Source organism: Vitis riparia, chromosome 19 (genome assembly GCF_004353265.1).
Source record: "Vitis riparia cultivar Riparia Gloire de Montpellier isolate 1030 chromosome 19, EGFV_Vit.rip_1.0, whole genome shotgun sequence".
In the NCBI taxonomy this organism is placed as follows: Eukaryota; Viridiplantae; Streptophyta; class Magnoliopsida; order Vitales; family Vitaceae; genus Vitis; species Vitis riparia.
The window spans coordinates 11,608,385-11,680,473 of NC_048449.1; the positions used below are offsets into that span (position 1 = coordinate 11,608,385).

Here is a 72,089-nt window from a genome sequence, read left to right on the forward strand (position 1 = left end):
TTGGTTTTTTTTTTATCTCCACGACTAATCTGGGGGTTTTCCATGTAAAAAATTTCTTATATCCCTTGCTTGATTATTCTTATTACTTTGATCATTGATTACTTTAAGTATCCTTATTATCTCACAAGTTTATTTGGGTATAAGTTTTTTAATCCTTAAATTGTGATTTTTTAAGAAACACTTATTCACCCCCTCGGGTGTTCCCCTATTGAGCTAACAATTTTTCAATTGGTATTAGAGCAAGGTATTATGAGTATCCATTGTGATAACTCTAGTGCCATTAGCATTTTCAAAAATCATATTCTTCATGCCCGTACTAAACAATAGACATCTCTCATCATTTTATTATGGATTTAGTTGAAGATAAGGTCATTTCTCTAGAGTTTGTTTCAATAGAGCATCAATTGCTAGATATTTTCACAAAACCCTTGGATTCTCTTAGGTTTGAATTCCTTAGGAAGTCCTTAGGTATATGCACGTACTAAACAATAGACATATGTTATCATTTTATTAGGGATTTAATTTAAGATAAGGTCATTTCTCTAGAGTTTGTTTCAAAAAAACATCAATTGGCAAATATTTTCACCAAACCCCTGGATTCTCTTAGGTTTGAATTCCTTAGGAAGTCCTTAGGTATATGCTTAATTGAATAAAAGTTAAAAGAGTATAGACCTAAGGATTTTTGTGTTTTGTCTATCTTCTTTCTTTGGTCTATCCAATTTTTCTTCTTAGGGTATTGTTTTGATATCCTTTTTACTTCCCTTATTAATATGAATTTCAATTTCTCCAGTGTTAGGCATGAGAGAATTGTACAAAATCTACAAGAGTTGATGTTATTCTTCCCTAGGATTTTGTTAATCGCTTTTGAGGTAAAGAATCAAGATATATAAAAATCTTTGTATAATGGGTTTTCTAAAATGAAATATATAGTTGGTAAGTGATCCATAGAGAATCTTCTTAAGTTTAAATAATAAAGTAGAGTTTGTTTTTCTTTTGAAAAAACTAAAGTCATGCCTAATTCTTTTTCATTCACTTGTCTTGTTTGTCTAAGTTTAATATTCATGTTTTCCAAAGTGCTAAAGCTTTCTTGGGTTCTGGGCTAAATTAAACTCTTATATTATTTCCAAGATTAATCTTCCCAAGTTAATATGCCTTGACCGGTTGCAAAATTTTGAGACATCCCCTAAGTGGAATAAGGTAACCATTCTAAAAATAAAAAATAAAAAAAGGAAAGGAAAAGTTATGTTGTATGTAGATCAATGAAAATAGAAATCCGAAGAACTTGGTACAAATTGATTGGATGCAAATTCATTAGATTAAGGCATGACTTAGTGACTTCTAGAAATTAAAATTCAAAATATGAAATTAGATAGTAAGATGTTTTCCCTTGAAAATCAATGCCATTGAATTCTTGTAGATCTTTATACTCTGCTTGCTACTAATCTAATTTCCAAACTAAGATCACAATTAACCTTGTTCTTTGGATTTGAAATATTGATTTTGTATTGGTTGAACTATATTCTTTGTGCATATTACTTGTTTTATTGCTATTCTCTCTAATTTGACAAGTTCTTTTAATTAAATCTTGCCATTAGATGATTTTCATAATTGTTCCTTACCTATTTTCAAGGTCTTCTCAATTTTTTTAGACTACCAATTGTATGTTTCTTCGTCATTTTGGACCATTTTTAATGTTAATCAACTTCTTTGATAGTTTTTCCCAGCCTCGAGCGTTCAAGCACTTATCCCAAGGCTCAAGCACTCACAGTCCTTAAGCGATCTTTTGTCATTTCCAACATTGCTTCATGTGGTAGGAGCATTCAAGCGCTTCTTAAGTTATATCCAATGCTACTATCAACACTCGCATCGCTCCAACGCTAATTCTACATCCAACAGCCCAAGTGTCTATAAAGCTTTCCAGAGGGCCATTTCCCCATTTCTCTCCATTTAAGTTACTTCTCGTATTCTAAGTTGTTACTTTTTGTCTTCCAATGGTTTGCTCATGTCCTATTTGTATTTTTTGACTTCATAGCATTGTCTAAACTATCATCCGAGTCTTTATAATGGTTTAGTTTCCTTAAGTATTTTTCTCGATTTTCATGCTTTGGTTTTTTCCTTTCCTACTCGTTTTCCTATGGCAGCACATTTGATGGGAAAAACCCGGATCTCTCCATTTCTCAAGCTCGGATCAAGTTAGGAACATATATAACTATCCTAGGTATTTTCTAAACCTACAGGCTTGGGAAACAGAGAAATCTAGGTTTTTCCCATCAACTAGTACAGAGCCATAGGTTAGTAATCATGCTAGAACCATTCTAAGGTGTGCTAACTTGGTTTTGTAGAGTTTTTGTTTATCCCATGGCCTCAGGGATAATCAATGTGCGTTCTTTATTATGATTTTGTTATAATACGATGGTTATTATTGTGAAATCTTTTTATTGGGGATGTAATAATTACTTGGATTGTTGTTTACTTTTCTTAGATGGGTTGTAAGCCTCATAAGAGGCATAAGATTTTTATTATTTTGTAAAAATCCTGTTTTTATCTTAGAATGATAGTAAACCCCAAATCTCTGGAGTATAGGATTTTGTTGTAAAAATCCTTTTTTTTTTTTTATCATTCTTTGTAAACCATGGAGAGTATGGAAGCAATTTGAAGCATCACAAAGTGTTCATGCACATTCCCTTGTTGGAAAAGGGAAAAAAAAAGGGGCTTCTTGAAGCTTCTTTCATGAGTTCCTATGGTGATTTAAGCGAAAAGATATATTCCTGAAAAATCTTGATTTGAGATCCAAGGCTTCAAACAAATTACAATTTGAAGTTGAAACAAGGGAGTTATAGTTGATTGAAGCAAAGCTGCACAAAGAGCATGGCAATACAATGATGTTGAATTCAACTCAAAATCGGGCCTATTTTCCATGAGATTTTCAGGGCAAACATATGGTTTTGAAGCTTAGGAAGTCAAGAACCCAATGCTTCAAACATATTGCAATTCAGATTTGAAATGAGAGAGATATGACTAATTGAAGCAAGACTAGACAAAGGGTATGCAATTACGGGATTGAGTTCCGGCCAAATTGTTTTTTGTTGTTTGGGCTCAATTTTAGGCCTCTTTTTGGGCTCTTTTTATGGCATTTGGGCTTGTTGGGGTTTTCTTTTTTCACTAACCCAGGGCTATTTTGGTAATTTGATTTTTATTAAAGTTTTAGTTACCAAATTTGCAACAGGATCCCAAAGGCTATGGGAATTATTTATTTAATTTCCTTTTATATCTTTTATGCTTTTTTTTTTTGGCATAGAATATATTTCGGTATTTGTGGCCCCCCATTTGACTATCAGCTTCTTTCACGCCACCTTCGGGGAGTACCCCATGGAGGACCCAGCTTCAAGGAAATTTCCTACTGGAGACACCTGGCTTTAGAGGACCATAGCCATGGTGGTGGGTGAAGCTCCTAGGGATGCTGAGGTGGGGAACAGCGGAACGGGTGCTGATTTTCCGGGGAACAGACTGAAACAAGAGGGGGTGGAGTAAAAGGAGAGGTAGGAGGGTTTTCCAAGGAGAGAGAGGGGGAGAGAAAGCTCAGCTGGTGAGGAATTCTTTAGGAGTTTTCAGGTAAGCCTAACTTGGGTTTAATGCATTTCCTTCCATTTGATGTCTTACATTAACCCATGATATAGTTTTTGGTGATTTTCTGTGGACGTCTCGGGTCATCTGATTGTTTGGGTTTGAATGCGTTTGCTTGCACGCGCTTGCCCTGTTCTTTGTTTTCTCTAACATCTATGATCTATTTCTCCTGTTGACGGTTAGATCTTGGTTCGTTTGATATTTAAGGATTATACTGGGTTCGCTTAACCCATCCGTTTGAGCCTATGATGAGCTTTGTGAAGCCCCATGAGGGTGGAAGAGAGTGTCATGCCCACGAACATGCTCAACACCCTCCATGCCCATTGCAAGTCATTACCTCCATCTCCAAGCCTTCGTTTTTAGTTTTCGGAATATCCATCATGCTTGTCTCCATACTTTTCATGCTCATTCTTTCCTCACCATCCCCTCTCCCCCTCTTGACGCCCATTCCCGTCCACGCATGGCTGCTCAAAACTCTCTTGCACCTTTCCGCAATCCCGACGTCTCCCGTTCCATCGACCAGTGCACCGAAGGTCGCCTCCGGCACGCCTAGGAGGCCGTGGCTGCTGCTGCTGCCAACACCCTCCAATCTGCTGTCATATTCTAGTATCATTCAAATGGCGATGACTGCGGTGCCCAAATCCCCGTTGGCGACGTCGACGATGGGGTAGCAGAGGTGATGAAAGGAAAGCTTGAAATTTCTCTTGGTGATCCTCGAGTGGAAAAGCTATGGCTGGCAGTAATGTTCAGAAAGCGTTTATGGTTGCTACTGGGCTTGAGGGTGATGATTTTCACTAAGTGGGCTTGGGCTTAATGAAGATGAAGCCCAAGGCCCATTTCCAACCCTTAATCCCTTTTCAAAGCCCAAGGTCCATCCCTAAAGGCTCGGATCCTAAACCCCTTTTAACCCATTTTCAAAGCCCATTGGTTCCTTTTGTTTGTTCTTTTCCAGGCCCATTTTCTAAGTCCCTATTATTATTGCATGGGTATCACTTCCAGGCCCATTTTTGAAATCCATATTATTATTATCACAAGGCCCATTTTCGAAGTCCAAGGCCTATTATTATTATTATTATTAATTCAACTTTTAAAACATTATTATTATCATTATTATTAATTCAACTTTTAAAATCTTATTATTATTATTATTATTATGATGATGATTATTATTATTATTATTATTATCATTATTATTATCATCCTAGGCCCTTCTAATTCCAAAGCCTTTTACTCCCTTTTGTTTATCCATATTATTATTATCATTTATTGTTATTATTATTATTATTGTTATTATTATTATCATTATAATTAGTATTATTATTAAAAATCTATACTCTCTCTCAGTTCAATTTCCTAATATTATTATTATCATTATTATTGTTGTTATTATTAAAAATCTATATCCTCGCAATTTAATTTCCTAAAGTTCATTTCTTATTATTATTAAAAATCTATATTCTAGCAGTTCAATTTCCTGAAGTTCATTTATTATTATTATTATTACTATTAATATTATTGTTATTATTATTATTATTAAAAATCTATATTCTTGCAGTTCAATTTCCCAAAGTTCATTCCTTGTTATTATTATTATTACAAATTCAACTTTCAAAATCTATATCCTTGTAGTTTAATTCCCTAAAGTTCATTTCTTATTTTCTCTGGCAAATTTCATTTTAATTATCGAAGCTTTAATCTTTTAAATTTAATTCCCAAGACTCCAATTTTCCAATAAGCTCCAAGAATCCAATTTTCACTCGAATAGTTTTAATTCCATTTCGGTTCCTAAATAATCCCCTGTTCTTCTTGATTTTACATAAGCAATAGTGAATTCTTCATAATTCTAAAACACGGAATTTGTGAGACTAGTTCATGAGTAATAAATTGGGCTTTGGTGGGGGCCTTATGTTTGATCTCTTTCGATTGTCAACTGTTGTGCTTAATGTATTTTGCTTGATCTTCGTTTTGCACTCCGATATGCATGAACTTTATTTTGTATTCATTAATCGTGTATTAATCTCGTTTCTTGATAGCGCATTCTGGCTCATGGCCTAGGTACGCATGCATTTTCATCCTGATCATTCTCTACGCATGTTCCGATTCTCATATGCATGATTTGACTTAGGTATCCATTGACTTTCTCATTAATTGCCATGTCGGCTTCGTTCTATTAGTAGAGACCCAACTTTAGGGACTTAGAGGGGTGCTATGATCCATACTGTACCTTCCCGATAAGTAACATGACCTCCGAGCCTGATCCGGTTTTTCGTAGACCACCTTTTCCAAAAATAAGGAGTCATACTTAGGGTTTTCTTTCTTATTTTGTTTACCCTTTTAAAAATAATACAAAAATAAGTGGTGACTCCAAGTCATTTTTAATCAACAAATCAATTTTTCAAATAAAAATCGAGTCGGCCATCGAGTGGGAAGCGCATGAGCCGAAATGCGGGGTCCACAAAATGGCGACTCCACTGGGGAAGACAAAGGGTCAAACTTGAACTTAAGATGAAGCAAACATGGCATTTGACGAGTCGATCAGTGAGTACCTATCCCTTGATTGCACATTGGGAGTTTCGATGCATGCTTGGATATTGTGCTGAGACATTGATATGTTTGAATATCTTGATTGAGACTTAGGATGTCGCTTCTTTTGTGCTTCATTGTTATATAGGTTTAGTACATTGACATGTCGATTATCATAGATTGTTCATCTTGTTTTGCTTGGTATAGTGATTCTGTTTCTTCCTGATTATTCTGCTCACTTCATATGCATAGACTCACTATTGTATATCGTTTGACTTGCTGTGTTGTTTTCTCTAGATTGCATACTATCTTGATTGTCTTTTGAGCATGATGTTTGTATGGTTATTCATCCTGATAGTCATAGCTTTTTGTGTGGACATGATTGATATATCTTGTACTCTGCTTGATTACATGTTGCATGACTGCCCTCCTTCTACATGATTGCATGTCGCCTGTCTCTATAGGCCGCATATATATCCCCTTACCTCCAACTCTCTTGGTTTCAGTCATTCCTTTCATCCCGGTTCTCACTATTGCAAGTGTGAGACCTTCTATGTGATTGCTCTTTGACCGAGATAGAGATTAGGAGTAAGGTTTAGTGACGGGCTATATCGATGCACGGGAGCATTTTGGAGGAGAGCGGCACTTCGATGTCGATTGGAGTCCGATTATTGAAGACCTGTATAGCCTGGAGCTAGGTTTCATGGATATTTGTGTGACCAGTATGTTTCCTTTCCCATTTTAGCTTCTTAGGGTTATCGGATGCACCCACACAGTTCACTGTGCACTCTAGTTGACCATTAAGCGTTGAGAGTCTGAGAGGTTTCACTATAGGAAACCCCCTAGGATGTGGAGGTAGTGCATGTGTGGAGGTGATGACCACCTTGCATGGAAGCGCCCCGCCTCTTCGGAGGCGTGTAGAGGGTTGCGTACCATCGGAGGGTACGATCGCTTCTGCTAGGGATCTTTTAAAGTCCACCTATCTCCTTTTAGAGCCACCTTGACCACGTAGTTTGAGCCTTAGACATTTCAATTAGAATTTTCCTTCCCGAACACGTGGGTGCATCTATGGGCCTTCAGAGCCGGTTCAGTAGTGACAAGTTTAGTTACCTTCGCAGTAGTCTCTTATATGTCTGCTCAGGATTGGATATCAGTTTGATTGCCTCCAGGTTACCTTTCGACACATTGGATAGACATTCTTTATGAAGTTTCCCTTACCCCGTATCTTATCTAGTATTTCCACTTTTGTAGGAGTATTGATACGTTCAGTCTGGGTTCGACTTCTTGGATCAGAGTTGAGGGTAGATTGATCAGGGTATCGGACCAGTCAGACCAGAGGTCAGATCAGAGAGATATGGATTCACAGATAGTCACCGTCAATCAGTTTGTTGAGGCCATGGCTTCGATTCAAGAGGCTATAGCTAGCCTCGGCCAGAGGATAGATGGGCAGCAGGCCCAATAGGTCCCATCCCAGGATGGTACCCAGTATGATCATACAGTGCCACCACCCCCTCCACCCAGTCAGTCAGCACCACAGGTCATGCCGTTCACCCTACATAGTCAGACCGAGGTTGCTCCGCCTCCCGTCACCGTGCCTACCCTGACCTCAGAGGACCCACATGCTTGCATGGATAGGTTTGAGCAGGGGTTGAGGCAGTTAAGGACTTCTGACAGAGCCATTACTTGGGAGGATTTTGATGGAGTGCCAGTGGCCAGTTTACCGGCCAAGTTCAGGATGCCAGAGATCGAGCGATACACGGGATTGGGTGCCCCCGCATCCATTTGAGGCTTTACAGTACGATCATTAGAGCTCATGGATTGGACGAGGCTCAGATGATCATGCTTTTCCCCATGCCTTTGGGTGGCGCTGCACGGCGTTGGTTTGCTTCTTTGGATGTATCACGTCGTCGAACTTGGGATGATATGGCCCAAGAGTTCTTGAGACAGTATGCATTTAATACTGTCGTTGACGTATCGAGGAGGGAGCTCGAGGCTCTTAGGCAGAGATCAGACGAGTCAGTTTCTTCGTTCATCTCTCGCTGGCAAGGGAAGATTATCGAGATCATTGATAGGCCATCAGAGAGAGATCAGATTTAGATGGTTTTGAGGAGTCTACAGTCGAGGATTGCTAGGCATGTGGTCAGGGTACCTTTTACAGATTTTGGATCTCTGGTTTTGGCTTTGTATGATGTCGAGGACGGCATTTCGAGAGGTTTGTGGGCAGATTCTTTCCCTAGTGATGTTAAGGGGAAGAAACCCTTCGGAGGACAGAGATCGACAGATGTGAGTGCCATCAGTTCCTCTAGTCAAAGGCCTCTCAGGCGTCATCAGCCTATCCCACAGCTTCTCGAGGCTCGTCCATCTTACACGCCTCAGCAGTACAGGCCACGGGCACCTCACCCGACTTATGAGACATATCAGCCTCAGCCATTGGCTTTGCCCTATTATGCTACTCAAAGCATTGAGAGGCCTCCTATTTCTTATACAGCCACTGGACAGCCATGCTACGCTGCACAGTTCACTGCGAGACCCGCTACTTCTTACCCCAGGCCTAGAGCTCAGCAGACCTCTGCTCCATTTGCTTTGAGGACGCAGAGACCGTTCTCCCAGATAGGCATGTCGTTGAGCCAGGCTCTTTGGAAGCTCACAGAGGCCGGATTATTGGCCGCTCTCACTCCGAGACCACCACCTCAGCCTCTTCCCCCTCAGTTCAGGATGGACTTACATTGCGCCTACCATCAGGGGCCTAGGCATGAGACTGATAGGTGTACCGTATGGAGGCACGCCATCCAGGATTTGATCGATCAGGGTTTGGTTCACTTGGGTCAGCCGAGTGTAACCCAAAACCCATTACCTGCCTACACCACGCATGCAATTCCTCCACCGATCGATGGTATTCATTTCCTGGATTTTGCTGATTTAAACGACCACATCTGCATGTTGAGATGGGATGACACAAAGCCGGAGCCCATAGAGTTGGGAGATATTTATGAGATGAGCAGCATGACCTTGAGGCCTCAGATGCCCACTTCATTTAGGCTGGTTCCTGAGGAGGCATCATTACAGACGACCATTGTTGATCCTCCGAATTTTACTCGCTACAGTGTTTGGACACCGTTCGTCTTGGTCCTAGATGTTGAGGAGGTTCATGCTCCACACATTGATGATTCTGAGACTCTAGACATTCAGTATATTCTCCGAGGAGGTAGAGTGATGCGACAGCCACCCCCCACAGCAGCTAGGCCATTTGAGGGTACATCTGCTCCCGAGGAGGTCAGAGCAGAGGACGATGAGATCTTGAGACAGCTACAGAGCACTCAGGCTCATATTTCTATCTGGAGCCTATTGGCATCCTCAAGCACTCACCATGATGCACTGACTCGAGCTTTGAGCCAGATCAGGGTCAGCACTACGACCACTCCCGAGGGACTTATTCACATGATGACGGTTGGCAGAGCCTCTTGTATCGTGTTTTTCGATGACGATTTGCCACCGAAGGGCTCGGACCACACATGCCCTCTATACATATCTATTGGCTGTTCAGGCCGTCGAGTCCCATCTGTCCTTCTAGACAATGGCTCGGCCCTGAGCGTATGTCCTCTTGCCACTGCCATTGCCCTCGGATACACTTCTTCTGACTTTGGTCCCTCCACTCAGACCGTTCGCGCGTATGATAACACTCGGAGGGAGGTCATGGGTACACTAGAGATTAAGCTACTGATTGGTCTGGCCACTTTTGTCGTCGTGTTTTAGGTTTTGAGGATTCCTACGTCCTTTAACCTGCTTCTGGGCCGACCATGGATCCATAGAGCTGGGGCCATTCCTTCTTCCCTTCATCAGAAGGTGAAGTTTATTCATGATGGCCGGGTCGTCGTCGTGCAGTCTGTAGGGGATATGATCATTTCGACAGAGCCTGTACTCGAGATTAGTCACGCTGATGATGATTTTTTTCTGACCAGATTCACCTTTGACGAGATGCAGACTCTAGAGATGGAGGATTTCTGCCGAGACTTTGTAGCCATGTCCTTCGACCAGCACAACAGCACGGTGGTGCTCGATGTTATACGGAGCATGTCTTATCTTCCCGGTATGGGTCTGGGGCGGCGTCAGCACGGGCCTAGTGAGTTCATGACCTTTCCGGACCGCGACGTACCATTCGGGCTTGGATTCGTTCCCACTGAGGCCGACTATCGTTATATGGCGCGACTGCGTAGGGAGAGGGTGAGGGCCCGCTTGACTCGTACGCCATTTTATTATCCTGTTCGCCCATACACCATGAGCCTAACCGATTACTTTATGAGGGCATCAGAGCCACATGCACCATCTAATGGGATAATCGGAGGACTCAGCACCACCCAGGAGGCCGAGCTTCAGCGCCTCGTCTAGCAGTTACAGTTGAGTGACGGAGCCCCTAGCCCTTCGACTTTTGCGTTGATCGCTCCTCCCTCCCCAGATCGCACGAGCCTTATGACGCTTTGCTTCCCAGATGAGATTGATGAGCACGGGACTTTTGTCGAGATCCGAGACATAGTGGACGGAGCCGTGCCACGTGATAAGTACGTTGATGAGATGCTTGCGATGAGCTTGAGCCAGATCGAGGAGATAGCCTTGCCTGAGCTCGCTTCACCATTTGATCTCTTTGAGGTGTCCGTCCTCGAGATCGTCAAGGAGATTCAGTTCGCTCCTGCTCCGAAGATCATCGAGGATGTTATGGTTGCTGATGGTTTGTTTGATGACCTTGTTGGCCTAGTTGAGGGAGCGCCCGACCTTGTGGACCCACCTCTTTCCTTTGATCTTTTATCGGGATTTGTCTCCCGTCATGACTATGCATCTGACTTTTCATCTATGGATTTAAGCATCTTGAGTATTTGCCTGTCTTTCATGTTATTGATTTATCTGCACCATCTTCACCCACATCACAGATTTTTGACATTGATGATGAGATTGCACAACACGATTCGGATGATGACTCGTCTTCTGCTTCCGATTCGGGTCTCGTTGATGAGAGAGTTTCACCTGCTGTAGGGGACACAGAGATTGTTATTTTCGGCACAGCAGATCAACCTAAGGAGTTGAGGATCGGGTCAGATTTATCCATTGATGAGAGAGATAGCCTCATCCAGTTGCTCGGTGCGTACTTGGACGTTTTCGCATGGTCCTATGAGGACATGCCAAGCCTTGATCCATCTATCGTCCAGCATCGTTTGCCACTTCTGCCTCATGCCAGACCGGTTAAGCAGAAGTTGAGACGATTGCATCCTCGTTGGAGCTTGCAGGTCAAAGAGGAGATTCAGAAGCAGCTCAGTGTAAGATTCTTATCAGTGGTCGAGTACCCGGAGTGGCTGGCCAATGTTGTCCCTGTTCCCAAAAAGGAGGCATGGTGAGAGTCTGCGTTGATTTTCGAGATCTCAACAAGGCCAGTTCTAAGGATGATTTTCCTCTTCCACACATCGACATGCTAGTTGACAGTACGACAGGTCATTCGATGTTGTCCTTTATGGATGGATTTTCCGTGTACAGTCAAGTCTTGATGGCTCCAGAGGACATGGAGAAGACGTCCTTCATTACCGAGTAGGGTACTTATTGTTACAGAGTCATGCCATTCGGATTGAAGAACGCAGGAGCCACCTATCAGAGAGCGGCGACCACCCTTTTCCATGATATGATGCATCGGGATGTCGAGGTTTATGTAGACGACATGATTGTGAAATCCAGAGACAGATCAGATCACCTATCAGCTTTGAAGAGGTTCTTTGAAAGGATCCGATAGTTCAGATTGAGATTGAATCCCAAGAAATGCACTTTCAGAGTGACTTCTAGGAAACTCTTGGGGTATATGGTCAGTGATAGAGGCATAGAGATAGATCTGGATAAGATCAGAGCTATCCTGGACATGCTTGCATCGAGGACAGAGAGAGAGGTCAAAGGCTTCTTGGGTAGACTTCAGTACATCAACAGATTCATCGCCAGATTGACAGACATCTGTGAGCCCATTTTCCGACTCTTGAGGAAGAGTCAACCCACTGTTTGGGATGATTAGTGTCAGCGCGCATTCGAGAGTACTTGTTGTCACCCCTAGTCTTGGCGCCTCCTACACCAGGCCGTCCTTTACTCCTATATCTATCAGTTTTCGATGTGGCGTTGGGGTGCATGTTGGCTCAGCTTGATGATTCGGGCAGGATCGGGCCATTTATTATCTGAGTAAGAGGATGCTAGACTACTAGAATGAGATATGTTATGATTGAGCGCTATTGCTTGGCTTTGGTTTGGGCCACTCGCCGACTGAGACATTACATGACTGAGTATACAGTGCACTTGATATCCCGTCTAGATCATCTGAGATATTTGTTTGATAGGCCCGCCCTGGTCGGTCTCCTCATGAGATGGTTGGTACTTTTGACTGAGTTTGACATTCATTATGTCACTCACAAGTCCATCAGAGGGAGCATTGTCGCGGATCATCTAGCTTCTTTACCGGTTTCCGACGGTAGCGCCATTGATGATGACTTCCCGGACGAGGATGTTGCTACTGTGACTAGTCTGTCAGGTTGGCGCATGTACTTTGATGGTGCAGCCAACCATTCTGGATACAGGATAGGTGTCCTGTTGATATCCCCTCACGGTGATCACATTCCCAGATCTGTTCGTTTGGCATTCTCGGATCGACATCCTGCCACGAACAACATTTTTGAGTATGAGGCTTGTATCTTGGGATTAGAGACATCCCTCGAGCTTGGGATTAGACAGATGGAGGTGTTTGGTGACTCCAATCTGGTATTGAGACAGATTCAGGGCGATTGGAAGACTAGAGATGTGAAGCTTAGACCTTACCACGCGTATTTGGAGCTACTGGTCGGGAGATTCGATGATTTGAGATATACCCATCTGCCTAGAGCGCAGAACCAGTTTGTTGATGCCTTAGCTACTCTGGCTTCCCTGATTGACATTCCTGCTGATGCCACTGTTCGTCCATTGTTGATTGAGTCGAGATCTGCTCCTGTGTACTACTGTCTGATTGAGGATACGGAGATAGACGATGGTCTACCCTGGTACCATGACATATATCACTTTCTGAGACTCGGCGTGTATCCTAAGGCTGCCACGGCCAAGGATAGGAGAGCCCTGAGACAGTTAGCCGCCCGATTCGTGATTTGTGGTGAGACATTATATAGACGATTAGCTGACGGGATGCTATTATTGTGCTTGGACCGTGCCTCTGTCGATCGAGTGATGAGAGAGGTTCATGCGGGAGTCTGCGGACCGCATATGGGAGGACATATGTTGGCCCGTAAGATCATGAGGACCGGTTATTTCTGGTTGACCATGGAGACAGATTGCTGCCGGTTTGTTCAGAAATGTCCCGAGTGTCAGATACATGGGGATCTCATTCACGTGCCACCTTCAGAGTTGCACGCACTGACTTCACCTTGGCCGTTTTTAGTATGGAGTATCGACATCATCGGGAAGATTTCGCCGAAATCTTCCAGTGGTCATGAGTTCATCTTGGTCGCCATCAACTACTTCACCAAGTGGGTGGAGGCCGCTTCGTATGCAAGATTGACATCGTCTGGAGTTGCTAGTTTCATCAGATCACACATTATTTGTCGCTATGGAGTCCCTCATGAGTTGATTTCGGATAGAGGGGTACATTTCAGGGCAGAGGTTGACACCTTGGTGCAGCGATATAGCATCCGACATCATAGGTCGTCTGCGTACAGGCCGCAGACGAACGGGGCAGTAGAGGCCGCGAATAAGAACATCAAGAGGATATTACGGAAGATGGTCGAGACTTCTCGGGATTGGTCAGAGAAGCTCCCATTTGCATTGTGGGCTTATCGGACTTCTTTTCACACCTCTACCAGAGCCACACCCTACTCATTGGTGTACGGCATGGAGGCAGTACTACCCGTTGAGATCGAGATGAGTTCATTGAGAGTAGCACTAGAGCAGTAGATTCCCCAGACAAATTGGGCTCAGGCTCAATTTGATCAGCTCAATCTCCTAGATGAGAGGAGATTGAGATCAGCAGACCATGTTCGTGCATATTAGAGGAAGATGGCCCGCGCTTTCAAAAAGCGGGTCAAGCCCAGACCATTACGGATAGGTGACTTGGTTCTGAAAGTCATCAGGGGATTGATTAGAGATCCTAGAGAGAAGTTCAGACCTAACTGGAGCAGACCTTATTTCATTAGGGAGTTAACCCTAGAGGGCGTCGCATGGTTGATGGATTTAGATGGAAACCGATTCTCAAAGCCGACCAATGTGGATCAGCTAAAGAGGTACTATGTTTGAGACCATGGTCATAGGATGGGTGGCCATCATTTTGGTTAGCCATATACCTTGTTATTCCCTTTTGATACATAGTCCGTTGCTAGCCCATTGAGCCTCGCATGCGCATTATAGCCTTTCTTTCTTATCGCCTTGCTCACATTTTCACACCGGGATAGGGGCCCTTTAATGTATGCATGCATTGTTTGGAGGTCTCATGAGCCTTGGACCTAGGAGCGCATTTTTCTCATTATCTTTTCCTATCATTGCACCTCTACATTTTCATCTCATCTTATTGGTTGTGTTATTCATCTCTTCTTCCTTATCCTATCTACTATTTGTTTGTCTCATATTCTCTCCACCCTGAGTGGTGAGCCTCCTCAGTTCATCACATGGAGGATAGTTACATCATTTCCACCATCTATCTCATGGACATTGGTTTAGAGATCCTTAGTTTGAGAAGGTCATCTCGTTAGAGAGAGTTTTGGGTTGCCTTAGCACTTGGGTCGGTGTCCATCCGTTATCGACATCACCCTTGGGGTTCATTTGTTCATGTTCAGGGTATGTGTATTTGTATATATGTAAAAAAAAAATGAAAATGAAAAGAAAAGAAAAAGAAAAATAATAAGCACATGTGTGTATGTGCATAGTGTTCTCGATCATTGAGTATGTATATTGATGTCTAGGGGTCATTTTTATCGAGTATGTTTGTTATTGGGAGTTCGTATGTGAGCTCTCTGAGATCTCATGTTATTTGTATTGCTTCATCATATCTATTTGTGAGAAAGATGAGTGACCTTCTCCTAAGGACTCCGAGTCATTGTCCTTTCCATCATTACATTCATTATTGATGTGACTTCACTTCATGTTTGATCTGAGTCGATCACCACCTTTCTTCACATATTCATTGTTTCGCTGTCGTTTTTATCGTTGCTTGTGATTCATCTCATTCCCTTCACATCTTATTCTCTCCTTACAGCGACCCATCTCGGGTTCGATACTCACTTCGCATCATCATTACACATATCACTATCAGTTCATTTTGCTTCATTTGTCTCCTTATCGACATCATATTCACGTTAGGCATCCTCAGGTCCATGGCTCATGGGGTTCACTATACATGTTGCATTTCATATATGAGGGCATGAGTGGGTATTTGAGCCTAGTTTTCTTTCGTTTCTATCACCCTATCACCTTGGCCTACGTTACGTCCCATGTCTTAAGACCACCCTGAGGCCATGGGATCAGATGTCGTCTTCGGCAGCCTCTACTTGGACAAGTGATTGAGATCTGGTTGATATTTAGATATTGTCATGCTTCTTCTTTTGGGAGTCGCCCCTTTGATGTGTAGGACCGATTCAGTTGTGTTCGGATTACCGGGATCGTGAGTTTGACGATGATTGACTTGGTGTCACTCGATTTTTGACCTATCGTACCTCTGGTGCCACACCGGGGGCATATCCCACTTCATTTAGAGGTTTATGGATCCTCACAGACTTGCACGATCATTATCACTTACCGGATGCTCACTGAGACGTGGACATGATCGTTACCTTACGAAGCCCCCGAGATCCATCCAGCTAGGTCCGCATTTCTCGACACTTGGATGCCATCATGCCTCTCCATCTGTGAGGTACATCTTGGATATATGTGCATGATTCAGTTATGGATTCGGACGACTAGTGTTACATGTTCGATGATAGATGATTTCATGTCGCTCTATTTCTGACCTTTCGTGCATCCGATGACCATATTGGGGCATATTTCCGTTTCGGATGAGATTTACGGATCTTCATGGAGGTCACGTGCTCGACGATAGATGATTTCATGACATTTGTTCTTTTGACCTGTCACACATCCGATGCCATACTGAGGCATATTTCCGTTTCGGATGAGATTTACGGATCTTCACGGAGGTCACGTGCTCGACGATAGATGATTTCATGACACTTGTTCTTTTGACCTGTCACACATCCGATGCCATACTAGGGCATATTTCCGTTTCGGACGAGATTTACGGATGTTCACGGAGGTCACGTGCTCGACGATAGATGATTTCATGTCATTTGTTCTTCGGACCTATCGTGCACCCGATGCCATACTGGGGCATATTTCCGTTTCGGATGAGATTTACGGATCTTCACGGAGGTCACATGCTCGACGATAGATGATTTCATGACCCTTGTTCTTCTGACCCGTCCCACATTCGATGCCATACTGGGGCATATTTTCGTTATGGGTGAGATTTACGGATCTTCGCGGAGGTCACATGCTCGATGATAGATGATTTCATATCGGTCGATTTCTGACTTGTCATACGTCCGATGCCATACTAGGGCATATTTTCGTTTTGGGTGAGATTTACGGATCTTCACGGAGGTCACGTGCTCGACGATAGATGATTTCATGTCATTTGTTTTTCGGACCTATCGTGCACCCGATGCCATACTGGGGCATATTTCCGTTTCGGATGAGATTTACAGATCTTCACGGAGGTCACGTGCTCGACGATAGATGATTTCATGTCACTTTTTCTTCTGACCCGTCCCACATCCGATGCCATACTGGGGCATATTTCCATTTCGGGTGAGATTTACGGATCTTCGCGGAGGTCACGTGCTCGACGATAGATGATTTCATGTTACTTTTTCTTCTGACCCGTCCCACATCCGATGCCATACTGGGGCATATTTTCGTTTTGGGTGAGATTTACGGATCTTCGCGGAGGTCACATGCTCGATGATAGATGATTTCATGTCGGCCGATTTCTGACTTGTCATACGTCCGATGCCATACTGGGGCATATTTCCATTTCGGGTGAGATTTACGGATCTTCGCAGAGGTCACGTGCTCGACGATAGATGATTTCATGTCACTTTTTCTTCTGACCCGTCCCACATCCGATGCCATACTGGGGCATATTTCCGTTTTGGGTGAGATTTACGGATCTTCGCGGAGGTCACATGCTCGATGATAGATGATTTCATGTCGGCCGATTTCTGACTTGTCATACGTTCAATGCCATACTGGGGCATATTACCGTTCTGGATGAGATTTACAGATCTTGGTGGAGTTGCGCGCTTATCCCCATTCGCGAGACGTACATCGGGACGATGATCTATTCGCTATCTTTACGATGATCTATTCTTTGTTTTCTCTAACATCCATGATCTATTTCTCCTGTTGACGGTTAGATCTTGGTTCGTTTGATATTAAAGGATTATACTGGGTTCGCTTAACCCATCCGTTTGAGCCTATGATGAGCTTTGTGAAGCCCCATGAGGGTGGAAGAGAGTGTCATGCCCACGAACACGCTCAACACCCTCCATGCCCATTGCCAGTCATTACCTCCATCTCCAAGCCTTCGTTTTTAGTTTTCGGAATATCCATCATGCTTGATTCCATACTTTTCATGCTCATTCTTTCCTCACCATCCCCTCTCCCCCTCTTGACGCCCATTCCCGTCCACGCATGGCTGCTCCAAACCTCCCTCGCACCTTTCCGCAATCCCGACGTCTCCCGTTCCGTCGACCAGCGCACCGAAGGTCGCCTCCGGCACGCCCAGGAGGTCGCGGCTGCTGCTGCTGCTGCCACTACCACCCTCCAATCTACTGTCATATTCCAGTATCATTCAAATGGCGACGACTGCGGTTCCCAAATCCCCGCCGGCACCGTCGACGATGGGGTAGCGGAGGTGATGAAAGGAAAGCTTGAAATTTCTCTTGGTGATCCTCGGGTGGAAAAGCTATGGGTGGCAGCAATGTTCAGGAAGCGTTTATGGTTGCTACTGGGCTTGAGGGTGATGATTTTCGCTAAGTGGGCTTGGGCTTGATGAAAATGAAGCCCAAGGCCCATTTCCAACCCTTAACCCCTTTTCAAAGCCCAAGGTCCATCCCTAAAGGCCCGGATCCTAAACTCCTTTTAACCCATTTTCAAAGCCCATTGATTCCTTTTGTTTGTTCTTTTCCAGGCCCATTTTCTAAGTCCCTATTATTATTGCATGGGTATCACATCTAGGCCCATTTTTGAAATCCATATTATTATTATTACAAGGCCCATTTTCGACGTCCAAGGCCTATTATTATTATTATTATTATTAATTCAACTTTTAAAACATTATTATTATCATTATTATTAATTCAACTTTTAAAATCTTATTATTATTATTATTATTATTAATTCAACTTTCAAAACCTTATTATTATTATTATTATTTCAAAATCTTATTATTATTATTATTATTATTATTATTATTATTATTATTATTATTATTATTATTATGATTATTATTATTATTAATTCAACTTTTAAAATATTATTCTTATTATTATTATTTCAAAACCTTATTATTATTGTTATTATTATTATTATTATTATTATCATTATTGTTATCACCCTAGGCCCTTCTAATTCCAAAGCCCTTTTAATCCCTTTTGTTTATCCATATTATTATTATCATTTATTGTTATTATTATTATTATTGTTATTATTATTATCATTATTATTAGTATTATTATTAAAAATCTATACTCTCTCTCAGTTCAATTTCCTAATATTATTTTTATCATTATTATTGTTGTTATTATTAAAAATCTATATCCTCGCAATTTAATTTCCTAAAGTTCATTTCTTATTATTATTAAAAATCTATATTCTCGCAGTTCAATTTCCCAAAGTTCATTCCTTGTTATTATTATTATTACAAATTCAACTTTCAAAATCTATATCCTTGCAGTTTAATTCCCTAAAGTTCATTTCTTATTTTCTCTGGCAAATTTCATTTTAATTACCGAAGCTTTAATATTTTAAATTTAATTCCCAAGACTCCAATTTTCCAATAAGCTCCAAGAATCCAATTTTCACTCGAATAGTTTTAATTCCATTTCGGCTCCTAAATAATCCTCTGTTCTTCTTGATTTTACATAAGCAATAGTGAATTCTTCATAATTCTAAAACACAGAATTTGTGAGACTAGTTCATGAGTAATAAATTGGGCTTTGGTGGGGGCCCTATGTTTGATCTCTTTCGATTGTCAACTGTTGTGCTTAATGTATTTTGTTTGATCTTCGTTTTGCACTTCGATATGCATGAATTGTATTTTGTATTCATTAATTGTGTACTAATCCCGTTTCTTGATAACGCATTCTGGCTCGTGGCCCAGGTACGCATGCACTTTCATCTTGATCATTCTCTACGCATGTTCCGATTCTCATATGCATGATTTGACTTAGGTATCCATTGACTTTCTCATTAATTGCCATGTCGGCTTCGTTCTATTAGTAGAGACCCGACTTTAGGGACTTAGAGGGGTGCTACGATCCATACTGTACCTTCCCGATAAGTAACATGACCCCCGAGCCCGATCCACCACATTTTCCAAAAATAAGAAGTCATACTTAGGGTTTTCTTTCTTATTTTGTTTACCCTTTTAAAAATAATACAAAAATAAGTGGCGACTCCAAGTCATTTTTAATCAACAAATCAATTTTTGAAATAAAAATCGAGTCGGCCATCGAGTGGGAAGCGCATGAGCCAAAATGCGGAGTCCACAGTATTCTTAAGTAAATGAATTTTCAAATATTTTTTTTCTTATTTTAGATAAATTATTAAATTGGAATGTGCTAGGTATTAGGAAATTTTTATTTTAGGAAAAGACAAGTTGGAAACAAATAAGGAACTCCCTTTTCAAAATTAAACTCTTAGAGATTTTTATTTTATTTTATTTTTTAAAATAAGTAAATAAATCCTTTTAGATTTTAGATCTCTAAGAATTTTTTTTTTTACTTTAAGGAAGAAGTTTTATTTTTCCAAGTCTTTATGAAATAAAATATTTCCTATTTAGCACAAGATTCTAATTTAAAGAAATAAATTATTTTTGAAAAAATCTATGATAGATAATTCATGATCAAGACAGCTTACCAAGATATTGTTTCAAATAAAATAAATTAAAATGGTAATTTTGGATTTTCTTAAAAGAATAAATTTTTGTGGGTTTTATTTCCATTATTACATATTTAAAGAATTGGTTGTTTGGAATTTCAAATTCCTTTTAGGTCTTTCCTTTATTTGTGTTGGGTGGATCTCTAGGCTCTCCCTCTTAGAGAGAAGGAGAATGATACCTAAATTGGTCCTCTAGGCTCTTCCCCTTCCCCAGAGAAGGAGGAAACCTTTTAATTTGAAAAAGGAAAGTTCAAGGATAAGAAATATGAAAGACATCCCTATTTGGTAGAAGAGTTCCAATTCAAGTAATAAATAAAAGTTTTGGAAATTCTCATGATGGATAATTTATTTTAAGATAGTTACAAAAATTATCTTAAAGTCTCTCTTCAAAATATTAATAATCTAGATTAGATATGTTAACCTTTTATATACTAATCTTTTTCTTCTAATTTTAGTAAGAGTCAATGAAATGTTTGATTGTACGACTATCATGCATTAACAATCAGATTTTTTTTTTTCAACTATGGTAGGTTTATTTTGGAAACCTAATTTTTATTTTTTATTTTTTATTTTTAATTTCACCACTTTCAATGGTAGGGTTTGAATTTCTTCTTGGGAAAACAATGACCCTCATGGATTAAGAAGTTATTGCATACTAGATTTAGACCATATTATAGTCAATAATCGTATACCTAATCAATTACATTCACTTTGGGGAACAATTCCAATCCAATTAGAAAAAAATTGGTGGTTATTCATGAAAAACTCACTATTCTTAATTACATATAGTTATAGTGAACTTAGAGGAGGATCATAGTCTTTTAGTGGGCATATCTTTCTTTAATATTATTCTAAAGAACTAAAGGGCTATCATATTTTAATGAATAGAAATTACATACAATAACAAGCTAAATAGAAAACTAAAAATATTTAAATAAATTTATAAATGTGAAACATTTAAGTATGCCTTTTCATGAAACTTGACGACTATTTTAAAAATGAAGCATAAAAATTATAGATCTAGATATTTAGACCTTCATATCCAACAAAAAGAATACCAATGCTACATTCAAATCCAAATCATAGAAAATTAAGGATTTCAATAATTGAATTCTTAAAAAAGAGAAAAATTCATATTTCATAAAGACTATAAAAATATATAAAAAATTTTGTACCTCTGGGCTATAAGTAAAACAATAATGTTTATATCATAATACTTATAATAATCTCTATTTATATATAACATATATTTTATTTCACATATATGACTTTAGATCATAAATTTTCTATATGGCTTCTAGCCATGAAAGATTATCAAATTAATTGTTCCACATAGATATTAGCTATGAGAAATTATATAATATTAATCCTTTATCTATATATATATATATATATATATATAGTTTATAAAAATAATCATCTTTATAGTTTTCATTTATAGGAAATACCTATTTTATTTTATAGAACTTTAGGCTATGAAATTATTTTACATGTATATTTTTTTTCAAGATATAAAAATATATACAAAAAAAATTTCCATATAGCTTCAAGCTTTGGGTTATAAGAATATATACAAGTTTTTCATATAGCTTCAGGCTATAAGAATATGCCAATTAATTATTTATATAGCTTTAGGCTATAACGATATACAAATTATTTTTCATGTAGCTTTAGGCCACCAAATACAAATTATCATATAACTTAAAATTATAAGAATATGTAGAAATATATACTTTTCTTCTCTACATAGGTTGATCATGATAAACAATATTTTTCATATTATCATAAAGTAAAATAATTACTATGAATTCAAGAAACTAACAAGGCAATATTAACTAAAGAATAAATTTGTCAGAACTTCTAGCCATGAATGATTTTATTACGATAAAATGAAAAATTTGCATAACATCAAACTATAAAAATATTCTCTATATAGCTTCTAGCTATAAAATTTCATAAAATTATTAATTGACAATTTAGTTTGTAGAACTTTTGGTTATACCATAGTTAAAAATTCTTTATATAGTTTTTTACTATACAAAATTAAAATATCAATATTTTCAAGTTTTTACCTTAGGTATAGAAAGTATGGCTTATATAGCTTCTTGCTATGAAAACATTTTTTGTATAGTTTCTACTATACATTTTATTTTATCATAACATAAATGTATAAATTTGTATATAACTTCAAGTTATGAAGCATTCATTGTATAGCTTATGGCTATAAATTTTTGTTTTGTAAAACTTTTGGTTATACAATATAATTAAAAGAAATTAAAAGATAATATCTTTCATAGCTTCAGGTTACAATTATTTTGTCAAAACAAGAAAATGTGCTAATTTGTACATAGCTTCAGGCTATGAACCATTTTTTTTTTTTTATGTAAATGTGTGCATAGCTTCAGGCTATTCACTATTCACTATGTAGATTTGTACATAGCTTCAGGCAATGAACTATTCATTATATAGATTTGTACATAGTTTCAAGCTATGAACTATTCATTTTATAGCTTCTAGCTATATAATGTTGTTTTGTATAATTACTTCTAGTTATACTGTATAATTAAAAACAAATAATTAGGAATCATATACATGGCTTCTGGCTATGTATTTGTAATTTTGTAACTTACCCCATAACTTCTAGTTATAAGGATTGTCCAGTTATAATTTTTTTTCATGATTTCTAACTAAAAAGAAAAACATATTCTCTAAGTAATATTTATAAATATTTATGTATTCAAGTAAAATAAACCAAATATAAAATCAAAGCTAATTTTATCACACATATAAATAAAATAGAAAATCATGATATAAATTTATGACATACCTTTTTATGAGAAAGAAGATAGAGAAAAGTCTTTCTATTTCTTTTGTAGAGATGATTCTTGCTGATAACAAGTTATAACAAAGTGAAAAAAGAAAAAGAAAATAAGAAAGAGAGGATGGAATGTATAGAAAAAAATAAATTGATTTTCATTATGAATCTCTCCCTTGGGAGCCACAAAAAACATATATAGATGATCATCCATAAATTACCATAGTGGTACAAAATCTCATAATTTATAACAATTTTCCTTAAATTTTTTTATTTATTTCCATAGTATTTTCTTGGATCCAAATATAGCATTACTATTTATAGATTTTTTCCCAAAATACCCTTTTTATATTAATTATAGGAAAAGTCTCTTATGATCCCCTATTTGTAAAATAATAAAAAGGAGAATTTACTTATCTACAAACATATTTATCTTCATAAATTTCAAACTATTTGGAAATTTATACACTATGACTTCTCAAAAGATTTCCTACACTTGTCTTTAAATGCTATGACAAGTATTATCCAGTAGACTTCAATATACACTAATTCCCCTACTTTCACTCTGTTTAGGATCTAAGAATAAATATCTCGTACCTTCTTCAACATTGATGATATGTTGCATAGTTTGTATGTTTAAAAACATATGATGTTAAATTAAATTATATTGTATTTAACTTATCACATATGGATGGAAATGTAACATATATGCTGGAATATTTCATACATTTTGTAACAATCATAATGAATTCACACAATTTCTCTATTCCAATAAAATAATGATAATACTCAATTTAGTTTTTAGTTATTCCTTTATTATTTTAAATTTCCCATTTATGTTGAATATTATAATTCCTATTATTAAAGGTTTTAAATAATTTGTTAATTTATTAATTACTCTAGAGCAACATATGTTAATTACTAATTATAGTTTGGAGAAAGTCAATATACACTTCAAATTCATATTCTAAATAATGAATTCATATCACATTCATAATAATTGTAATAATACATATCTAATTCGTTTTCTCGATAATAAAAGCAAGAAACAATTTACTAATCAAATGATTAAGAGTTTGTTTAACTGTGTGATTTAAAAATAGTTTTCTATTTTTGACTTTTTAAAAATAGAATGAAATAGAGAAAATTTTTAGAGAATAAGTAGAAGTTGTTTTCACCCGTTTTTAAAAATAAAAGGAAAATATAGATTTTTTTTTTAAATATATAAAAAAAAATTGGACATAATATCATTCCTTTTCTCTCTCCACAAACTAATACTGATACTGTAAATCTTAAAATGTGATATTTCTTTAAATTACATGTATTTTTTTTCATTTCTTTGAACTTTTCTAAACTTTTTCATTAAATAAATCAAATTCAAATCAAATTCTATTTGATAAATAAAATTTATTAATTTTTTAAAATAATTTCAAACACAAATACTAATTTAATTAATACTAAAACATCATGGAACTCAATAATATTAGTAACTTATAAATCAGAATTTATTTTAAATATCTAAGTTGGTTTCTTCTTTACACACACATGGTAAATCTTAAAATATGATATTTCTTTTAATTACATGTATTTTTTTTTAGATTCTTTTAACTTTTCTAAACTTTTTCATTATTTGAGTTTTAAATTATTTATAAAATTTATTAGACTCATTAATGAATCCAACACATTAAGTCTCCTTTAATTTGAAATTCATTTGCCTAGTTAAAAAAAAGCAAAAAATAAATATTCTATGTAAAAGAGAAATAATAAAGTCATTTTAGACTTATTTTTGTATATGTGTGTAAATAAGGATTCTATATAAAAAAAACAATAAAGTTGTTCTAAACCTTATTTAAGAAACAATAAAGTCGTTTTAAACTTTTTTTAATATTAAAAATTTATAGACAAAAATTGGTTTATAACAACTTTATTGTTTTTCTTTTATATAGAATCCTTATTTTAAAAAAAAAAAAAAATCACTAGGAAAATAACCTTCAAATTAAGCAAGACTTAATGTTTTAAAATTATTAAATGAACCTAGTAATTTATTATTTTTCTTCTACATAGAAGCATTTATTTCTATTTTTTTAACTAGGGAAAATAAGCTCAAAATTAAACAAGACTTAATGTGTCGGATTCGTTACCAAGTTTAGTAATTTTTGGAAATAATTTGAAACTTAAATAATAAACTCATTAATACAAAAAATTTATGGGTAAAAATTGATTCGTAATGACTCTATTATTATTTTTTAACACATAATTATATTTTTATAAATTTTCTTAAATATAAATGAATTTAAAATCAAGTGATACTTTGTATTGAATTTATTAATGAGTTTAACATTTTTTAAGAATAATTTGAAACTCACAAAATAGATTCAATCATTAAAAAACTAATAGATTAAAACTAATATATTATAAGTTATGACTTTACTAGTTCTCCTATATACACAAATATGTATTTTGAATTTAGGTAAATAAGTTATATATTAAGTAAAACATAAATAATAATTTAAATTCTTTAATTAATTTTTTAATTTTTATGAATAATTTCGAATTAAAAAAGCTAATCTAATTAATTTCAAATTAAATCAAAACATTCTAAAATATTATATACATAAAATGAAAAACTTAACTCATTTACATGTTAAAAAAGTTAAACTTGATTCATTATTCATTTTAAATAAAATATTGCTAAAATTATTATTATTCATTTTAATTAGAAACAATTACGAAGATGTTAATATCTTTATAATAAGACCTAAATTAAATTAAATTTATATTATTTAAATTGAATTTGCAATGTTTCTACAAAACTAAAACTAAAAAAAAAAAAAAATTTAAAACAATTTATCCAAACAAGTTTATTTATTTATTTAAAGAAACTTATGAAACAACCTTATTTTTATAAAACACTAAAAAACTATTTTTTGTTCTTGAATTTAAAAATAGTTTCTAAATATATGGCCAAACGGGCCTAAATATTTCAAATAATTTCTATTAAACTATTACATAACATGATAAATGATCCGCTTAGAATATTAAATGTAATTTAGAGGTTTCATTATATTGGCAAGATCATAAAGAAAAATTTATGGTCAAGCTTTTTATTGCTCCAGATGTATCCAACTTATTAAAACCTCTAAATTAAACAACTTTAGTTTAGTGTGGTAAAATAATTAACTTAAAAATCTGATTTGATACTATTTCCTTTTAATTAAATGTTTTTTTCAGATAGCCATGTAAGATATTGGTTGTCCAGGTATACGATAAGCACAAAGCCTTGTATATATAAATGAAAGAAACTAAACACCAATTCACTCCCAAAAAAATAAAATTACAAACATGTTTCCATTCAGTAGATATTTGTTTTCATTTGTGCTGCTTGTGCTTCTTGTTCGTTTGTGTGATGGGGGTCCTTGGGTTATAGAAAATAAAGTGGATCTAAGGATCACCAATGACTTAGGCACCGGCGCAGATCTTAACCTCCACTGTCAATCCAAAGATGATGACCTTGGCACTCATGTCCTGGCCCCTAATCAATTCTTTGAATTCCGTTTTCGACCAAACTTTTGGGGGACTACCTTATACTTCTGCAAGTTCTGGTGGGGAGGAGAATCCCATTGGTTTAATATATATGTTGAGAAGAGGGATACGAGCCGATGTGATAGCAAGTGCTGGTGGATGGTAGGACCAGTTGGTCCTTGTTTGCTGGATCGTAGATTTGGAATATACGATCTTTGCGAAAACTGGAATGACCCACAGTTTGAGGGTTCAAGTAAAAAAGAGACAGGAAACGACGCAGCTAGAGTGTACAATGACTCCAAATATTTGGAGGGCAATGAGAAAAGAGGGAAATGATATCATCAATTATATATCAATTATTACTTGCGCTATGCATGGTGAAAATAAATCCAAGTAGATCCTGTTCCTTATTAAATAATGTCTACATTTGTCACTATTTTGCTTCAAGAAGTGAAAATATAGGTTGAAAAACATTTGTCAAAGTTTATTACATCGTGCCGCACCGTAAATGTTAGGAGGTTTTTGTTTCTTTAGCTAATGGGACTGATATCATGATGCATTAGCTTCATATATGACTCCCATTGTCCCCCAAGAGGTAAAGACATGTATCCATTTCACCTTTGAAATAAATAAAAAGGGGAGCAAAGATGCATCCTGTCAGAGGTGTTTTCTCTAAAATTTTATTTTTTAGAGATTTAGGTACATTTGGTTTTTGAAAATTTCCAAGGGTAAAGGAAAGAAAATACAAAAGAAAAAGTCAAAGAAAAAAATATTAAAAGGTAATAAATTATTTTTATTTACTACTTGAAACTCAAACATGCATAGTTATTTACTAGTTTTAATTACATTTAATGTATTTTCCATTGGACAATCAAAATAAAAAATTGTTTTCCTTAATTTTTTTTTTCTTTTCTTAATCTTTTTCGAGAATTAAAAATTACCTTAAAAAACACTAATTTTTTAAGTGTATAATAATTATTGGCATATTAATATTTTTTTTCTCAAGTCCTACTTGTAAAGTGATTTTTATTCATTTTAAAAATATTAAAATTATCATTATCTCTAATATAAGCATATTTAAATACAATTAAAAATTAAACTACTTTGTTTCTTCCACTCATTAAATATAAAAATTAAAAATTAAACATGATTTCAAACACACAACAAGCATTTTCTAAGTCGGTATTTGATAAACCAATTTAATAAGTTAAGGTGACTTAATAACTTAATTTAAGTCCTTAAATAAAATAAGTATATTTGGTAAAATAACTTAATAACATGATTTAAAATAAAAAACAATTTTAAATAATAAGTACAAATAACGAACTTATTCTTAAGTTTATATTTTTATTTTACATTTTTACCCTTTTTGTCATAATTAATATTTTTCATAGAAATTTATATCTATAAATCTTGAATTTAATTTAAGCTATGTTATCAATAAAAACTGATTCATTAAAGTTATTAAGATAAATTTATTTAATTGCAATATTCAAGATGGGTTCATTTGAAACTAATAGGTAAATTGTTATTCTCAAATTTAATTTAAATTTTCTTATCGAATATGGTAAAAAAAATACTAATACGTAAATTGCCTTATGAGAAATAAGAAAGAAAATAAAAATCAATTAAAATATTTTAATTTTCTTATTTATTTTTAAACCAAGTGTAATTTTCAATATTTCACATCTTTTTAATGAAAAAACTATGTAAAGTAGTGGACAAATAAAAATAAATAAATTTTAAGTTAAGATATTTTTTTTCTTCTTCCAATTTTAAGCTTATCTTCAAAAAATTAATATGTCATTTTTACTTTTATTGCATATTTTAAAATTTGAAAAAAAAATTAAAGTGGATCTAAGGATCACCATTGACTTAGGCACCGGCGCAGATCTTAACCTCCACTGTCAATCCAAAGATGATGACTTTGGCACTCATGTCCTGGCCCCTGATCAATTCTTTGAATTCCGTTTTCGACCAAACTTTTGGGGGACTACCTAATTATACTTCTGCAAGTTCTGGTGGGGAGGAGAATCCCATTGGTTTAATATATATGTTGAGAAGAGGGATACGAGCCGATGTGATAGCAAGTGCTGGTGGATGGTAGGACCAGTTGGTCCTTGTTTGCTGGATCGGAGATTTGGAATATACGATCTTTGCGAAAACTGGAATGACCCTCAGTTTGAGGGTTCAAGTAAAAAAGGGACTGGAAACGACGCAGCTGGAGTGAACAATGACTCCAAATATTTGGAGGGCAATGAGAAAAGAGGGAAATGATATCATCAATTATATATCAATTTTTACTTGCACTATGTATGGTGAAAATAAATCCATCTAGATCATTTTTCTTATTAAATAATATCTGCATTTGTCACTATTTTGTTTCAAGGGAAAATATAGGTCGAAAAACATTTGTCAAAGTCTATCACATCGTCCCACACTGTAAATGTTAGGAGGTTTTTTGTTTCTTTCGCTAATGGGACTGGTATCATGAGGCATTAACTTCATATATGACTCCCATTGTCCCCTAAGAGGTAATGAGATGTATCCGTTTCACCTTTGAAATAAATATACAGGGAATCAAAGATGCAGCATGTCAGAGGTGTTTTCTCTAACATTTTCTTTTCTAGAGATTTAGGTATGTTTGGTTTTTGAAAAATTCCAAGAGTAAACGAAAGAAAATAAAAAATAAAAGTAAAAGGAAAGAAAGAGTCAAGAAAAATAAAATATAGATTAAAATGTGATAAATTATTTTTATTTATTACTTAAAACACTACAAGGAAAAAGGGAATCAATGACGCTTTTTAAGCGTCAAGAAAAGTATAAGATGACGTTTTTCTAAAGCGTTCTCTTCTCCCCTGTCATTATATGTTTTAGTCAATATTGACGCTTTTAGGAAGCGTCATCTTTGATTTATACTTTCGATGACCCTTAAAGAAATGTCATATTTGAATAAGGTTAATGATGACACTTATAAATGCGTCATCTTTGAGTATTTTTTACTAAAATAATTTTTATAAAATTGTCATTGTTGACACTCATACAGGCGTCATCTTTGGATTATTTTTTCAGTGACACTTTTAAAAGCGCCATCTTTGGTTATGTTAATAATGACACGTAATAGAAGCGTCATCTTTAAGCATTTTATTTTAATAGTAATATTGCTATTATGTTTTTAAAATAATGAATTTCCTATATAATTAAATAAAAGCAAAAGCAATTATAAATCATAAAATTAAATTGAATTTTACAAATTAAAATATCTCCAAATATTAATATACAATGACTTAGATTGAATAATTAGTATAATTACTTGTATACAAATTATAAATTTGCTCATTGGATCAAAATATTTCAATGAGAATTTTTAAATCCAACATAAAAACAAATATCAATGCAATGACTACAAAAAGAAACCATCATCAACAAAAGCCTAGTTCAACCTCCTAATGATTTAAATGATATCATCTTCATGATTTTCAGCATCGCTTCATTGTAATGATTTCTCATCTTCTTGTAAGCCAATTTCCTTTGCAAGCTAAAAATAAATAAATAAAAGAATATAAAACTTTTAAATTATACATGTAACAACCAATATAATTGAAACAAAAAAAAAAAATATAAGAATAGAAAATAATCCAACATGTTAATTAGCTTTTGTTCAAGTAAAGCAATAAAACAAACATACTAATTAGTTATATCTCAATCCCACTTGTAAACAATTTTCCTTATCATTAATTTTCATGCTGTATTTTCTTAAAACATTTTAAATCTTGAAATCATGATAGGTTAACTTTAGATAGGATATTTCTTTTATTGAAAAGCTAGACTTTTAAGAAGTTATTCCCATGACTAATGTGGATGATGCCATTATCGATTTCTAATATTTGAAAATTCTATTCTAACATTTTTTTTAACAATATCCATGATTTGGTTTTAAATATAATTTGTCTGTCATTGTGTTGAAAGAAAAATAAAAATTACAATGGCTATAAATTATTTGCTCTGTTTAATTTTTATTTTCTAAATCATGGTTATTGTGACTTATTCTTTTAGAATTAGTTAAATAAAATATCAAACCTTGGATATCCATTTCTCCAAATCATTGTGTATCATAATTTTTCTATACTTCATTTTTTATGTGTCAAATCATTAGAGCGTGATGAAATTTTTAGCAATGATAACAAAAATGGATGAAATTTATCTAGCTATATCTAGTTTTACCAATGTGGTTTTGGAGTCACCTTTGTAATTTGGTTACCTATTGTGATAACTAACTGAACACTTGCAACTATTAATACTCTGATAAGGAACAAAGGTTTTGGTTATTTTTCAAATCAACCAACATTTACCTCATGCACAACTACAGGTGATGGCTTTCCATTCCTTGTTTCAGTTTCTAAATTCTCCGTTTACACTTTATCTTCTAATTTGCAAGAACTAGCAGAAACTGAAACATAAGAACAAAAAATAAGTCAATCTTACAACATTTTCAAAAAATAAATAACTCTCAAATAATAAATTATAAAAACAATTCTTAAAAGTAGTTTTAGATTACTTTTAGAAATAAAATTTTATATGAAAACCAAATATAAAAACCAACTTATTTTTTAGATGCAAGTATAATAAAAAAAAAAATCTAAAATATTCTTCATGTTTTTCATTGCTTTTCCAATTACTAAAAAAAAAAAAAAACCTTTACAAACAATCAAATTGTTCTAAAAAAGCTATAAAATTTTCAATAAAAATATTTATCATATGTGTTCCCATCTTAGAATTCTGTTTTCTATTCTTTGGAATAGTTGAAAACAATTTCCAACATACCACAAAGAAAGAGAACACAAGAAATTAAAGAATCAATTTTTTTAAATAAGATCCAAAAAAAAAAACGAAAAACAATAAATTAAAATATATATATATATTTGATAGCATTGAAATGGAGAGGGATAGTCAATTCAAGAATATATTTCAAAAGAATATATTTAAATATTTTTAAATCTTGAAAGTATGCAAAATAATGGAAAACACCTAAAGAATTAATTCTTTAAACTTTTTTTTTTTTCAAACAATATCTCAACATCTTATGGGAGCATGACAACGAGAATGATTATATTTATAGCAGCCTCATTGGCTTCACAAACCATGTTGAAAAGTTCTACAAAATACAAATTTTTTAAGAGTTCCCACTTGATGCAGTCATATTTGTAAATAAATAAGTAAATTCATTGATACAATTTTTTTAAGAGAGATTGTAATCTCAAAATCTTCTAAAGCTTTATAAGAGTTTCCATTAGATTTTTCATTCATATTGTTAACCTTTTGTTATGAATTTGGGCTACACTTTTTGTTTTCTATTTTTAAAATAGAAAATAATACATAAAATACAAAAATTCCTTAAGAATTACATTAAAAAGGTAGTGATTTTTAAAAATTATTTAAAATACCACTAACATTCTATAATAAATTTAAAAATACTAACAAAGGAAGAAAAAAGTGTATATCCTGTGTATGAGAAAACCCATGCATTCCTTCCAATAAATTTTATTGGAAGTGGGTTATAAAAGGGAATGTCTTGCATTGAGTTGAACCCTGAACTATTGATGATTTTGTAAAATATTTATGCAAGAAAAAGACATGGCAATGAACTACATCAAATCAATGAGAAGTGTCATCATAACAAGGGAGGCAGTTATGTTGGTGGGTGTAGGACATTTGCTACTAGGAGGTGGTAAAGTAAATGAGGGCTCTAAAGGGGGTGGAGTCAAAAATGCACCAAACGCACCAACACTCGGCAAATGTGAGAATGTCTATTCGAAGGAAAAATCAATAAAAACACCAACCATAAAAAACACTCTAGAAATCACCTGAATATGAAATAATAATACCATTATCAACCTACCGTAGATTTTAACAAGAACAACAACCTATTAAAACAATAACTTCATCACAACCCAATTATATAAATCCATACAATTCCCAAATTTTCTTCAATCTAGTGCTTCAATATACATAGTTCAATGCATAAAAACAAGTAAATTGGTACCTATTTTGGATCAGCAAAAACATGATTTGACTGACTTAATTTTCTTAATGGCATTACCAAGTACCAAAAAAGAAATGTAGTATTGGCTAGCCACTTTGTTGGGTTCCAAGTATATATTCTTATTTCTATAGTGAATAGGAAAATGTGTTTTATGACAAGTTAAAAGAATCCCTTAAATTGTTATGACAAAAAGGAAAACAATGGACTTTTCAAGAGCATATATATGTAAGGAAATTTTTTTTAAAGTTTTTTTTTTCACCAATTTTTTTAATTTTTTTAATTTAGAAAATGAGGTAATCGAGGAGTATCTAACTATAATACCTAAGGTAATTAAAAAAAGAGACCTTGACTGTTTTGTCATTGCTAATAGGCATAGACAAATTAGAATGGTCAGAGACTTGCACACATAGATGAAGTAAGATATGCAACAGAACTAGTATTCTACTTAATCTAGACTTGATATATTTATTGGGTTAATCAGTCCACATTCTGATGCAAGTTCAATCACCTTATTTCTACAAGTCAGTAATCTCCAAATTAGTTAAAAATGTAGAAGGATTCCAATATAGCTAATTCCAAATGTTTATATTGAGATATCTGATGAAAAAAAAAAACCACACAAACATGAACAACAAAAAATATATATAAGGCATTATAAAATGGTTAGTTACAAAGGTTTTTTTTTATCTCTTTTTTTTTGTCATTTTTCATGGTTTTTTTTCTATAAATCTATTCCAAAGACACTAACCCATTCTACAAAAATGGGTCCATTGTAAAAGCTTGGAACAATAAATATGACAGCTTTTTTTCTTGAAATTTTTAAAATAAAAATATTTTCAAATGAAACTAATTATCATGAAGATCACATTTGACACGTACCACCCACAATGGTACTAAAGTTTACGGTTGATCACCAAAATTTTAATCTGATATCATTGGAGACATGACAACAACCAATGCTTTGCCTATTTATTGGCTAAAAACTAAGATGAGAAATTGGAGAAACCATGGAAATCTAAATCAACTAAAACCTTCTCACAGGCATTTTAAAAACTATATGTTTACCTTCTATGTGTTTGACTAAATGAAGTCTTCGAAGATAGAGACTACTTTTGATTGCTAAATAGATCCACCATCCACATCTAGCATAAAACCATTTTTAATGAGCTATGAACAATGTGAACCACAAAAAAATCTAGTTCAATCATGGCTTCAAGTGCAATAATATGTTCATTAACCTCAAGAATCTTGTTTCCACCCAGTTTGTATTTTTTTTTTTTTGAGGAGAAAATTGCATTACTTTTACTAGATATCATTGGCTTGTACTATTTCCTTTGCTATGTACTTACCCAAGAAATGATGTATGTCCATTGAAGTATGGGCTTCAATTTCTGTTTTTTTGTCACTCTGAACCATCACTTTAACTCACCTCTGTAGTTTTCTTAACAAGATAAGATCAAAACATGAACCCTATGGGAGAACAACTTTCTTTCCCTATAAGCCAAAAAATCTAGTAAAAAAGTAGAGATTTTTCCATTACTCGAGTCCTAAACAGTGTGAAAAATCCATTATTAAAAACCATAATTTTCTAACACTTCGTGGACAAGCAAACAAAGCATAACATTCCTGAAAAAACCAATTTTTTGGGGAAAACAGAAATCTACCTATTTCACCATCACTAACAGTGGTAGTCGCCCAAATCTGAAAAATTATTGAAGCTCAGGTAATCAATAATTTGTTGACTCAGAATCTCTTAAACCAAACCACGAAATAAAAAGTAGCAGTCGCCCAGATCTTGAAAAAATCGGAGACAAAAAACCCTAACCCTAGGTTGAAAATGAAAGAAGAAAGGAAAAAAAAGGTTACTACCATTTGAAGAACAAGAGAGATACTGAGAATTTGGATCCAAACCCATCAAACTACCTTATCTTGGATAGGTTTCAAAAAGCAAGGGTTACAGAGCTTTTTGAGGATGACCATCTGAAGAAGAGAGTAGTGAGAGCTTGATGTACTTTTCGATCAAGTTCCCGAGACTTCCTAGCAATAGCTTACCGACAACAACCTTTAGCGATTGGAGTGGTGAGTGCACTTTTCCTATGGAAAATCAGTGTTAATTGAGAAGGGGCATCAGGTAAGGAGTGTTGCGACTGTGGAGTTCAGTGTATCTTTTTATTAAGAAAATAAAGGTAAATTATATATCAAATAAAACATGTCACTTTTAAAGAGTACCAACGTTAAGCTCATCCTGCAATGACATTTCCAAGAGTGTCACTATTTACTATTCATGATAAGTTGGTCTTACAATGACACTTTCAAAGCGCCATTATTTGTGGTTCATCGTACAATGATGCTTCCAAAAGCTCCATTGTTTCAAAATGCCATTGTTTCTCCCTATAAAGCGCCAAGGATATATGAACGTCAATAATAAACATTTTTAGTAATAAATAATGACATTTTTTTACAAGTGTCAAGAATTCAAGCACCATTAATTTAGTTTTTTGTAGTAATGAAACTCAAACATGTATCTTTTTCAACTTTGAAATAAATATAAAGGGGATCAAAGATGCAACATGTCAGAGGTGTTTTCTCTATCATTTTCTTTTCTAGAGATTTAGATACGTTTGGTTTTTGGAAAATTCCAAGGGAAAATAAAAGAAAATACAAAAGAAAACTAAAAGGAAAGAAACAGTCAAAGAAAATAAGAAATAGATTAAAAGGTAACAAATTGTTTTTATTTATTACTTTTCCAGGGTAAATGAAAGAAAATACAAAAAAAAAAAAGTAAAAGGAAAGAAACTGTGAAGGAAAATAAGAAAAAGATTAAAATGTAATAAATTATTTTTATTCACTACTTAAAACTCAAACATGCATAAGTTATTTACTAGTTTTAATTATATTTAATTTTCTTTGTTATTTTCCATTGGACAATCAAACAGAATTATTTTTCTTTTAACATTTTTTTTCTTTTCTTAATATTTTTCGAGAACTAAAAATTACCTTAAAAAACACTAATTTTTTAAGTGTATAATGATTAATAATTATTGGCATATTAATATTTTTTTTCTCAAGTCCTACTTGTAAACAAATTTTTATTCATTTTAAATTATTAAAATTATCATTATCTCTAATATAAGCATATTCGAGATGTTATCAACAAAATTATCATTTTCTCAAGTCCTACTTCTAATTACTATTTTTCATAGAAATTTATGTCTATAAATCTTGAACTTAATTTAAATTATGTTATCAATAAAAACTAATTCATTAAAGTTAATAAGATAGATTTATTTAGTTGCAATATTTAAGATGGGTTCATTTGAAACTAAAAGGTAAATTGTTATTCTCAAATTTAATTTAAATTTTCTTATTGAATATGGTAAAAAAATACTAATACGTAAATTGCGTTATGAGAAATAAGAAAGAAAATAAAAATCAATTAAAATAGTTTAATTTTCTTATTTATTTTTAAACCAAGTGTAGTTTTCAACATTTCACATCTTTTTAATGAAAAAACTATGTAAAGTAGTGGATAAATAAAAATAAATAAATTTTAAATCAAAAGATTTTTTTTTTCTTCCAATTTTAAGCTTATATTCAAAAAATTAATAAGTCATTTATACTTTTATTGCATATTTTAAAATTTGAGAAAAAAATTAAACACTTGTCCTTTCATTTCCATATACTTAAGTAGACACATGAGCATAAATTTCCTAAGCGAAGTAAAATTAATAATTTTGTTTATATTTATTATCCAATCTTTTATTGTAAAAGATAAGGTGAATGTTTTTGGAAAAAAAAAAACACAATTGATGTGGTCTTTTCCTAAATCATCATTATATTACAAAAATGATAAAATATGTCTTAAGAATCTGATATGATTTGACACGAGGGTTGGCATCTTACTATTGATTGGGTAAGATTTTGAGATACAAAAGAGGTTAATGGAGTCTCAATAAATTCAAAATATTGAATTAAAAAGGATGATCCAGGAATCATATTGGGAATTAATAACATAAATGCATAAATTTCTAAGGTTATGTTTCCTTCCAGAAAATATTAGGAAAAAAGAAAAAGAAAATGATTTTCTCATATTTGATTTCACTATAGAAAATATAAAAGAAAATAAAATATAACAAAAATTAATTTAATATATATATGTTGTAAAACGAGAATAAATGTAACTCAAATAAAAGTAGAGATGACTATATATTACTTTAATAGTATATATAAAGGGGAGAAAGAAATCAAAGAAGAGAAGTGTTGAGAGAATGAAAGAAAGAGAGAATAAGAGAGAGAATGAGACGAAGAGTGAAAGCTTTTTTTTCTTTGGATGCTCCTTACATGGGGTGTAAGAAGCCTTTTATAGGCTTCACCATATGAACTCCCATTACTCATCTTAAAGACGAGTAAATGGAGTTCATAAATAACCATCAATGTGGTCATTCACCACTTCATTTACAACACTCCCCCTTGGATGACCATCATATAAAAAGAATATGCCTCATTAAAACCTTGCTAGTAAAAACCCTATAGGAAAAACCTAGTGAAGGAAAAATAGTACAATATTCTTTTCTTGGTATGTTAGAACTACCTTGTTAAAAACCTTATTAGTAAAATCCAGTAGGACAAAACTTGGATGAAGGAAAAAAGAGTACAGTTCACTAACACCTTTTTACAAGCATACTCCCCCTCATGTCGATATCCTTGAGTTGACACATTCCAATCCTGTGTATTAACTTCTTGAATGTTGAGGTTGGCAATTATTTTATGAATAAATCTGCTAGATTATCACTTGAGTATATTTGTTGCACATCAATTTCACCACTCTTCTGGAGTTCATGTGTATAAAAGAATTTTGGTGAAATGTGTTTAGTTATATCTCCTTTAATATAACCCCTTATTATTTGTGCAATGCATGCAACATTATCCTCAAACAATATTGTCGCGTCACCTTTGATAGAGGAGAGTCCACATAATTCCCAAATATGCTGGATCATAGATCTTAGCCATATACATTCACGGCTTGCTTCATGAATTGCTACTATTTCTGAATGATTTGATGATGTGGTCACCATTGTTTGTTTGACAAATCTCCATGAAATAGTAATACAATTGCAATTAAACACATACCTTATTTATGACCTACCTTTATGTGGACCTGAAAGATATCTTGCATCTGCATATCCAAGCAATTGTTGCTTTGATTCTCTTGAGTAAAATAGACTCATATCAGTAGTTCCGCGAAGATAACACAATATATGTTTGATACCATTCCAATGTCTTCAAGTTGGAGCGGAACTATATCTTGCTAATAAATTGACAGAAAAAGCAATGTCTGGACGTATACAATTGGCAAGATACATAAGTGCACCAATAGCACTAAGATATGGTACTTCAGGACTAAATAATTCTTCATCTTTTTCGCAAGGACGAAATGAGTCATTTTTCACATCAAGTGATCGGACAACCATTGGAGAATTTAAACGATGTGCTTTATCCATATCAAAACGCTTCAAAACTTTCTTAATGTATTTTGATTGATGTACTAAAAATCCATTAGGAAAATGCTCGATCTGTAGGCCAAGACAAAATTTTGTTTTTCTAAGATCTTTCATCTCAACTTCATTTTTCAAGTAATTTGTTGTTCTTGTGAGCTCTTTAGAAGTTCTAACAAGATTTAAGTCATCAATATACACTGTAATAATTGCAAATTTGGTTTTTGATTTCTTAATGAAGATGCATGAGCATATAGGGTTATTCACATACCCTTCTTTTAGCACGCTAAGGCGATTGTACCACATGCGTCCAAATTGCTTTAATCCATACAAAGATCATTGTAACTTGATTGAGTACATGCTACGAGGCTTTTTACTATTTGCTTCAGGCAATTTAAATCCTTAAGGGATTTTCATGTATATATATATCATTATCTATGGATCTATATAAATATGGTGTAATAACATCCATGAGACACATATCCAGTCCTTCTGAGACTGCCAAATTAATTAAGAAACAAAATGTGATTACATCCATGACGGGAGAATATGTTTGCTCATAGTCAATACTAGGTCTCTGTGAGAAACCTTGTGCTACTAATCGTGCTTTATATCTTATGATCTCATTATTCTCATTGTGATTTCGTATAAATACCCATTTGTACCCAATAGGCTTTACATCTTCAAGTTTTTGGACTGCAGATCCAAAAACTTCTCGTTTTGTTAATGAGTTTAACTCTACCTGTATAGCTTCTTTCCATTTTGTACCCAATAGGCTTTACATCTTCTCGTTTCATTCTTCCACATTCCGTGGTTCAAGATCTTTATCATTTCTTATGATATTGGAGGCCACTTGGAAAGCAAAAATATTGTTAATAACAATATTATTTCGATCCCCTTTCTCTCCTGTGTGTACATAATTTAGATCACAATTTTCAGGTACCTATGCCTCTTCAAGGGCTTCTCGTTCAATATGTGCCTCTTTAGGGGCTTCTTGTTCAATTTGTGCCTCTTCAGGGGCTTTCTGCTTTGTTTGTGCCTCTTATGGGGCTATAGATTTATCAATTTTAAATTGATCAGTCATTTTGATGGTCTCTTCTAGAGGGCCAAGTTTTTCTTAGGTTCTCTTCTTCTAGGGAGTTACATTCTTTGAGCCGAAAGGTCTACCACGCTTCAAGTGTATCTTAGATTCATTTGTTAACTGTCTTACAGGGACATCAATCTGTGTTGGAGTATTTGCAATCGGGATATGTGACTTTGTCACTTTCTTTGTATCAATGAATGCATCTGGTAGTTGATTTGCAAGATTTTGAAAATGAATGATCCTTTGAACTTCTAGTTCACATTGATTTGTACGAGGATTAAGATGGGACATAGTAGATGTCTTCTAACTAATTTCTCATCATTTTTCAGGAATCGACTTTTCTCTCCCTAATGATGGAAAAACACTCTCATTAAAATGAAAATCCGCAAAGCGGGTTGTAAAAACATCGCCTATCAAAGGTTTAAGATATCTTATGATAGATGGAGAATCAAAACCTACATAAATCCTAAGTCTTCGTTGGGGATCCATTTTAGTGCGTTGTGTAGTTGCAATTGGTACATATACTGCACAACCAAAGATTCGTAAGTGAAAAATATTTAGTTGTTTTCCAAGCACAAGTTGTGAAGGGGAGTATTCATGGTAAGTTGTGGGTCGAATACAGACTAAAGCTGCAGCATGCATAATAGCATGTCCTCAGGCGAAAGTAGGTAATTTGGTTTTCATTAGTAATGGTCAAGCTATTAATTGGAGACGTTTGATGAAGGATTCTGCTAAACCATTTTGGGTATGAGTATGAGCAACAGGATGCTCAATATTTATCCCTACTGACATGTAATAGTAATGAATGTTTGAGAAGTAAATTCACCAACATTATCAAGATGTATTGTCTTAATTAGATGATCTGGAAATTGTGCTTATAATTTGATTATTTGTGCAAGGAGTCTAGCAAAGGCAACGTTACATGTAGAAATGAGACAAACATGTGACCACCTAGTAGAAGCATCTATTAAGATCATAAAATAACGGAATGGTCCACATAGTGGATGGATAGACCCACATATGTCCCCATGTATTCTTTCTAAAAAGGCTGGTGACTCCGATATGACTTTAGTAAAAGATGGTCTAACTATCAATTTACCTTATGAGCAGGCAACACATGAGTATTCATTGGGCAAAAGAATCTTCTAGTTCTTTAGTGGATGCCCATGTGAGTGTTTGATTGTTTGACGCATCACTAAAGACCCTGGGTGACCTAGCTTGTCATGCCAAAGGATAAAAACTTTTGGGTCATTGAACTTCTGGTTCACGACAACATATGATTCAATAGGCTTTATAGTTGTATGATACAACCCAGAGGAGAAAACCGGGAGTTTTTCCATTATAAGCTTCTGACCAGATATAATGGAAGTAATGTAAAGATATTCTATATTATCTTCGTTCATAATTTCAATATGATATCCATTTCTACGAATATCTTTAAACTTGAGCAAATTTCTTCTGGATTTGCTAGAATACAAAGCGTCATTTATATGGAATCTTGTTCCATTTGGCAGCATTATGTTTGCTCTTCTAGAGCCTTCAACTAAGTTTGTAGTACCAGATATGGTACTTACATTAGCTTTTATTAATGTCAATTCGAGAAAATATCTTTAATCTTAAAGAATTGTGTGTGTGGTTGCACAGTCTGCGAGACATGCATCATCCTCATTCATCTTGAGACCAAATAACACATAGATTTCATATATAACTAAAAAAAAGGCATAATGTAAATAACAAAAGAAAATTAGACGTAAATATAAGACATAATAATATATTATTTGATATATTAATCAATGTTAATCTTCTCATCATTTATTTAATGGTATGTTTTTTCATTGGGACCTCTAAATAAATCAATGTCATAGTAGGTTAGGTCTAATCCATCACCATCGGTAAAGTTCATCTCTATTTCCTTTTGCTTTTATTGATGCTTGGTAAAGATCGACCAAATGTTTGGGTGTACGATAGGTACGTGACCAATGCCCCTTCATACCACATCTATAACAATTATTCTCATGGTTCTTAGGAGGTTTATATTGTAAACACTTCCCATTTTCTTGTTTTGTCTCAGTATTGTTCCACTTCTGGTGGTGCAATGAGGCTTTCATTTTCTGAGAATTTAATGAATTATTACTATAAGAACCATGATATCGGGGATTTCTTCCATGGCCACGACCACGACCACGTCCTTGTCCTCATCCATGTCCACAAGTTTGGGACGATATTGCATTCACTTCAGGGAATGGTTCAGATCCAGTTGGACAAGATTGGTGATTTCTCATCAAAAGCTCATTATTTTGTTCAACAACAAGAAGACATGATATTAATTCAGACTATTTTGTAAATCTACGCTCTCGATATTGCTGCTGTAGGAGCACATTCGAGGCATGAAATATAGTAAAATTTTTCTCTAACATGTCTTCTTTTGTGATTTTTTTCTCCACACAGCTTCAATTGAGAGTTGATTTTGAAAAATGCGGAGTTATATTCATTAACAATTTTAAAATCTTGCAACTTCAGGTGCATCTAATCATACCGAGCTTTTGGGAGAATCATAGTTTTCTGGTGGTCATATCTTTCTTTCAAATTACTCCATAGAGTAAAAGGGACCTTTACCGTAAGATACTCATTTTTTAAACCTTTATGGAGGTGATGGCGAAGGAAAATCAGTGCTTTTGCATGATCCTGCAGGGATGCTTGATTTCCTTCTTTGATCGTAGCTCCAAGGTTCATTGCATCAAGATGTATTTGAGCATCAAGGATCCAAGATAGATAGTTCTTTCCCAAAATGTCAAGTGCCACAAATTCGAGTTTTGTGAGATTCGACATTGTCAAATAACTTCAAAGCAATTCGTGATGATAACGTGTTGTAAAACTAGAATAAATGTGACTCAAATAAAAATATAGATGAATATATATTACTTTAATAGTATATATAAAGGGGAGAAAGAAATCAAAGAAGAGAAGTGTTGAGAGAATGAAAAAAAGAGAGAATGAGAGAGAGAGAATGAGAGGAAGAGTGAAAGCTTTTTTTCTCTAGATGCTCCATGGGGTGTAAGAAGCCTTTTATAGGCTTACCATATGAACTCCCATTACTCATCTTAAAGATGAGTAAATGGAGTTCATAAATAACCATCAATGTGGTCATTCACCACTTCATTTACAACAATATATAAATTATTTAATTTTTTTTTTTTATAATAGAGAGAAATAAGTAAAATGATTTTTGAAAAAACTTATAAAAATAATTTATTAAATTTAAACCTATATTTTATTTTCCTTATCTTTTTCTTTCCTTCTACTTTTCCTCTCTATTTTCTTTCCTTCCATTTTCCTCAAATTTTCTAAGAACCAAACATGGCCTAAATATTTTCAAATTTATAAAAATAAATTTGATTTTTTACTAGTAAATTCCTATTAATATCCAAAACATACTCTTCCCTTAATTATTTCCATATTGTGTTGATTCATTTCTTACACATTAAATCCAAATTAAAACTAGTAACAATATAAATTTATTATCTACATATTCCATATATAGATAGTGATGAGTAAATGCATACCAAATTAATGTTATAATAATGTACAATTATATATGACATAAGTTTCTTTTATATAAAAAAAAAATTAGTATATGATTTCACATATGGTTGGAAATGTCACATATATGGTAGGATATCTTCCACAATTTGTAACAATCATAATGAATTCACACAATTTCCTTATTCCAACATTATAATAATAACATACAATTTAATTTCTAGTACTTATTTTTTTTTTAATTGACTTACCATTTATGTCCAATATTGTAATTCCTACTATAAAAAGGTTCTAAATAATTAATTATTTTTATTATTGTAATTATACATATGCAACTTAATGAATTTTTAAATTGAACAATTTTGAATTTTGACTTAGTATGGTAAAAAATTTAATCTTAAAATCAGGTTTGATACTATTTCCCTTAAATTATATGCTTTCTCTTATACATGTGAGATATTGGTTGTCAAGGAGCATTATAAGTACAAGGCCATCGATATATAAATGAAAGAAACTAAACATCAAGTCACTCCAAGAGACAAGCATGTTTTCATTGGATATGGTAAAAATTTGAAATATTGAATTAAAAAGGATGATTCAGGAATCATATTGGGAATTAATAACATAAATGCATAAATTTCTAAGATTATGTTTCTTTCCAGAAAATATTAGGAAAAAAATTTATAAAAATAAATTTGAGTTTTTACTAGTAAATTCCTATTAATATGGTAAAAAATAATTTGAATTTTGACTTAATATGGTAAAATATTTAATTTTAAAATCAGGTTTGATACTATTTCCCTTAAATTATATGTTTTCTCTTATAGACATGTGAGATATTGGTTGTCAAGGAGCATGATAAGCACAAGGCCTTCAATATATAAATGAAAGAAACTAAACATCAAGTTACTCTAAGAGACAAGAAAATTACAAGCATGTTGTCATTGGATAGGTATTTGTTTTCATTTGTGCTACTTGTGTTTCTTGTTCGTTTGTGTGATGGGGGTCCTGGGGTTTTCGAAAAGAAAGCGGATGTAAAGATCATCAATGGCCTTGAAGCTGGCGTAGATCTTAATATCCACTGTAAATCCAAAAACGATGACCTTGGGACTCATGTCCTGGGCTTTGATCAATTCTTTGAATTCCATTTCCGACCAAACTTTTGGGGGACTACCTTATACTTCTGTAGGTTCTGGTGGGAAAGTGAATCCCATTGGTTTGACATATACGTTCAGAAGAGGGATGTAGGCCGATGTAACAAGAAGTGCTGGTGGTTGGTGGGAGCAGCTGGTCCTTGCTTACTGAATGATAAAATTGGAGTATACGATATTTGCGACAACTGGAATGATGATGGTTCAAGTCAAGTAGGGACAAGAAACGACACAGCTAGAATCTACAATGACTCCAAATATTTGGAGGGCAGTGAGTAAAGAGGGAAATGATATCATCATTTCCTTAATAACATTGTCTATCATCAATGTTGTGCAATTAATGAGACAAAAGTTTCATCAAAATAACAAGTCATAAAACATTGTCATAAAGACCTCGCCTTTATATAGTTGAAGAATATTATCATAGAGAAAGAGTTAAAATCAATGGAAAAATATTAGTCATCGATGATGACTTAACTTAATAACTTGTGTAAAAGCAATGAGAGCATATATATCATAAGAAAATATTCAAATGTGTACGTAGCTTCAGGTTATGAACTATTTATGTATAACTTTCTAGTTACAAATTATAATTAAAAGAAATTAAAGTCAATATCTTTCATAGCTTCAGACCATGATTATTTTGTCTCAACAAGAAAATATTTAAATTTGTACATAGCTTCAAGTTATAAACTTTCATTATATAGATTTATACATAGCTTTAGGATATAAACATTTATTTATTTATTTTATAATAATTAGGGATCATATACATAACTTCTAGTCATGTATTTGTAATTTTGCAATTTTTCTCATAACTTTTGGATATAGGAATTGCACATATTTTTCATAACTTCTAGCTATGAATTTATCCTATAATTTACAATTTATCCCATAACTTCTGGTTATAAGGATTACACATATTTTTCATAACTTTTGGTTATGAATTTACCCAATAATTTATAATTATCCCATAACTTCTGGTTATAAGGATTATACATATTTTTCAAAACTTCTGGTTATGAATTTACCTTATAATTTATAATTTATCCCATAACTTCTGGTTATAGGGTTTGTACATAGTTTTGTATTCAAATAAAATAAGTGAAAATAGAGAGTCAAAGGATAATAAAGTATAAAATCATGATATGAGTTTATCACATACCTTTTTGTAAGAAAGAAGAGAGAAAAGTCTTTCTATTTCTCTAAAGGGAAGAATGTCTTTCTATTTCTCTAAAGAGAAGAACATCTTTCTTTTTCTCTGAATAGTGAAAAATCTTTATATTTCATTTGTAGAGACTTCATGCTGTTATAAAACAAAGTAAAAGAAGAAGAGAGCAAGAAAAAGAGAATATAATGCACGGAAAAAATCTCTAGAATTTCATTAGGGGTCTCTCCCTTTTATAGGGAGTTACAAAAGATATTTATGAATGATTATCCACAAGTTACCATAGTGGTATATAATCTCATATTTTATAACAACTAGATTTTTTTTTCTTAATAAACAAATGACAAATCAATAATATATTGTTAATTTTGGGAATTAAACTACTTTTTAAACAAACTTTAAAATGAAAAAAAAAAATGTGTGGACCTGAATTTTTCATGCATGTTCCCACTTTATGACGAGACTTGCTTTTATTGCAAAAAAAAAAAAAAAGAAAAAAGAAAAATTGGAGTCACTACTTTTTTTTTTTTTTTTTTAAATGGAAAACAAAATAAGAAATAAAAACCCTAATGTGACTCTTTCTTGGAGGAAAAGACAAGTCTACTAAAAATCAAGTCAAAGTTTGAGGGTTTGGTTACTCATCGGGAAGGTATCATAAGATAACACCCCTATAAGCACTAAAAAGATATCTATTATACAAGTGGAGAGAATTAAGACAATTAATTAGTAAATTATGGATGTCATAAAAGAATAATGCAAATTTACCTGCAATAATGCAATGGTGAAATGAGATTATAAAAATATATAAAATTGATACATGAGATATGTATAAAGGTGGAAATAACAAGGAACACTATAGCTTGAATTAATGTTTTGAAAAAGCAAGGGATGCTAAAATTGTTTGATTAATGTTTTGGAAAAACAAGGGACACTATAGCAATGGAAACAACGCTCAACCATTAGAACCTCTCAAGTGCTTATCCAACGCTCAAGCACCCGAGGTGCTCAAAGGTGGTTAAGTGCACTCAAGTAATCATCCAAAATATGCCAAAATATGACATTTTTTTTTGAAAAATTCACAAGTATTCATTCTGGTAAATTCTAAATACCGATCCCCTAGGCTTGTAGCCTTATATAAACCATCTTTTAACCAATTTTAGGGTTGGACACTTTAAGAGAATTAACAAATTTGCCCTATCATTCACAATCTCTTAAGAAAGAATTCATATAATTGACTTTTGGGTTGTTAAAAGGACCTGCATCTCCTTAGACGCAGAGAGGAATCCACTAGAGAATTGAAAATGCTACATCATGGACATGGATTAAAGTATAGGTGCTAAAGAGTAAGTCTTTAGGGTAAAGCGGTTAGGTAAAACGGTGTACTTTGATCTAAAATAGTAGATTAGGGGCCTTAGACCCCTTGGTTTTTTTTTTTTTTTTTTTTTTTTTTTTTTTTTTTTATCTCCATGACTAATAATGGGGGTTTTCCATGTAAAAAAAATTCTTATATCCCTTGCTTGATTTTTCTTATTACTTTGATCATTGATTACTTTAATTATCCTTATTATCTCACAAGTTTAATTAGGTATAAGTTTTTTAATCCTTATATTGTGATTTTTTAAGAAACACTTATTCACCCCCTCGAGTGTTACCCTATTGAGTAAACAATTTTTCAATTGGTTTCAAAGCAGGGTACTATGAGTATACATTGTGATAATCTAGTGCCATTAACATTTTCAAATATCCTATTATTCATGCACGTACTAAACAATAGACATATGTTATCATTTTATTAGGGATTTAGTTTAAGATAAGGTCATTTCTCTAGAGTTTGTCTCAACAGAACATCAATTGGCAAATATTTTCACCAAACCCCTGGATTCTCTTAGGTTTGAATTCCTTAGGAAGTCCTTAGGTATATGCTTAATTGAATAAAAGTTAAATGGGTATAGACCTAAGGATTTTTGTGTTTTGTCTATCTTCTTTCTTTGGTCTATCCACTTTTCCTTCTTAGGGTATTGTTTTGATATCCTTTTTACTTCCCTTATTAATATGAATTTCAATTTCTCCATTGTTAGGCATGAGAGAATTGTACTAAATCTACAAGAGTTGATGTTATTCTTTCCTAGGATTTTGTTAATCACTTTTGAGTTAAAGAATCAAGATATATAAAAATCTTTGTATAATGGGTTTTCTAAAATAAAATTTATAGTTGGTAAGTGATCCATAGAGAATCTTCTTTAAGTTTAACTAATAAAGTAGAGTTTGTCTTTCTTTGAAAAAAACTAACGTCTAGCCTAATTCTTTTTCATTCACTTGTCTTGTTTGTCTAAGTTCAATATTCATGTTTCCCGAAGTGTTAAAGCTTTCTTAGGTTCTAGGCTAAAATAAACTCTTATATTATTTCCAAGATTAATCTTCCTAAGTTAATATTCCTTGATCACTTGCAAAATTTGGAAACATCCCCCTATGTGGAATAAGGTAACCATATATGAACAATAACCTACCTTCAGAGATATACGTTACATTGACAGTGAAAAACTGTCAACGAAGGCTTCATTTCTTGTAGTTCATTCTAAAAATAAAAAATAAAAAATAAGGAAAGGAAAATTTATGTTGTATGTAGATCAATGAAAACAAAAATCCGAAGAACTTGGTAAAAATTGATTGGATGTGAATTCATTAGATTAAGGCATACTTAGTGGCTTCTAGAAATTAAAATTCAAAATATGAAATTAGATAGTAAGTTGTTTTCTCTTGAAAATCAATGCCAATTGAATTCTTCGGGATCCTTATACTTTGCTTGTTATTAATCTAATTTCCAAACTAAGATCGCGATTAACCTTGTTCTTTGGATTTGAAATATTGATTTTGTATTGGTTGAAATATATTCTTTGTGCATTTTACTTGGTTTATTGCTATTCTCTCTAATTTTACAAGTTATTTTTTTTTATTAAATCTTGCCCTTAGATGATTTTCATTGCTCCTTACTTGTTTTCAAGGTACTCTCAATTTCTTTTCAGACTACCAATTGTATGTTTCTTCATCATTTTGGAAGGCGATGAGAAAAGAGGGAAAGGATATTATCAATTATATATCAATTGTTACTTGCGCTATGTATGGTGAAAATAAATCCATGTAGATCATTTTCCTTATTAAATAATATCTACATTTGTCACTATTTTGTTTCAAGAAGTAATAATATAGTTCGAAAAACATTTGTCAAAGTCTATTACATCGTGCTGCATTGTAAATTTTAGGTGGTTTTTGTTTCTTTCGCTAATGGGACTGCTATCATGAGGCATTAGCTTCATATATGACTCTCATTGTCCCCCAAGAGGTAATGACATGAATCCATTTCACCTTTGAAATAAATATAAAGGGGATCAAAGATGCAGCATGTTAGAGGTGTTTTCTCTAACATTTTCTTTTTTAGAGATTTAGGTACGTTTGGTTTTTGGAAAATTCCAAGGCTAAAGGAAATAAAATACAAAAGAAAAGTAAAAGAAAATAAAAAGTGAAAGAAAATAAAAAATAGATTAAATGATAATAAATTATTTTTATTTGCTACTTGAAACTCAAACATGCATAAGTTATTTACTAGTTTTAATTATATTTGATTTTCTTTGGTATTTTCCATTTAACAATCTAACAAAAAAAATTATTTTCCTTTTAACAGTTTTTTTCTTTCTTAATATTTTTCGAGAACTAAAAATTAACTTAGAAAATAGTAATTTTTTAAGTGTATGATAATTATTGGCATATTAATATTTTTTTTCTCAAGTCCTACTTTTAAAGAGATTTTTGTTCATTTTAAAATATTAAAATTATCATTATCTCTAATATAAGCATATTTAAATATGATAAACTACTTTCGCTCCTGTTTCTTCCACTCATTAAATATAAAAATTAAAAATTAAACATGATTTCAAAAACAGAATAGGCCTTTTCTAAGTTGGTGTTTGATAAACCAACTTAATAAGTTAAAGTGACTTAATAACTTAATTAGAGTCATTAACTAAATTAAGTATACTTGGTAAAATAACTTAATGACATGATTTAAAGTTAAAAAAAAAAAACTTTAAATAATTAGAAAAATAACAAATTTATTTTTAAGTCCATATCTTTATTTTACATTTTTACTCTTTTTGTCCTAAATACTATTTTTCATAGAAATTTATATCTATAAATCTTGAATTTAATTTAAATTATGTTATCAATAAAAACTAATTCATTAAAGTTATTAAGATAGATTTATCTAATTGCAATATTCAAGATGGGTTCATTTTTGAAACTAATAGGTAAATTATTATTCTTAAATTTAATTTAAAATTTCTTATCAAATATGGTAAAAGAATACTAATATGTAAATTGTGTTATGAGAAATAAGAAAGAAATTAAAAATCAATTAAAATATTTTAATTTTCTTATTTATTTTTAAACCAAGTGTAGTTTTCAATATTTCACATCTTTTTAATGAAAAAAACTATGTAAAGTAGTGGGTAAATAAAAATAAATAAATTTTAAGTCAAAAGATTTTTTCTTCTTCTTCCAATTTTAAGCTTATCTTCAAAAAATTTATAAGTCATTTATACTTTTATTGCATATTTTAAAATTTGAAAAAAAAAAAAAAAAAAAAAAAAAACACTTGCCATTTCATTTCCATATACTTAAAGTAGAAACATGAGCATATATTTCCTAAGCGAAGTAAAATTAATAATTTTGTTTATATTTTATTTATCCAATCTTTTATTGTAAAAGATAAGGTGAATGTTTTTGGGTAAAAAAAAACAATTGATGTGGCCTTTTCCTAAATCATCATTATATTACAAAAATAATAAAATATGCCTTAAGAATCCGATATGATTTGACATCTTACTATTGATTGTGTAAGATTTTGAGACACAAAAGCGGTTAATGGAGTCTCAATAAATTCGAAATATTGAATTAAAAAGGATGATTTAGGAATCATATTGGGAATTAATAACATAAATGCATAAATTTCTAAGGTCATGTTTGGTTCCAAAAAATATTTGGAAAAAAAATGTTAAAGAAAATGATTTTCTCATATTTGATTTAATGTTAGAAATATAAAAGAAAATAAAATATAATTAAAATTAATTTGAAATTTATATATATATATATATATATATATACTTAATTTTTTTTTATAATAGGAAGAAATAAGTAAAATCAGTTTGAAAAAACTTATAAAAATAATTTTTTAAATTATTTGTCACTATTTTGTTTCAAGAAGTGAAAATATAGGTCGAAAAACATTTGTCAAAGTGTATTACATCATACCGCACTGTAAATTTTAGGAGGTTTTTGTTTCTTTCGCTAATGGGTATCATGAGGCATTAGCTTCATATATGACTCTGTAGACCCCCTTTTGAGGTGGATACCGGGCAGCACTTGAGAGAAGTGGTGGGGGGGGGGGGGGGGGGGGGGGGGCCCTCTTTTCTCCACACCCGGGAAGTCAGCTGCATGGGCATGCAGCAGGCCATGCTAGTAGGTGAGGGTGCCATGCTGCTGATGCAAGGAACAGTGCGGCAGGTAGAAGCTTGCCAAAGAAGATAGACTGGGAAGAAAAAAAGGAAGAGGGGGATCTGGGCTGGGGGTTAAGGGGGTACTCCATGGCCAAAAGGAGGGATTGAAGAAAATTCCGGTGGAATTCCCAGACAGCCCTCAAGCTAGGTATATTCTTGTTTTTTAATATACTCTCGCACTCTCTACTGATTTACGGAAAAAGTTTGGATTGTTTGCCGTGGACGTCAAGGGCCACGGGGTTTGTTTCGATTGAATATATTTATTCATGTATGATGCTTTGCTTGATCTCTTTCCTGTGCTTGATTTTCTTTCCTTTTGAAAATGATGGGATCCTCATTGAGTTTTGGTTTGGATGTTCTGACGATTATATTGTGGATTTTTAACTCATCCCACCAGCTAGCCGCTCGTTCATCATTCATGAAACGAGATGTTGCTTAGTAATTCCTTGATCCATCCATTCTTGCTTTGTTTTCCTTCTTCTTTCTCTATCCTCTGTTTCATGATGCTTTCGCGACTTAGAGAGGATGAAAACCAGAGAGAAAGCGAAAGCCTACGGTAACGAAGGTCCTGGAATGATAACTAGGATACGATGAAGGTCGGATGATGTGTTTCCATAATGAAGAAGTTTCTGCTACAGTAGTGGCTTTCCTAGTGGCGGTGGCAGCCGCTTTGCCCATGGCAGGGCTGATCAGTTGGGTACCAATAAGGCAGCAGAAAGGGTGTGTTTGGCACCGAGTCCGCTTGCCCATCCTTCACTGCCATATCTTCTGAACCCTACCATGTTTGCTATTCGTAAGCTAGTGGAAGTTCTCTAGCTTACGGTGATTGAAAAACTGTTTTTTTGAGATGGGAATCATGCTAACCTGGTTATCCCTCATGTACCCATTTCTAAGTTTCCCTACATGCCACTTTCATCTTCCATATCATACCCATCACCCACCAATAGCCCTCACACTGTCACCACTCCAACCCATCTCAACACCACGCACCATTCATCTTCCCTCCCATGCAAGTGTTCTCCACTCCACATGCCCACTACACCGAATCCACTTCCCCTCGCTTTCTTTTCCATCTCCGTTTCCCTTTCTTCACCACATCAAATACTCATTCCCCTACTCACCATCCTCCATCGCCACCCCCATACCCATGTCGTGCCCAACCCTATTGGGACCCCCGAAGACACTTACCTGCGTGCCTAGAAATCATGCATGCATGGGGCCATGGACAGCAGCAGCGGGCTGCCACTAATGGTGGTGCGCGGTGGAGACGGCGCCATGACTGGAATGAGAAGGCCGAGGAATGGCAGCAGCTGGTGGATCTATGAGGTGGCAGAAGAGACGAGAGTGGAGTAGAGAAAATCACATGCGTGAGGCAAAGGGTAGAAATGGATAAGAGGCATAAAATGGGCTATAGCAATGCATGGACTGGTTGATAAAAGAAAAGAGAAATGGGTTTATTGGCACGTGAAGGAACTATGCATTTTAAAATCTTTCCTTTTTCTTTTTTTTTAAAAAAAACTCTCCCTGATTGTCTTGCATATTCCCAAACTATCCTTAAAATTCCCCTAAGATTTTGAAGCTCTAAATTTATTCACTTATTCATGTTTTAATTATTTATTTATTTATTTATTTTTCTTATTCACTTCAAATTCTTGAAACTCAATCTTTAAATTTAATCCTTCAAAGTTCTATCCTCAAAATAACTTTTTTTAAGATTCTAATTTTAACTTTAATTCTCCAAGAATCCAAATTTTTAAATTTAATTTTCCGAAAATCCTACATTTCCGAATTTAATTTTAGACCTTGCATATTATTACTATTATTTCGTATTTACTTATTCATTTTTTTAAATAATAATAATAATAATAATAAATTCCAATCATTTAAACTCAATTTTTTGAAATTTAATTTTTAATCTCACAAATCTTACTATTCACTTTCATCCATCCAAACATCGTTTTGATTAATTAGCAGCGTTATTCCATACTTGTCTATTTATTTCTCTTAAAAATCTCAATCTATCTAGTCTAATCCCTCAAAATTCCCAAGTTTTAATTTAATTCTTCAAATACTTGTTTAAATCTTATTTACATAAACCGAATCATTATCCCGTATTTATTAGTTATTTCAAAGTCTAATCCATAAAAAATCTCATGTCTTAATTTAATTCTTCAAATATTCATTTAAATCTTATTTTCATCAATTAGAATTTGAATCCCGTATTTATCTAGTTATTTAAAGTTTATTCCTTCGAACATTCCATATTTTAATTCAAATTTTCAGTCCTAAAAATTCTACAATTCATTTAAATCTTATTTTCATCACTTAGAATTACAACCCCGTATTTATTTAGTTATTTAAAGTCCAATCTTTCAAAATCTCAATTTAACTTTCAACCTTAGAAATTCTATTGTTTGCCTGAATGTTATTTTCGTTAACTAGAATTCTTATCCCGTATCCTTTCATTCATTTAAGGTCCAACTCTTCAAAAATTCAACGTCCTAACTTAATTTTCAATTTTAAAATTCCATTGCTCCTTTTCTATTCGTTTAAAATATTGTTTCCGTTAATTAGCATTATTATTCCATATTATCTGTTTATTCTAATTGTTAAAATTTAATTCATCAGAATCCGACTTCCAAATCTAATTCCCAATCTCAAAAACTCCACCGTCCATACATTGCCGTTTAATGATTATTCTCGTTATTAATGTTATCCCGCCCACTTACTTATTTAGTTATTCATATACCAAAGAACTCATCTCTAAATAAATTCTTAAGTTTTCAATCTCTAAATTCACATCTTCAAATCTCTAAAATTCCATCTTTCGTAATTATTTACCTAATCTTTAGTGTTTCATTATCATTATTATTTCACTCATTTATTTATTCACTTATTTGTTTATTAAAATTCCGTATTTAAATAATTCTTCAAAATTCCGATTCCCAAATTTAGTTCTCTGAAATTCCAATTCCTTTCAAATTTAATTTTTAAAATTCTCATTCTTCTAAAAATCCAATTTTTAAATAATCTCTAAAACTCTAATTTTCAAATAAATTTCAAAAATCCAGTTTTCCCTTAAACAGTTTTAATTTCTATTTGGTGACGCATGTGATATATTTTGTGCTCATTATTATACACTGACCTCATTCTTATGATAGCGCATTGCTCGTTCGTGGCCCAGGTATGCCTCACTCTCATTCTGATACTTCACTATACATGTTCCGATTCTCGTATGTGCATGATCATCCAGGATATTCATTGATTTCCTCATCGATTGCCATGATTGCTTCATTTTGTTAGTAGAGACCCGACTTTAGGGACTTAGAGGGGTGCTACGGTCTCTACCGTACCTTCTCGACAAGTAACCTGACCCCCGAACCCGATCCGGTTTTTCACAGACCACCTTTTCCGAAACAAGGAGTCGCACTTAGGGTTTTTCTTTCTTATTTTGTTTACCCTTTAAAAATAAAACAAAAATAAGTGGCGACTCCAAGTCATTTTCAAACAATCAATATAAAATCACTTTTCACAAATAAAAATCGAGCTCGCCATCGAGTGGGAAACGCGTGAGCAGAAATGCGGGGTCCACAGACTCCCATTGTCCCCCAAGAGGGAATGACATGTATCGTTTCACCTTTGAAATAAATATAAAGGGGATCAAAGATGCAGCCCGTTAGAGGTGTTTTCTCTAACATTTTCTTTTCTAGAGATTTAGGTATGTTTGGTTTTTGGAAAATTCCAAGGGTAAACGAAAGAAAATAATTAATAAATAAATATAAAGGGGATCAAAGATGCAACCTGTCAGAGGTGTTTTCTCTAACATTTTTTTTTCTAGAGATTTAGATACGATTGGTTTTTGGAAAATTCCAAGGGTAAAGGAAAGAAAATACAAAATAAAAGTAAAAGGAAAGAAAAATTCAAGAAAAATAAAATATAGATTAAAATTTAATAAATTATTTTTATTTATTGCTTAAAACTCAAACATGTATCCTTTTCACATTTGAAATAAATATAAAGGGGATCAAAGATGAATCTATGAGATGTGTTTTCTCTTAACATTTTCTTTTCTAGAGATTTAGATACCTTTGGTTTTTGGAAAATTCCGAGGGTAAAGGAAAGAAAATACAAAAGAAAACACCTCTTACAACTGCATCTTTGATCCCCTTTATATTTATTTCAAAGGTGAAACGGATACATGTCATTACACCATTTTCTTTTCTAGAGATTTAGGTACATTTGGTTTTTAGAAAATTCTGAGAGTAAAGGAAAGAAAATACAAAAGAAAAGAAAAAGTCAAGGAAAAAAAAAAATAGATTAAAAGGTAATAAATTATTTTTATTTACTACTTAAAACTCAAACACACATAAGTTATTTACTAGTTTTAATTATATTTGATTTTCTTTGGTATTTTCCTTTGGACAATCAAACAGAAAAAATCATTTTACTTTTAACATTTTTTTTTCTTTTCTTAATATTTTTCGAAAACTAAAAATTACTTTAGAAAACACCAATTTTTTAAGTGTATAATAATTATTGGCATATTAATATTTTTTTCTCAAGTCCTACTTGTGAAGAGAATTTTATTCATTTTAAAATATTAAAATTATCATTACTCTAATATAAGCATATTTAAATATGATTAAAAATTAAACTATCGCTTCTGTTTCTTCTACTCATTAAATATAAAAATTAAAAATTAAACATGATTTCAAATACACAACAAGCCTTTTCTAAGTCGGTGTTGGATAAACCAACTTAATAAGTTAAAGTGACTTAATAACTTAACTTAAGTCATTAAATAAATTAATTATATTTGGTAGAATAACTTAATAACATGATTTAAAGTAAAAAAAAAAAACCCCTTTAAATAATAAGTAAAAATAATGAACTTATTCTTAAGTCTATGCCTTTATTTTACATTTTTACCCTTTTTGTCCTAATTACTATTTTTTATAGAGATTTATATCTATAAATCTTGAATTTAATTTAAATTATGTTATCAATAAAAACTAATTCATTAAAGTTTTTAAGATAGATTTATTTAATTGCAATATTCAAGATGAGTTCATATGAAACTAATAGGTAAATTGTTATTCTCAAATTTAATTTAAATTTTCTTATTGAATATGGTAAAAAAATACTAATATATGAGAAATAAAAAAGAAAATAAAAATCAATCAAAATATTTTAATTTTCTTATTTATTTTTAAATCAAGTGTAGTTTTCAATATTTCACATCTTTTTAATGAAAAAACTATGTAAAGTAGTGGATAAATATAAATAAATAAATTTTAAGTCAAAAGATTTTTTTTTTCTTCCAATTTTAAGCCTATCTTCAAAAAATTAATAAGTCACTTTTACTTTTATTGCATATTTTAAAATTTGAAAAAAAATTAAACACTTGCCATTTCATTTCCATATACTTAAAGTAGAAACATGAGCATAAATTTCCTAACCGAAGTAAAATTAATAATTTTGTTTATATTTTATTTATCCAATCTTTTATTGTAAAAGATAAGGTGATTTTTTTTAAAAAAAAAAAAACAATTAATGTGGTCTTTTTCTAAATCATCATTATATTACAAAAATGATAAAATTTATCTTATATGATTTGACACGAGGGCTGACATCTTACTATTGATCGGGTAATATTTTGAGATACAAAAGAGGTTAATGGAGTCTCAATAAATTCGAAATATTGAATTAAAAAGGATGATTCAGGAATCATATTGGGAATTAATAACATAAATGCATAAATTTTTAAGATTATGTTTCTTTCCAGAAAATATTAGGAAAAAAATTTAATAAAAATAAATTTGATTTTTTACTAGTAAATTTGAATTTTGAATTTTGACTTAGTATGGTAACATATTTAATTTTAAAATATGTTAATAAAATAAAATTTAGGATGATTCCTATTAATATGGTAAAAAATAATTTGAATTTTGACTTAATATGGTAACATATTTAATTTTAAAATCAGGTTTGATACTATTTCCCTTAAATTATATGCTTTCTCATATAGACATGTGAGATATTGGTTGTCAAGGAGCATGATAAGCACAAGGCCTCCGACATATAAATGAAAGAAACTAAACATCAAGTCACCCCAAGAGACAAGAAAATTACAAGCATGTTGTCATTGGATAGGTATTTGTTTTCATTTGTGCTGCTTGTGTTTCTTGTTCGTTTGTGTGATGGGGGCCCTGGGGTTTTCGAAAAGAAAGTGGATGTAAAGATCATCAATGGCCTTGACGCTGGCACAGATCTTAATGTCCACTGTAAATCCAAAAACGATGACCTTGGCGCTCATGTCCTGGCCTTTGATCAATTCTTTGAATTCCGTTTCCGACCAAACTTTTGGGGGACTACCTTATACTTCTGTAGGTTCTGGTGGAACAGTGAATCCCATTGGTTTGACATATACGTTCAGAAGAGGGATGCAGGCCGATGTAACAAGAAGTGCTGGTGGTGGGTGGGAGCCGATGGTCCTTGCTTACTGAATGATAAAATTGGAGTATACGATATTTGCGAAAACTGGAAGGATGGCGGTTCAAGTCAAGAAGGGACAGGAAATGACACAGCTAGAATCTACAATGAAATATTTGGAGGTCAGTGAGGAAAGAGGGAAATGATATCATCATTTCCTTAATAAATAGTTACTTGGGCTATGTAGGGTGAAAATAGTTCCAAGTAGACATTTTCCTTAATAACATCTACATTCCACGAGAAAATCATCAATTTTTGAGGATATATTGTTTCTTCACTAATGGAATTGGCATTGTGGCACTCCTCTTGTCCCTCTTGTCCCTCAGAGGTAGATGACATGTATGCCTTTTACGTTTGAGATAGATGTGAAAAGGTCAGTCCCATTCCCTATATTATGGCCAGAAGGGACTTTTGTGCATTGTCACGTTTAAGACTGCTAGTGGGAAAGCTATGAGTTCGCACCTCGCTTCCATATTATTCATAATAAAGTAAAATGTGTACCGACGTGCAAAGGGGCTAAGATAAATCTTAAATAAAAGGGGCAAAGTGCTTCCAAATTTTCGGACAGATGCAGCACCGGTGAAATATAGTGGAAGGAGAAGATGTAGCCTGCCCAATATTTTCACAAAAATTGGGTTATTCTCTCATGCATTTTCTTTTCTATCCTAATGAATATTTGGTTCCAGAAAATTTGAGGAAAATGTAAGGAAAATAAAATAGGAAAGGAAAAGTAGAAAAAAAACAGAAAAGAAAAATAAAAACAAATTTAAAGTCAATAAATTATTTTTATATACTAATTTCGAACTCTTCAATATAAAAATTAAATAATTTAAAGATACATAAATATGTAACTAATTTTAATTATATTTTTATTTTATTTTTTATTTTTTATAGTAAAACTAAATATGAAAAAAATCATTTTCCTTGGATTTTTTTTCCTTACTATTTTTCAGTAATCAAACAAAATACATGGTAAAATTAAACTCATATTAATTTAAGACAATTATGAAGACAAATGAAATAAAGAGACTTTATTTTCTAGATACAAGATAAGACGATGAAATACACTTTTAAGAGAATTCTCCTCTTTTAACATCTCTAATTAATTTTGCAAAAATTTACAATTTTTCTATCCATATCTATAATCTATAATCTATATGAGAGAAGAATCCTTGAACTATGTTTGGTTCTCAAAAAATTTCAAGAAAAATGTAAAGGAAAAATAATAAAGAGAAAAAAGTAAAATAGATTTATAGTCAATTATTATTATTATTATTATTATTTTATGTTACTCCAAACTCATTTAACTAGAACTCATTTATATAACTATTAAATAATTTGAAAATGTATAAATTTGTAATTAATTTTAATTATATTTGATTTTTTTATTGTCTATAATAAAGCCAAATGTAATGGAGTCATTTCTTTTTCATGTTTTTCTTTCCTTAATATTTTCTTGGATCCAAATATAGAATTATTTCCAAAAATATCTATTTAGAAAAAGTGTTTATGATACCCTATTTGGAAAATAATAAAAATAAGAATTAATTATTTATTTTAAAAAAATTTATCTCCACAAATTTCAAACTATTTAGAAATTTATGTACTATATATTACTCCTCAATAGATTTCCTAACATTTTCTTTTTAGTTTGACAACAATTACTACGGAGGACACTCTAAATTAAATTAGTTCTCCTACTTTCACACCCTTTACTATCCTAAGAATATTTATCCCTTATCTTCTTACAAGGTCATGATATACCTATTTTGAAAGTTTGAAAAGAAATCATATCATAATGAATATGTTGTATTTAACTTATTATAAGTAAAAAAAAAAAAAAAAAATCAGATTTCTAAAAAAATTAATAATATATTGTTAATTTTGGGAATTTGATTTTACTAGAATTTTTTTTCTTAATAAAAAAACGACAAATCAATAATATATTGTTAATTTTGGGAATTAAAATACTTTTTAACAAACTTTAAAATGAAAAAAAAAAATGTGTGGACCTAAATTTTTCATGTGTGTTCCCACTTAATGACGACACTTGTTTTTATTGTAAAAAAAATTAAATTTTGAAAAGTTGGAGTTACTACTTATTTTTGTTTATTTTTAAAATAGAAAACAAAATAAGAAATAAAAACTCTAATGTGACTCCTTGGAGGAAAAGACAAGTCTACTAAAAATCAAGTCAAAGTCCGAGGGTTTGGTTACTCATGGGGAAGGTATCATAAGATAACACCCCTATAAGCACTAAATATGTATCTATTATACAAGTGGAGGGAACTCAGATAATTAATTAGTAAATTATGGATGTCATAAAAGAATAATACAAATGTACACGCAATAATGCAATGGCGAAATGAGATTATAAAAATTTATAAAATTGATACATGAGATATGTATACCGATGGAAATAACAAGGGACACTATAGCTTGAATTAATATTTTGGAAAAACAAGGAACACTATAGCGATGGAAACAACCCTCAACCATAGAAACCGCTCAAGTGCTTATCCAACGCTCAAGCACCCGAGGCACACAAAGGTGGTTAAGTGCACTCAAGCAATCATCCAAAATCTGCCAAAATATGTGTGGACCCTTCATTTTGTCCTCCTAACACATGTCCTATTAGGTATTTGTTCGGTACTTTACAACAATTCCCTAGTGGCCCATTACTAATCGTGTAGCTTATCCTTTCTAAGCCACCTTGGGAACTTTGGTTAAGGGATTTATTTAACTCCATTGTGACTCTTGGCAACCCTAATTTAGACTTAGGCCCACTTAGGTACCCAGACCCATTTAGGTACACTTGGCCCACTTAGGTTTACCTAGTCTTGCTTAGGTCACCTTTTTGGCACATCTTGCATGTCTCACGTGGCTTGCATGACTTGCATGGCTCGTTTTTGTAAAATCACATGACTTGACTTTTTATTATATTTTTATTTATTTTATTTATTATCTTGTCTATTATCTCCTCGATTTTATTTTCATATTATTTTGTCACTTTTCTGTAATACCTGTCCGTACTTATTTATTTTAATTTAAAATTTTGGTTTAAATGATTTTCTATTACTATTATTATTATTATTATTACTTTTACTCATTATTATTATTATTATTATTATTATTATTATTATTTTATTTAATCTATTAACTTTGAAATTTTGTAGGAAATGTATGGAAGGTGTGCACGGTCACATTGAGATTGATATTTGGAATGTGGGATTTCCTTGGATGCATAATCATTGGAGATGGAATGGATACCATATTGAGATTGGAAGATAGGTGTGGATGTTTTGGGAGAGTTTAAGGAAAGGTGGCTCTAGGAGATAAGGAAACAATTGAAGACTGACATGGTTGGGGGAATGAGATCGGAGTTTGAGGTTTTTTTTTTTTTTAGAAAGGAAGACAAGTGAAAGTCCACAGTTGTATACGAAGAGCAATTTTTGGGGATATTCATGCACAAAAGGGATTTTTGGTTTTAGAAGGTTTAAGAATCTCTTTGAAAACTTTAAGATTGTTTTTGGATAAGGAGACTCTCTTTAGGAAGATATCATGGAGAGTTTGGAAGGGAGGTTGGACTTGCTATTCCAGAAAAGGAGATGTATATGTCTGCAATAGAGGGTTTTGGAGGAGAACACAAGCTAAAAATCAAAGCTAAGAGGCTCGACTGATCTTTTTGGGCAAGAGGGGGGATCATGATAGATTTTTTTTCTCTAAAAAAATAACAGGCACTAGGCATAGCGAAAAAAGGGCATTCTCTAATGGATCAGGAACCATGGAAGATATAAGAGGGCTCCCACACAGTTGCATACTAGGGGGAATGAAGAATCAAGGTAGAACATGGCAGTTTTTAGAAGTAGATTATCACCAGATTTTGAGAAATGTATACACGCTTTCAGGAAATTTTCAGAGGTAAGATGATACATGTTTCTGAGAGGGTTTGGGAGGAGGCTACAGATTCCATTGAGGTCTTTTTACAGTAGGCCCAACATCCAATCACACTACCAATTTTTTTTCCAAGGAAATCATTACCACATGAGGATGCAACCACACCATTGCATTCTCTAGAGAGAGCATTCATGCACGACACTTTTGATGGAGGAAGGGGTGTGTTCAGGGAAAGATACAGAGGAAGGAAGAGGTCATTCATGAAGAAGACAACTTCACGCACTCCCATGGAAAAGAAATATGCTGCCACTTTGAGGATCCACCATGGACAACCTACAGAACATACACTGCATCCTGAGAATAGAAGGGTTTTCACACATCGTCGATCAAAGAATGATATACGACTCCTAGATTCATGCACATATCCTGATCTGCTATGATATTTGGAGAATTCCAATCACCATGAATCGAGATTCAGAAAACCGACATATGTAGGACCTTCATGAGCGGTTTTTAAACCATTATCGACTTGGAGAGAGTATCATCTCCATTTCTTATGAAAACAGGATATTGTCTCAACCTTGGGAATTTTATAGTGCCATGCACCTGATACCTCCATTGGAGAACTGCATAGGCTTCATCACTCATCAGTTCGCTCATCACAATCACTCATACACCACCTCGTTTGGTTCTCATCTCTACATTTTTTGAGAGAGAGAGAAAGAATGAGAGATGAAGAATCATTGAGTTCTTTTCGAGAGCCGTGGCTACTCATCATAGTGATTGTCGGTATGATTGGCGCAACTATTCTCATTAATAGCTTCAACAAAATGTCTAGCAACTCTCTCTAGTGTTCCTTCTCCGACGCTTATATGAGACCCGACCACTCCGATGACTCAATAGTGCAGACGCAACTCGTCACCATTCTCCATTACGCAACATCTGGAATGATTCCGCATCAATCTCTGGCGGAGATCAAAGTCTCATTCGACGTCCTCCAATCTCTTGCTCCTTGCAACTTTTGGGTCTACGGGCTCGACCACGATTCTGTTATGTGGTCCTCCTTCAACCCAAAAGGCACCGCCCTCTTCCTCAAAGAACATCCCAAGTGGGTTCAGATTGTGTTAAAACAAGCCCCTAACTTGCTTGCCCACACCGCCATCCTTCCTTCATCTTTGGCCGTAACAGTTGCAGCCATTAGTCAAAGCCACCAGCACCATTACTGATTACTACTCAAAAAGTGTTATTTTATAGCTTGCAATTAACTCTTTTAAACACTTTTGAGTAGTAGTTATTACCTTTTAACTCAATTGGCATGTTAAGGACCCTTGCAATCGTTTCTAATCAAATTGTGTTAAGTTTTGGTATTTTTCATAGCTTTTTTATCACCAAAGCAATCCAAAAATGAGGGAGATCTTTGTATATTTCATGGCAAAGAAAATTGAAGCTCAAATTCATGAATAAACTAAGCTTTGGAGCTTCATAGCCCTTTGCCAAAGCCAAACGAGGATGCAAGGAAGAAATCAACCATCCAACAATTTCGCAAGTTGTGGAATCCAACTTGCGAAATTTTCGCAACTTGCGAAATAGAAAGAGGAAAGGAATTGCTGCAGGACAGAGAGCTGATTAGTTGCAGGACAATTTCATAACTTGCGAAACCACAATTTCAACTTGTGAAATGGACAATTTCAACTTGCGATATTTTCGCAAGTTGTGAATCAACTTGCAAAATCCACTTGTAATATGAGATATTTGCGCACCAACTCCGTTTGATATTTATCTTCAAATATTTATGTGTAAATCCCTATTTTCTCCTTGTAACCCACCAATGACAACTTTTCTTGGTTGGGAAGTTAGTAGTAGGGGTGAATAGCCTCTCTATATAATATCTATTGTAATTTTCTTTTAAAAAGGATCTCGGGGGAGTTTTTCTCGAAGACAAACTTTGTATAGTTTTTCAGAAAGTAATACACAAAGCTCTACTCTGCCTTACCTTCTCATTTTGTTTTCTCTTTTATTTTTATTTCTAGCAAATCAAACTCTGAGGATGTTATCCCAGAGGATGAGTGGCTAGGCTTTTTGTTTCTTGGAGTGAATGAAGCTAGGTAAGGTTCCAAATAAAAAAGTGGAATTTTCATTGTTTCAGTTTTTAATGAAGAGAAAGTGTGACCCATTGATGGTTTTTATCTTTTTAGTTAACTTAAAATCCCTTAAAATCACCTGGGCCAACACTTGGTAAGGCAAGTGGACTCCGTCCATTGAGATCCACTAGTTTATCTCTTGTGAGCCTCTGGGAGGTGGCTTAAAGGTAGGATTATCTAGAATAGCCAACACTTGATAAGCTTTTGGACTCTCAGGAGACATCCATTAGTTATCTCTTGCGAGCTTTTGATAGGTAATCCAAGGTTAAGGATCACCTTGAATGGCCAATACTAGGTGAGAGGCATGAACCATCGTAAGATGATTCAGTAACAGGGATTTAGCGTTTGAAACAATTAAGGGGAAGCATCTGTACCACACCAGTTCATGAAATAACTATATGTTAAATCCCCAATGCGAGGAAAAGATCCAAGTGACCAGAATCTCCCTTTTTGTATAAAGAACCTGAACCTAGTGATCTAAAACTCTAAGAAGTACTTTTCCTTGTAAGTAATTTTAGTTACTTTATTTTTGGTTTCACTTAAAACCAACCTTTTCACACATACTTATGTTTTCTTTGAAAGCTGACCTTGAAAAGAAAAAACACCAATTCAATTTTTGAACTAATATCAGTTGTAATTTGAAAACCCGTCCATGTGGACGATCCTAGAGCCACTATGCTATGCTAGCTAATGCTACCCTAGTATATGGTGAAATAGGTTTATAAATTTTGTTGATTACTCCCATCTAAGGACTGAAATCAAAGCACACCAGTTGATTGAACACCAATCAACAAGACATACACCAGCTGGGCACGAATCAAATGGCGCCGTTGCCAGGGATTTAATTTAGTTTTTAGTTAATCTTAGTTTTTTTTTTTTTTTTTGTAGTATTGTTTTCTTTTGTTTTCTTTGTTTTTGTTACAGTTGTTACTAGTTGTGTATGCCATATTGGATACGAGACAGTGGAGGAAGACTTGTGAAGGTTGAAACACCTCACGCAGATTTGGAATTGTGCTTGAACACATGGAAGCTACACCAGAAGATCTGCATAGTCACCATAGTCAGCAAGACAATCCCAATGCATTCAAATCAATGAGAGACTGCATGCATCCACCTCGTATGAGTGCACCATCATGCATAGTGCCTCCTACAAAGCAACTAGTAATCAGATCGCATATTGTGCCACTTCTACCTACTTTCCATGGGATGGAAAGTGAGAATCCCTACGCGCATATCAAAGAATTTGAAGACGTTTGTAATACATTCCAAGAAGGAGGAGCTTCAATCGACTTGATGAGGCTAAAGTTATTTCCTTTGACTCCGAAGGATAAGCCCAAGGCCAAGATTTGGCTTAATTCTTTAAGGCCAAGGAGTATCCGAACTTGGACTGAATTTCTTAAGAAATTTTTCCCTACTCATAGGACCAATGGCTTGGAAAGGCAAATTTCAAACTTCTCAGCTAAGGAGAATGAGAAAATCTATGAGTGTTAGGAGAGATACATGGAAGCTATCAATGCTTGTCCTCACCATGGCTTTGATACATGGCTATTGGTGAGCTACTTTTATGACGGTATGTCTTCCTTAATGAAGCAACTCCTAAAGACTATGTGTAGAGGAGATTTCATGAGTAAGAATCCGAAGGAAGCCATGGATTTCTTGAATTATGTTGCTGAAGTTTCAAGAGGATGGGATGAACCGAATAGGGGAGAAGTGGGAAGAATGAAGTTTCAACCAAATGCTCTTAATGCTAAGGTTGGGATGTATACCTTGAACGAAGATATTGACATGAAAGCAAAAGTTGCAGCTATGACAAGAAGATTGGAGGAGCTAGAATTGAAAAAGATACGTGAAGTGCAAGCCATTTCTGAAACACCAGTGCAAGTTATGCCCTGTTCCATTTGCCAATCTTATGAGCACTTGGTGGAGGAGTGTCCTACAATTCCAGTTGTTAGAGAAATGTTTGGAGATCAAGCAAATGTTATTGGACAATTCAAGCCCAATAACAATGCTTCATATGGAAATTCCTATAATTCAAATTGGAGGAACCATCCAAATTTCTCCTGGAAACCAAGAGCACTTTAGTACACACAACCAGGCCAAGCATCTTAACAAGCTTCAAATTTTAAGCAAGCAATAGTGAATCTAAGCAAGGTCGTGGGAGATTTTTTTGGAGACCAAAATCCATCAATGCTCAACTCAGTCAAAAAATCAACAGTGTAGAGAATACGTTGAATAAAAGAATGGATGGAATGCAAAATGATCTATCTCAGAAGATAGATAATCTCCAATACTCAATCTCAAGGCTCACCAACCTTAACACAGTGCAAGAGAAGGGAAGGTTTCCTTCTCAACCTCACCAAAACCCCAAGGGTATCCATGAAATGGAGGCTCATGAGGGAGAATCTTCACAGGTGAAGGAAGTCAAAGCCATGATCACTCTGAGGAGTGGTAAAGAGGTTGAGCTACCAACACCCAAGCCACATGATGAAACAGAGAGTGAAAAAGAGACAGAGAAGAGGGAGGAAATCAAAGGAAAGAAGAAAGAGAGCAGTGGAAGAAAAGAGGACCATGATTCAACAGCGAATGAAGATCCGAAGAAGATAGTTATCAATGAAGATGTGATGAAGAAACATATGCCTCCACATTTTCCTCAAGCTTTGCATGGGAAAAAGGGAATCAGCAATGCATCAGAAATTCTTGAAGTGTTGAGTCAAGTGAAGGTCAACATCCCATTACTAGACATGATCAAACAAGTGCCGACATATGCAAAATCCCTGAAGGACTTGTGCACTATCAAAAGAGGATTGAATGTGAATAAAAAAGCCTTCTTAAGTGAGCAAGTAAGTGCCATCATACAGTGCAAGTCTCCAATGAAGTACAAAGATCCGAGCTATCCTACCATTTCAGTGATGATTGGAGGGACTTTAGTGGAGAAAGCTTTGTTGAACTTGGGGGCAAGTGTGAATTTGCTACCATACTCTGTTTACAAGCAATTGGGACTTGGTGAATTGAAACCAACATCAATCACTCGATCTCTAGCAGATAGATCAATGAAGATTCCAAGAGGGATGATTGAAGATGTCTTAGTTCAAGTTGACAATTTCTACTGTCCAGTGGATTTTGTTGTTCTTGATACGGACCCAAATGTCAAAGGAACTAATTATGTTCCTATCATACTTGGAAGACCATTCCTAGCTACATCAAATGCAATCATCAATTGTAGGAATGGACTCATGTAACTCACGTTTGGCAACATGACATTGGAGCTCAATATCTTCTATATGTGCAAGAAGCCAATCAATCCGGAAGAAGAAGAAGGTCTAGAAGAGGTGTGCATCATTGACAATTTAGTGGAGGAGCATTATAATCAGAAAATACAAGAGGAGTTGAATGAAAGTCTTGGGGATCTTGATGAAGGGTTACCTGAACCCTCAGATTTGCTTGCTACTCTACCACCTTGGAGGAGGATAGAAGAAATTCTACCTTTGTTCAATGAGGAGGAGACACAAGAAGTTGTTAAAGAGGAGGCCCCAAAGCTTATTCTGAAGCCACTACTCACGGAGTTGAAGTATGCATACCTAGGAGAGAATAAGAAGTGCCCTGTTGTTATATCTTCATCTCTTATCACTCCTCAGGAGGAGTGTTTACTTGAAGTTCTTAGGAGATGTAAGAAAGCAATAGGATGGAAAATATCTTACTTGAAAGGTATCGACCCTTTAGTCTGTACACATCATATATACATGGAAGAAGAAGCTAAGCCGGTTCGTCAACCTCAAAGAAGATTGAATCCTCATATGCAAGAGGTGGGGCGATATGAGGTTCTTAAGCTACTTTAAGCTGATATTATCTACCCCATATCAAATAGCCCATGGGTGAGTCCTACTCAAGTAGTGCCAAAGAAATCAGGGACCACAGTGGTGCAAAATGATAAGGGAGAAGAAGTTGCTACACGCCTCACTTTAGGTTGGAGGGTGTGTATTGATTATAGAAAATTGAATGTTGTGACAAGAAAGGATCATTTTCCATTGCCATTCATTGATTAAGTGTTGGAGAGAGTCTCAGGCCATCATTTCTATTGTTTCTTGGATGGTTGCTCCAGGTATTTTCAAATAGAAATTGATGTTGAAGACTAGGAGAATACCACTTTCACATGTCCATTTGGAACATATGCCTACAGAAGAATGCCTTTTGGTTTATGCAATGCACTTGCAACATTCCAACGATGTATGTTAAGCATTTTCAGTGATATGGTGGAGCGTATTATGGAAGTTTTTATGGATGATATCACCATATATGGAAGCGCATTTGAGGAATGCTTAGTCAACTTGGAAACTGTTCTAAACCGATGCATTGAAAAGGACTTAGTGCTTAACTGGGAGAAATTCCATTTTATGGTACAATAAGGAATTGTCCTTGGCCACATCATCTCCAAGAAAGGCATTGAAGTTGATAAAGCAAAAGTGGAACTTATTGTCAAATTGCCATCCCCAACAACTGTAAAAGGACTAAGGCAATTCCTTGGCCATGTTGGGTTCTATAGGAGGTTTATTAAAGATTTCTCTAAACTTTCAAAGCCTCTTTGTGAGCTATTGGTGAAGGATGCTAAATTTGTATGGGATGAGAGATGTCAAAAGAGTTTTGAGCAATTAAAGTAGTTCTTGACAACCGCTCCAATAGTGAGGGTTCCTAACTGGCAGCTACCTTTTGAAGTGATGTGTGATGCCAATGACTTTGCTATAGGAGTTGTTCTTGGTCAAAGAGATGATGGAAATCCTTATGTGATCTACTATGCAAGCAAAACATTGAACGAAGCGCAAAGAAACTACATAACCACAGAGAAAGAATTGTTGGTTGTAGTTTTTGCCTTGGGACAAATTTCATGCTTATCTGGTAGGGTCTTTCATTGTGGTTTTCATTGACCACTCAGCTTTGAAGTACTTATTGACAAAGCAAGATGCAAATAATTAGATGGATTCTCTTACTACAAGAGTTCAATCTCCAAATCAAAGACAAGAAAGGAGTGGAGAATGTGGTAGCTGACCACCTTTCAAAACTGGCTATAACGCATAATTCCCATGGTTTGCCTATTAATGATGATTTTCCGGAGGAGTCACTCATATTGTTAGAAGATGCTCCTTGGTATGTTCATATTGCTAACTATCTAGTTATTGGTGAAGTTCCAAGTGAGTGGAAAGCACAAGATATGAAGCATTTCTTTGCAAAAATTCATGCCTACTATTGGGAAGAACCTTTTCTTTTTAAGTATTGTGCAGATCAAATAATAAAGAAGTGTGTCCCTGAACAAGAGCAACAGGAGATCCTCAGTCATTGCCATGGAAGCGCATGTGGAGGCCACTTTGCCTCTCAGAAAATAGCCATGAAGGTGTTGCAATCAAGTTTTAGTTGGCCATCACTTTTCAAAGATGCTCACACCATGTGCAGGAGTTGTGATAGATGCCAAAGGCTTGGGAAGTTAACACGTAGGAACCAAATGCCTATGAACCCCATTTTAATAGTTGATTTTTTCAATGTTTGGGGCATTGACTTCATGGGACCTTTCCCTATGTCTTTTGGTAACTCTTACATGTTGGTGGGGGTAGACTATGTTTCTAAATGGGTTGAGCCAATCCCGTGTAAACACAATGACCACAGAGTTGTTCTCAAGTTTCTCAAAGAGAACATCTTCTCAAGATTTGGGGTGCCCAAGGCCATAATCGGTGATGAAGGTACTCATTTTTGCAACAAGCCTTTTGAAACTCTCTTAGCCAAATATGGGGTGAAGCACAAGGTAGCTACACCTTACCGCCCTCAGACTTCTGAGCAAGTTGAGTTAGCAAATAGGGAAATCAAGAATATATTGATGAAAGTGGTGAACACGAGCAGAAGAGATTGGTCTGTTAAGCTCCATGATTCACTATGGGCATACAAAACAACTTACAAGACTATTCTGGGCATGTCTCCTTATCACCTAGTCTATGGCAAAGCATGCCATCTCCCTGTGGAAGTTGAATACAAAGCTTGGTGGGCAATTAAGAAGGTAAACATGGACTTGAATAGAGCCGGGATGAAGAGGTGCTTAGACCTTAATGACATGGATGAATTGAGAAATGATGCCTACATCAACTCCAAAATTACAAAACAAAGGATGAAAAGGTGGCATGATCAGTTAATCTCTAACAAAAAATTTCAAAAAGGACAAAGAGTCTTACTCTATGACTCTAGGCTCCACATCTTTCCAGGAAAGCTAAAATCAAGGTGGATAGGCCCTTTCATTATTCACCAAGTGCATTCCAATGGAGTAGTGGAACTACTCAATTCCAACACCTCAGACACTTTCAAAGTCAATGGCCACCGTCTCAAGCCATTCATAGAGCCTTTCAATCAAGACAAAAAGGAAGTCAGTCTCCTTGAGCCACGTCAATCTTAACCAAAAAGGGGTAGATGGACTTAGCCTTTCTAAAGACTAACCAAAGTCCATGTTTTTTGTTTCAGTTTTGTTGATTTAAAAGCTTTATTATTTGTTTTAATTTTAATTATAGTTTTAATTTATTTTATTTTGATCTAACTTAAACTTTTTGGATGATCAAAATTAGGAGGAACTTCAAAGGAAGTGGAGGAAAGCCTTAAAAAACCAAAGAAGGAGAAAAAACCTGAAAAACAGAGCAATATTTCAACTTGTGAAAATGGGGGCCAACTTGCAAAATCCTCAAAACTTAAATTCACAAGTCCACTATTCAACTTGTGAAAATTTTCGCAGCTTGCGAAAGCACCTTCAGGCACACGTGTGCCCTTTCGCAAGTTCATTTTTAATTTTCGTAGCCTGCAAATCAACTTGCGAATCAAGTTGCGAAATGGGGCAACTTGCGAATCAACTTGCAAAATCCAGGAAACTTGCGAAAATGCCAACCGTCGTTTAAATCTATATTTAAATCCCTAGTGTCTTCCATTTTCATTTTTCACAGCCACTCCAAGTTGCGAAAAAGCCCTATCAAGTTGTGAAGCCCCAAATTCCAGAGCATCTCCTCCATTGGAAGCCCTAAGGTCATGCGTTTGAAGAGGAGGCACCTTTGCACACCCAACATGCACCCAAAGGAATGCAAGCCAAGCAATTCCTCTCCATTTTAGCCATGGCCAAGACAAGAGAAGCCTATGCCGCGTCTCCATCAACTCGCAATCCAAGGCCAAGAGTTTCACTTGTGCGGGATTCCACATCTGAGGCCCCACATGCCCCTACCATTCCACCTTCTGAGGGTGGAGTGCCATCTAACCCTCCTCAGCGTAGGTATGAGATGAGGAGACCACCCACTACACCTGGGGCAAGCACTTCGCGCCCCAAGAGATCAGTTTGCCGCCCCTTACAAAGAAAGCCAAGGTTTTAGGCCCAAGAGAGTCATCTGCACCTCCACAGCCTCAGTCGCCTGCTACAGAGTCTCAGATTCCTTCTGGGATGACTCCAGAAGTAATTATCAGGCAACCTATGGTTACATAGCCACCTATTGAGGAAAATTTGGATTATAGGGCTAGGCCATTCCACTCCAAGCTATGTTTTGATATGGAGACTTTTAGACAGCAGCCGGAGCTTAGAGATTCATTCTACTTACTGCAAAGATACCATTTGGAGCACCTGATGACTCCTAGGGACTTCTTCTATCCCAGAGTAGCACTAGACTTTTATTAGTCTATGACTACTCATCGCATCCGAAATCCTAATGTCATCCACTTCTCTATTGATGGACGCCATGGTATCCTTGGAGCTAGACACATTGCAGAGGCCCTGTACATTCCATATGAGCCTGTGAGTCCAGCAGATTTCAGAGAGTGGTCCCATTTCTCTCAGAAAGACATGGTCCGTATATTGTCCAGGGGGACCTCTACACGCTCATTTCTTCTTAGGAAGGAGCTTCCACCTGGGATGCTCCTTGTAGATATGGTGCTGCACTCCAACATATTTCCACTTCAACATATTGTGCAGAGGAGATGAGCAATATTGGATGCTTTATTCCGGATATCAAGGGGTTTCTACTTTGGCCCTCATCATTTGATTATGACCTCTTTTTCTCTCGACAAATGAAATCATTTAATGGCCTATGTTGCACCTCTAGGAGCCCCAGATATGCCAGCACCTCCAGAGCCACCATAGGCACAGCAGGCTGAGATACCTACAGAGATCATACCACCTGCCCCTACAGCACCTTCTACAATGCCCACACCTGAGGCTACATCTTTTGCTCCTCTTACCACTCCTGAAGCTCCACCAGTTATACCAGCTACATCAGTACCTCCTCCATCTGAGTCCTCTATCACCATATCCATTTCAGAGTTTCGAGGCCTATGTCATACATTGTAGACATTGAGCACCACTCAAGGTGTTCTCGTCCAGTAGATGGCAATCATACGTGCACATCAAGATCAACTCATTGCCATGCAAACCCAGCATACTACCATCCTTAGTCAGATACAACAGCATTTGGGTATTCTGCCACCACCTGAGCATGATATGCCTAGTCCATCAAAGCTTATAGCTCCATCTGAGGAGGCTACTCTAGCAAAGCAAACTATGCCTCATGAGGAGACTACTACAACAGAGGTCGAGACTCCTATCCAGAGCACTGAGGAGACCACAGTAGAGCCATCGTCTCCACATGATCCTCCCACCACTAGCTAATCATCTATCTACTTTTTATCTTTATTTATTATAGTAGAACTGTTAATCTCATGTTTTTGATGTTTTATATACTGGGATTGGATGTATTACTTGTACATATTTCATATTGTACTTTCTTAAAGTAATACATATCCATCATTTTTTAGTATACTTGGCATATTTTTATTTATTT

General features: G+C 34.0%; 3 protein-coding genes and 1 long non-coding RNA gene across 4 annotated transcripts; 3 read left to right on the forward strand and 1 right to left on the reverse strand.

The window, feature by feature from the left end:
- The first annotated feature begins 8,244 nt into the window (after positions 1 to 8,244).
- On the forward strand, positions 8,245 to 9,900 carry LOC117908200. Its single transcript, XM_034821845.1, has one exon. The coding sequence runs from the start codon at positions 8,245 to 8,247 to the stop codon at positions 9,898 to 9,900; it is 1,656 nt and encodes a 551-aa protein (XP_034677736.1).
- A 20,169-nt stretch (positions 9,901 to 30,069) lies between these two features.
- LOC117908386 lies at positions 30,070 to 34,828 on the reverse strand. Its single transcript, XR_004650183.1, has 3 exons — positions 34,605 to 34,828; positions 31,045 to 31,142; positions 30,070 to 30,230 (listed from the first exon to the last, which is right to left on the reverse strand). It is a non-coding gene; the product is annotated as an uncharacterized LOC117908386 (long non-coding RNA).
- An 8,961-nt stretch (positions 34,829 to 43,789) lies between these two features.
- On the forward strand, positions 43,790 to 44,284 carry LOC117908202 (S-protein homolog 5-like). Its single transcript, XM_034821846.1, has one exon. The coding sequence runs from the start codon at positions 43,790 to 43,792 to the stop codon at positions 44,282 to 44,284; it is 495 nt and encodes a 164-aa protein (XP_034677737.1).
- Positions 44,285 to 56,858: 12,574 nt separating this feature from the next.
- LOC117908203 (S-protein homolog 5-like) lies at positions 56,859 to 57,344 on the forward strand. The gene has a single exon (XM_034821847.1). The coding sequence runs from the start codon at positions 56,859 to 56,861 to the stop codon at positions 57,342 to 57,344; it is 486 nt and encodes a 161-aa protein (XP_034677738.1).
- Positions 57,345 to 72,089: the final 14,745 nt, after the last annotated feature.

Coding starts and splice junctions, on each gene's coding strand:
- LOC117908200 (XM_034821845.1), top strand. CDS start 8,245: ATGGTTTTGAGGAGTCTACAGTCGAGGATTGCTAGGCATGTGGTCAGG.
- LOC117908203 (XM_034821847.1), top strand. CDS start 56,859: ATGTTGTCATTGGATAGGTATTTGTTTTCATTTGTGCTGCTTGTGTTT.
- LOC117908202 (XM_034821846.1), top strand. CDS start 43,790: ATGTTGTCATTGGATAGGTATTTGTTTTCATTTGTGCTACTTGTGTTT.